Source organism: Oryza sativa, chromosome 4 (assembly GCF_034140825.1).
Source record: "Oryza sativa Japonica Group chromosome 4, ASM3414082v1".
Classification (NCBI taxonomy): Eukaryota; Viridiplantae; Streptophyta; class Magnoliopsida; order Poales; family Poaceae; genus Oryza; species Oryza sativa.
The window spans coordinates 28,764,922-28,825,869 of NC_089038.1; the positions used below are offsets into that span (position 1 = coordinate 28,764,922).

Consider the following 60,948-nt stretch of genomic DNA (forward strand, 5'->3'; position numbering starts at 1 on the left):
GGGTATATTTTTACAAATTAATCACAGCCAGGTATATAAACGCAAAATATGAAAAAATAAAGTATATTTTCAAATTTCTTTCCCTGATCGATCAGCTTATAGGATAAGGGGGACGTCCGTTTCCTTCCCTAGGGCCGCGTCCCGAGCGGTGACTGACCGCCACAAGTACAGTTTGTTATCAACTCCCTAAACAAAACTAAAACGAGATATAATATATTATAGTATAACGAATCTAAATATTATATATCATATTAAGTACTAGATTTATTTTTTGAAACGGAGAGAGTATCAGCCAGGTTATAAACATGCATACGTATTGGTCAGGGAGTTAGCTGTAAAAATATCACGTCAAATTGTTTGGTGCATTAGAAGATAGAGGATAAGCGAGAAGGAATGCGAGTGACAAAATAAGCGCTAGCTCTTTGTGATTGGTGAAACCATGCTAGCCTCAGGATTGGAGGGAAAAGAGAAAAGGTAGGAAGAGGGAGGAGGGCAGGGCCTACTGTACAGTAAAATATTTTTTATAGTCAAGAGATTAGAGTTATCTATTGTATAAATCATATCTAAAACTATTTATAGATGAAATATATAAAATTATAGCTTACAACTAGTGTACTATTAAACTTGCTCTTGGAGCACCTCCAGCGTTTTGTTGAAATCGATTTAGAGAGAAAAAACGAACAAACCATATAGTGGGAGTTGGATGGTAGATGTCAGAGCAAAAAGCGAATACAGTTTGAAGGTCGAAAATAACCATTTAAGTAATATTTGTTGTATACGTTGCCATGGGAACCTAGCCCACTGCCTTGCATAGATTTTTCCTTTTTGTGATCCACCAAAATCGATTCTACGCTGCAGGGATCGAACCAGTATTTCATTTGGCTTCTATGGACTGAACAAACAGACGCAATACGTTGGCGACAGATCTTGAGAGCGTGTTATTTTTAAGACAAAATACTATGTTAAAAATAACTACATTTAGGAAGGAGGTTGCAAACAATTTTTGTTACTAGTCTTATATAGAAAACTTCTTAAAACTTTATGTAAACTTTATTTTGTGCTGTATCTCTCCAAAGTCCAAACCACTCTTAACACACTAATTTGTACAATCCCTAATGATGGAAACAGGCATGATATTCTATTCCCGTGACGTATAATTCATTGTACGATCTAATAAAAAATCAACTCTCATTATCATTATATGCAGGGGCAGGAAAAACAGTCATGTCCAAATTTAAGTTTGAGCTATGCAGATGCTACACTGGCATGTACTATTATTCTACAACGAAATACGAGCAAACGCCCGTGTAGCCGTGTCCTATACAAGAAATCTGCGGGCTGCGGGAGCAACGTGCAAGCAGATCGATCGAACCAGATTCCATTCATCATGCATCTGTCAGTATCAGCATAGCAGCGGCCAGGCGGGTGATATCAACATTTGTGTATGTTGATCGCTGCTCGCTATGTGACCGGGCGATCGATCGAGATGCGTGCATGGGCACCACCGCACGACGCATGTGAACAGCTCTATCAGGATTGGACATCCGGCGGTGTGAAGTGTTTTTTCGCGACCGCGCAAAAGGATTGCACGTCAATATATTAGAAGAAAAGAATTTAAGTTACACGACGCGATCAGTCAGACTGGCTTATGCCAGGGGAGGGAGAAAAAGCAAAAATAGAAAACTGAAGCTTAGAAAGGAACCACGGCTGCTAAAAAACAAAAAAAAAACTCTAGAAAACCGAAGACAAGGGGAGGGTGCTAAGGCACGCTAAACTCCCAAAAAATCCCCAAAAATGGCAACGCCAGCTAAAGACTACAGACGACCCTTCGAGTGGATGGACTCCAAAACTACTGAGACAGAAGAGAGCGCGGAGTCAAAAACCCTAGCGTTCCGCTCCTTCCACAACTGCCAAGAAACTAGCAGCACCAGGGAGTCGAAACCGTCGCGGAGATGCTCAGGTAAGCAGGCCCTGGAGGACGACCACCAGTCCTGGAACCAGCTACCGCGGGGGGAGAGAGGGCAGCCCACCCAGGAGGCGAAAGCACGCGGAGCCAGACCTGTCGAGCAAACACACAGTCGAGGAGGATGTGATTCGCTGTCTCAAGATCCTGGACGCAGAAGGGGCAGACCAAGTGACTATCGATACCATGCTTCTGAAGGATATTAGCTGTCCAACAGCACTGCTGGAAAGCAAACCAAAGAAAGAACCTGCATTTAGCAGGACCCTTTGCATGCCAGAGAAGATCAGCACATGCAAAAGAATGCTGGCCATAGAAAAATGCTTGGTATGCCGAACGTGCTGAGTAGCGCTGGTCAGACGTCCAGTGCCAAACGAGACGATCCTCGACACCCGACGAGAGCTGCACGTGAAGCACCGTATCCCAAATAAGGAGAAACTGGGAGATGGGGGGTGTGAAGTGTGAACTCGGGAATGTCCAGAGCTGGACAATATCACCGAAGAACACGAATGGTAGGACGAGGAACGCGATAGACAGGCATATGGGCTCCGACCTTTGCTATATGCTCGCTTTCTCGGGACATATAAACCTAACTGTAGCTATGAATCCTAGATATGTCTATACGCATGTTGAGACTCACAAAGCTCATAAGGTGAAACACTTTTAATCACCTAGATATGATATCCACTCATTTCTTACATGTCAACTAAATAAGTAATAATTTTTTAAGACAATTTAACAAGATAAATTCATAGTAATAATGTAATATGTAAGTAATTTGCTATTTTTGTTACAATTTATAAAAAATTGTATCTAATATTGCGTGTTTCTGGAGTGATATATTATATCAATATATCTTATTACTTTTTTAAAAAACTTTCTATAATTATTTAATTGACATACAATAAAGTTAGAATCCATCTCCAGCTCAAAAGGCCTAGTAATTGCTACTTCTTTTCTCAGGGGAGCGTATCCTATGCACACAGGCCCTCGCGTGTACACACCGTGTACACCAACTAAAAATTATCACAAAAAATTCTAGGAAAATTCATACATGTACTTTCAATAGTATTACATCTACGTGCAAAGTCGCATCTTTAAATTCATTCTACATAGAGAATAACAAAAAAATATAAAATTCTGACAAAATTGCAACCTTAAAACTGTCAGATTTTTTGTTTTTTTTTTGTTACGGCTAAAATATAATGAATTTGACGTTGAGATTTTAACCTTAGGTGTAATACAATTGAAAGTATGTGTATGATTTTTTCTAGATTTTTTGGTGACATTTTTTAGTTGTTGTGCACGTGTGTACACGTGAGGGCCTGTGTGCATAGGATATGTTGCCCATTTCTCAGTGCTAAAAGCAGCTTCTGTTCACATTCAAGACTACTTTAAGCTCAAAAAAGTCGACAATGACATTTCTAAAATTTTGTCACTACTCCTATAGTCCTAATATCTCGTATACTGTACTCATCCCCCACAATCTCATCCACAAGAAGTTCTCGATTCATGGAAACATCACATTCCACTTCTTTGTTTCAGAAGGTTTAGACAAAGCACCTTACTGACCCCCCCTAGCAGTTAGGCCACCAACTTTTGGGCCAACCGCAATCTGCAAACGTACGGAGATAATTTGGGCCGAAAGTCCAAACCCAGCGTATGTTGGGGCCTCGACGGGGCTATCTCACTCGAGGAGAAGGGTATCCGCTCCGCGCGCCGTCCGATCCAGACCTCGGCCGCGACGAGTGGTGGTGATGGTGGTGCCCGTGCCCACCACTCCGCGTCGGGACCCGAGGCGACGCGTCCTCCCGCGACGACGCGGCCTTGGGACGCGACCTGATCCGCTCGATCTCCACGAGGGCCTGGACGACCTCGGCCATGGAGGGCCGGCTCCTGGGGTCCCCGGAGAGGCAGCGCAGCGTGAGCTGGGCCGCCTGCTGCGCCGCCCTGGACGGGTACTGCCCCTCCAGGCGCGGGTCCACCAGCCGCGCCAGCTTCCGCCGGTCCGCCAGGTACGGCTTGGCCCACTCCACGAGGCTGTGCTGCGGCGCCGGCCTCCCCGTGTCCAGCGCCCGCATCCCCGTCAGCATCTCCAGCAGCACCACGCCGAACCCGTACACGTCGCTCTTCACGTACAGGTGCCCTGCATAATAAATTGATTGATACACGATTCCTCTCCGGTTACATTTGTCACGTGAAATTAGCACAACATTAGCTGTCGTGTTCGTGCGTGATTTACCTGTGGCGACGTACTCCGGCGCGGCGTAGCCGTAGGTGCCCATGACGCGGGTGGTGACGTGGCTCTCGCCGGCGGTGGGGCCGTTCTTGGCGAGCCCGAAGTCGGAGAGCTTGGCGTTGTAGTGCTGCCCATGTACAGGAGGGAGGAGAACGAGTTGAGCTTGGCGTTAATGATTACTCCTACGTGCAGGTGCAGCTTCGCGTGTACCACGTGCGTGGCAGCCATGGCGGTTTTAATTTTTGCGCGTACATACGTAGTAGGAGTACTACGTACCGTGTCGAGGAGGATGTTGGAGGCCTTGAAGTCGCGGTAGATGATCTGCCTCTCCGACGAGTGCAGGAACGCGAGGCCGCGGGCGGCGCCGATGGCGATGCGGAGACAGAGGTTCCACGAGATCGGCTGGTAGGCGCTGCCTTCTGCTTGCAAGCAATATGCTCGGTGTTAGTTCACTTTGCTGTCACAATAATCTTACGGAAAACTACGGTTTTATACACTTCTAGTTTATAATCTTACGGTTTTATACCGATAAATTTCGGCCCAATAAAGCCCTGCAACATGCTAGCCTGTTTGGCCCGTAGAAATTGACACGGCCATGTTGAGCAGGGAGAGTGAGAACGCTATTGACAAATTGACCCAGAAATCTGAATATTCTGGTCAGACCCACATAGCCACTGTGCTACGCAACTCAGAACCTATTTTCGTTGGCTGTATAGGGGGCAAACCTATTTTCGCGACGATATGAGACCACATCAATCATAAACCAATCCAGCATCGCTGTCGACCAAGAGAACCAAAATCTGACCTAAGGTCAACGGGTTCAATTAAGCTCGTAGCTGGCAAAGAAACATACCGGAAAGACAAGAACAAAGAACCATCTACCGTGACAGGACAGAAGAAGAAGGAGAAGCAAATTAAACTCACTCCTGAAGAGGTGATTCTCCAAGCTGCCCTTGGCCATGAACTCGTACACGAGCAGCAGCTCCCTGTCCTCCACGCAGTACCCGATCAGCCTCACCAAGTTGGGATGCGACAGCCTCCCCAGGAAGTTTATCTCAGACTGCAAAGAGAAACGTCACCAGGTTAATTAGCTCAGCAAGCACGAGCCCCAAACGCAGACATGCAGCAGCCAACGTGCCGATCACGACGCGCCGTCCCGCAGCTTTGAGGCGGCGCGTAGAAACAAAAAAAAAGTAAAATCGCCACACGCGCGCGCGCGCGCACACACACAGAACAGCGTAGTTCACAGCATGGCGCGTGCAACTACTCCAGTTTATAGTATGCGCAGCGAGAAAGGAAGTGGTCAAGTAGCTTCATAGTATATGAACATTTCAGAACTGCGGATGACTGCCTGGCCGGCCACGTGAACACGCGGCATGGTTTCTCTAGGAAAAAAAGAAGAAGAAGAAGAAGCACACGGTATGGTTTGGAGGTGGAATAATCCAGTGCAAAGCTTAAACCGCGGCTACAATCATTGATGCCTTTCTACCGATTTCTTTAAGGATCATTTCCGGATCAGCTTGAATCATGCGTGTGATTATGATACTGTTTATCCGTTTTCGTGCTGTCTAAAACAAGTTGACGTTAACACCGCGATCGGTCAGCGCTGCAGATGGCGAGCTGTGAACGAACGAATTTACCTGCCATTCTTGCAGGCCCTGCACGCTCTCGGGGTTGAGCTTCTTGACGGCGATGACCATGCCGGTGCCGCTGCGCGCGGGGCTCATCGTCCTCTCGTCGACCCACCCCTTGTACACCCGCCCGAACCCGCCCTCGCCGAGGACGCTGTCCGGCTTGAAGTTCCTCGTCGCCGCCCTGAGCTCCGCGAACGTGAAGATTCGGAGGTTGGGGACCTCCAGGATCCTCCCCTCCGGCTCCGGGTAGAGCGCCCCGGCGACGCCGACGTCCGCGCCGCCGGCTGCTCCCAGGGGCAGGTTGCTGCTGCTGCTGCTGCTTCTGGTGGTGATGCTGCTCATGGACGAGCTCGACCTCATCCCGGAGTGATGCCCGGCGGCGCTGCTCATGGAGGCAAGCGCTTTGGGCGGTGCCATGATGGGACTACGCCTATTTGCTGGAGCTGCTGCTTCTGCTGCGAGGTTCGAAATTTGATCAGAATCTGTTTAAGAACCAAGGGAAAAAGAAATGCCACAAGCATTTGAATACGTACCTTGCCGGCGTCCATGGTGGCCTTGAGCTGGTGCCCTCACGGTCGCAGCAGCTTCGGCCTCCTCGGAGCCGAAGCAGTTCCCCATGGGAGAGCTGGGAGCGAAGCTCGATCGAATCGAGTAGATTGTTCGATCGCCACCTCGCTGCCTACTGAAACTAGGCGAGTAATACGCGAGACGCTAATTGATTTTCTTTCTTGTCATTCAGTAGCAGCTAGAGCGCTTCTCGACTCGGCATCCCGGGCTTTTCTATACTTGTATAAAGCATCGCCGCTTGTCTTGCCGCGCCGACGCGCGGATACCGAGGCTTACGCGGTATGGAGACCTTTCCGATCCGATGGCGCTGTCGTTCTGGGGCTTTGGGGACTAGTACTAGCTCCAGGGTCAACTCAATACTTGTCCTTTTGTTTTTTTTTTTCTAAATAGCTGAATGGCTGAATAATGATTTTTTTTATAAGTTATTGAGTTATTACAAAGATCAAAATGGCCTTTTTTTTTTGCGGGGAAGATCAAAATGGCCTTGAAAACAGTTTTTTTTAATAAATTCATATATACAAAGTTTTTGAGAAAATTACACCCATAGAAGTGTGGGAGATATGCCGCTGAATGGAATGGTTCCATTCCTTTGGAAAAAAAACACACCCTTAATAAGTATTTTGGACCTGAATCCAATCGTTTAAATTTTGAGAATTCACTAAAAAAACAGTAGATTTTCTCGAGTAGTTTTCACGAAGAGTACAGTTCATTCAATTTCATGCACAACTCTTGATTTTGTTTCGAAAATACAATTGTATTTTATATATAGCTATATTGAATGATATTCTATTGTAATCAAGCCCATTGTGCTCCCATTATGTTAATAATGTAACAGATAGTACATGCTAAGTACACTTTAGTATAGAAACTACTCCCTCCTATAATGTTTACAGCCAAATCTCAAAATTTTAAATTATCAATAGATGCAAAAATATTAGAAGATTTGATATGAAAAACTCTTTCATAAAGTTATACTTTTTAATGACTTCTATAAATATATGGTGAAAATGTAATGATAAAACACGCGAATATGAAATTGTATGTCGGTATCCAAACACGTGAATTGGAAACTGTATACAAAATAATGGAGGCAGTGTGCTTCACCGTTTGGAATAGTCCCCGAGGACTAAGAAAGACCTGTCCTATTTTGGGCGGGTCTAATGCTCTAAGCCTGATCTTTGCTAGTTTGCTCCCCTTCAGCCATCCATTTATGATCTATCCAAGCATCCATCCAACTTGTCGTTTCGGCTTTTGTAGCCAATTCGGGGGTAGAAATTAAAGTGATCTTCGACAGGTGACATGTCGGTTTACAGACAGACACGGAAGAATTCACCTCTACTTGACAAACAAATGTGTTGGAAGGCATCAAACATCTCGTTGAACAAACTGAATATTCTTACTTAAGAGCTCCTTTAGAAGGTATACATCTATCTATTAATATAGCTTGAAATTAAATAAGACACTATGTTCATGTTGAGGCCTAAAAATTCATACATCACTAAAAGAAGAAAAGATTATAGCATTATATCGCGTCAATGACAAATTATAATGGTATATAAATTGCACTATATTAAAAAAAGTTACATGCTGTGCTATTAGAGACCCGTTTCAGAAAATAGGGACAAAATATAAGTACTCACCTCCATACTGGTCGAACAAGACTAAGTCTCATTTTACCCTCCCCTCCCTCTCTCCCGATGCCATCTTCCTTTTCCTCGCTTCCCCCCGTTCCCGGCAGCATCCGCTTCAAGCGGTGGAGGAGGAGGCGCGCGGCGGGCTGTTGGCAGCGACTTCGGTCAACGATAGCCATGCATGTGAGTGACGGATCCAATGGCGGCAAGCTCAGGATGGCCTTGGAAAGGTCGGGATGGCGAATCCGGAGTCGACAATGTCAGTGATGCTAGAGTCGGCGACATGGAGATTGGAACTGTGGTTCTGATGTCGAGGAGGTCAGTTACAGCTACAATGATGTTGGCGGTCCGTGACGGCGGTGGATTTTTGTTGGGATTGGGCTAGGGTTTCTAGAATAATTTTTTAGAATTTTTATTTTTTCACAAAAATCCTTTTGCAGTCAGGCGTTGTAACGTTCCCGTATGCGAAAATCCATTTTTACGTGTGGTTGCGGTGCCCTCCTTACAGGCATCTAGCTCTAGTCGACTGGTTCCATCCGTCTTGGAAAAGCATCTCCTGTAGTAGTGTTGATCGATATATACAATCTATTATATTATTAAAGGAATAGAAAAAAGAGCCTCCATGTTCGCTCTCATGACCTAGAAATTCTCACATTAATCGGAGAAAAAGAAAAGACAGAGTCCATATAGAAATACAATTTAGAAATAGTTGAAATTCGGAATTAAAAAATAAGGAATATTAGAAGAGTAGACTAGAGTTCATATAGAAATACAATTAGGAAATAACTGAAATTCAGAATTAAAAATAATGAATATTAGAAGTAGAGCATAGAGTCCATATAGAAATACAATTAGGATATAACTGAAATTGGTAATTAAAAATAAGGAATATTAGAATTAGAGTATAGAGTCCATATAGAAATACAATTAGAAAATAATACAAATTTGGAATTAAAAATAAGGAATATTAGAAGTAGAGTATAGATTCTATGTAGAAATACAATTAAGAAAAAAATAGAAATTCGGGAATTAAAAAATAAGGAATATTAGAAGTAGGGTATAGAGTCCATATAGGAATTTAAAACTAACTAAAATTTGGAATAAACATAAAAAAAATAAAAGTAGAGTTTAGAGTTCGTATAAAAATATAATTTACAAATAACTAAAATTCGAAATTAATAAAAACATGGGAAAAAGAGTTCAAAGTCAATAAAGGAATGCAATTTAGAAGTAACCGAAATTCGAAATTAAAAATTAGTTTAGAGTCCACATAGAAATACAATTAAAAATAATAAAAATTCAAAAATAAAAATAAATAATATTGGAAGAAGAGCATATAGTCTATATAGAAATACAATTTACAGAAAATTCGGAATTAAAAAAAAGAAATATTAAAAAACGAGTTAATATATATAATTTACAAATAACTAAAATTTGATATTAAAAATAATTAATAACTAACACGTATATAAAATACAATATGAATTTTACAGATTAGTAGTTTTGTAAAGTTATTACAAAATTTAAAATTTTGCTGTCGTTTTAATATATTTGAATAATATAAAGAAAAAAACATACTATATGCTATTATATGAGAGAAAATATAATGATGCTAGCTGCGCAATCTGCGCGGGCCACCATGCTAGTTGTATATAGTATACATGAAATCCATTTCTGTTTAAAATGGAAAGTACAAGTTGTATATGAAATTAATTCTATACTTAAAATCTAATAGTGTAGATTGATCGATATAGTCCTATACATGAATACAGTTAAATCTATATTAACATAAGCTGTATATGAAATCAAATGCTACATTTAAAATATATTTGTGTGAAAAAATACTATTGTATCTTTAGAAATAAAATTTGTGAACTGTATGATGAATCTAATTCTATCTCAAAATCTAGCATCACCAAAAATTGCATAGGGGTAATCCCCTAGGTTTATATGAATTTTACATGAATTAGTACTCCATAGCTCAATCCCCTATAAAATTTCCGTAAAATTATTTTACTCTTTAAACAAGTAATTTCTTCGCTCTCAGACCCGTTGACCCCGATATGGCAAGTCTCAAATTACCTAGTCTGAACATATTTTGACGTACCTCCCGTGGCAAGTCTCAAACGAACACACCGTGGGTCAAGAACCTCCTAAAGGTCATTCGCACATCACAGCTAAGGGTGTGTTTGGTTCTCGGAAGGTTGGATGGGATATGGTGATTCATATTTTGCTGGATATGATGATCCAGTTTTTTTTTGGTGGAGTGAATATGACGATCCAGTTTTTTATTTGGTTGTAGGGATGAAAGTGGATATGGTGATCCATTTTTTTATTTGGTTGGGGGAGTGGGATAGATGAGTGGTTGCAATCACCCGGTGAGTATAACCCTCCAAATTCTCACCCAAAAAATATCAATCTACTAAAAAAATCTAAATAGAAATAAAAAAGCAGAAAGAAATAAAAGGGAAGGAAAAAAAAAGGAAAAAAATCCTTCTCGGAATCGCCGGCCGCCCCTCGCCGAAGGTCTTCGCCAGCAACCCCGCCGCCGCGCTTCCTCTCTCTCCCGCCGCCGCCGCCTCACCTCCTCTCTCCCCGGCCACCGCCGCTCGCCCTCTCTCACTGGCGCTCCCCAGATCCGGTCGTCGCCGGCTCGCCTCCTCTCTCGTTGCCGAGCTCGCCTTGTCCCGCCGGCCGCAGGCGCCGCCGCCTCCCGCCGACGCGCTCTCGGCGCCCGTACCGTCGTCGTAGTCGGGTCCGCATCGTCGTCGTCGTCGGGTCTGCACCGTCGTCGTCGTCGGGTCCGCGTCGTTGTCGTCACCGGCAGGCGTCTCCGAGCTCGCGCCTCCCCCGCCGGCGGCCGCCTACTCCCGCTGGCCGCCTCCTCCCGCCAGCCGCCGCCTCCCGCCGACGCGGCTATCGCCGCCCGCACCGTCGTCGTCGTCGCCGGCTTGCCTCCTCTCTCGTCGCCGCGCCAGCGCCAGCCGCCGCGCCCGCATCCCGCCGTCCCGCGCCAGCGCCCGGGGTGACGCGAGTCACGGGACCGCCTCCCTCGCTCGCCCAGCTTGCCCGGGCGCTTGGGCGGCTAGATCCGGACAAATCGGCCGGATCCCTCTATCCAGCATCTGGGGGAATATTCCTTCTCAGGCCGCCCCATCCCACCCCTGCCCAGCAACCAAACACCCACAAAAAATAGACGGCCATGTCCTATCCACCCATATCCCTCTATCCAAACACACCCTATAAGCATCCCCGGATGAAAGCCTACCCCCACTACTAAGTAACGTTAACAAATTACGAGTGCTTTTGCACTTTTGCTGCACAGGTTTGAGCTTTAACCTCATTCCGGCCGATTGGATTTCGTGAAAAGTTTACGGCTTTGATGGATCGAGATAAAAAAGAAAAAGGTAATACTTTTAGTCGATCTGTCATGTTTGGCTAGTTTGGTGACTTTGGTCAAAGACCTCAATATCTGATGCAGATTGCCATCTCCTGGTAGTAGATAGGAGATAAATAAGAAGAGATAAGAATAACATGTTATAAATTTATAGCCAACTATAGCACAAACTAGACATAAACATAATATGTATGATAGGTGGGACCAGATATTACTGGTGTAGTATATGTTTATAGATAACTATTGTATGAATTAACTATTAAATTGATTATAAATAATTTGGAGCTAGTAGTTGGCTATACTATTAAACTTGCTATTAGCACTTAATCAATCTCAAGTTATTAATTAGTAACTTATTAAAAGCGTTGACACGGCCGGCGACCTTTAATGGTACCACCATTTCACACTTTTACGGCGCTAATTAATCAACTCTCGTTTGTTTAGGCTCTGTTCGTTTGGGCAGGTTCCCAACTTCTCTTTCCCGTTTTCCACGCGCACGTTTTTAAAACTGCTAAACGGTACATTTTTGTAAAAAGTTTTTATACGAAAGTTGCTTAAAAAATCAATTAATCTATTTTTTTAAAAAATAGTAAATACTTAATTAATCACATATTAATGGACTGTTCCGTTTTTCATACAGGGAGTTGGGTTCTCAACCGCATGAAACGAACATAACCACGCCTGTTTGGAGTATTAAAATCGTCTTAACGTTGATTTTTTCACTTACGATGGAGGTCTTCAGGTTGATTAATATATTCCCCGCGCACGCTGACGCGATCTCTATACGCGGTTCAACTGGTAACAATAACATCACGCGGACAGCGGACTACACGTATACACGGACACGGGTTGTTTGTGTTGCAGACTTGCAGCCGGCTGGGCCTGGGCGTATATTAAGTGCAAGTTTTAATTAATACGGAGTGATATAGATAACTACCTTTTTCTTATACTAAAGCTAATATACTAACTCCATTCCATAATAATTATATTTCTAGAATTTAAATTTCCAAAAATAATTATCACAATAGAATATTAATTATCCCATCAATCACTTCTTATTTAAATTTCTTTCTATTCTACCCTTAACCACTAGTCTTTCTTCTCAAACCTTAGAATTACAATTATTTTAAACAAATATAGTATAATAGGTTGGTTCTTTTCTTTTTCTCTCATTATAAATTCAATGTAAGTATCTTGGAGCATGTATATATATCTAGCTTTTCATAAGAGCCAACGCTTCTCATCTTTTTTTTTCCATATAAATTTATAGTTGACTATTATTCTTACTCTAATGAAACAGGTGATTTATGCCCGGTGAATCCGTCGTTTTTGTCATTCAGAGTATCCTGCTTATTTGATCAGCCTCGTGCTCATAATTGTCGTGTGTTTGTTTTTTTTCTTTTTGGGTCGTGTCGTTTTACTTGCCTCTATCTTTTTCGTACTCGCACTTCACTACTGCTGGCTCCTTCGGATACACATCATAAAACGGTTTTGACTTTTTTTACATGTTAACTTTTCCAGGATTGACTATATTTAATAAAAAAACATAGCAACATCTATAATACTAAATTATTTTTATTAAAACTAATAGTTATTTTGTGTTAAAAATATTAATGTATTTGTTTATAAACTTAGTTAAAGTTAATCCGTTTAGAAAAAAATAAAATATCTTATAATATGAATTAGAGGAGTACTATACTATCGATGTATGTGTGACATTTGAGCTCTAGGATGAAAAGTTGATTATACAAGTCAATTTACTCTTTTTTTTTCTAAAATAAAACTCCTTTCGGCCTGCAATGACCGTTTGGTAGTAGGTCTAGCCAGCGTCCTTTTCTTTTTTTTTCTTTCTTTTTTTGGGTTTTGAAACCCCGGCAGGTCTATCCGACGCCTTATAATGTTTAAATTATTTAATATAAGCAACATAAATTAGTTGGCATGCTGGGGGTGTTTGGAGTATCGAAGTTGGCATGGTGGAGGCGTGGAGGATTCAATCCACCTGGGCAAAACATACATAGTTATGTTTGTCATAAGTTTATCATGTGTGATACTCCATCCGTTTACAAATATAGTTATTTATATATTGAGAAGAAAATACTTTGGTGCTCTATTATTAAATAAGGATGATTTCGGGATAAGATTGAAATCAAAATTTAAAGAGTGAATTACACTTTGAGTCACTTTTTTATTACCCTAGTTCACTTTGGACCACCATATATCCATTTTTTTTCATGAACTAGGTATTTTTATCATTTTTGTATTTTGGACCACCCAAACTCTCTTTGTGAGCACAACAGAATCAAGCACATTGGCACTCTCATGCTGATGATATTCCCTATTTACATGCAGCTCACGCAACAAAGGTAAAGAAATAACCTAGCCCAGAGTAAAAAGATTTGATAGATGGTGATCCAAAGTGAAATGTAGGTAACAAAAGGTGTCCTAAAGTGCAATTCACTTAAAATTTAAATCAGAGATGATTGATCCGGCAATAGGACTCTAGGAATTCTAATATTTATAGATAAATTTTAAACGTTTAAAACATTTATATTCGTGGACAGATGTGGACAGATGAATAACGACGTAGTCATAGAAAAACTGAAACAAAACAACCACCAACATCACCCCGTTGACGTTGAGAAGCTGGCGGTAAACAATGTTCACTTATAATCTGTTCCCACCAGGTAAAGTTAACCGGATACAGTTGACCAGTTTTGATACGCACCGGCCACCAGTTCCTACTGTCTAATGATTTTCCTACATGCTACATTGCTACACATGAGAGAGAGAGAGCAAAGCTAATCGTTGGCTAAATCTTTTTTTGCTCTGTATCTCCTCTTGAAAACATCTTCCCTGAACTGCTTGGTTTCTACCTTCAGGTCCATGGCAGGAATCTGCTGGATGGTCTCTTTCTCGGTCTCCAGCATCTGCTTCCGCCTTGTGAGCGCCATGATCGCCTCCTGCTTCTCCTCTGCCGTCTGCTTGTGCTTCTCCTGCTGCACATCATCTCCCGTGTCATCATGATCATCACCATCATCAATCACATACTGTAGGAAATATGTGATGTGTTGGTGTCAGAACTGCATCAATGTCTAGTAGTAAAAACAATTTCGTAGGTGAAGAACTGAATTATACATGGAGGGTGCTGCCAGATTTACCTCAAGATCTTGAATGAGGGAATCAAGGGACTTGATCTTCCGGTGAGGCCAGCGGGGTATGTTATATTGCCGGCATTTCCTCTTCAGTATGCTGACTCCGATCTTCAGAGTCCTTGATGCTTCTCTGATTGGGAGATGGAAGTACTGAGCTATGTCAACTAGAGTAATGCTGGCTATATGCTTCTTGTTAGCTCTCCGCTGCTTCTGAACTGTTGGCTTTTCTTCTGCATTTATCCCATAGAGATTAATTGTAACCTTTCAAGTAAATAGAAAGGAAGCACGAAACAATCCAAACAATATGAAATCTCAAACCTCTGAAAGGTATATATACTTTTTAAAATTTTGAAATGAGCAATACAATTTTGGATGTTTGGTTACAGGAAATTGAGATGGATGGTAATCTTAGGGTGTGTTTGGATAATGGGAAATGAGGGGTGGAATTGGGATTGGGAAATGAATGAAGGGTTAGGATTAAATGGATGAGGAAGAATGAATGGTTAAGATTTAAAGAGGGGTGGGAAATAATTTCCCTTAGACATTTGCCCTTAACCATGGGAATCAGGTAGTAACGAATGCGGCATTATTGGGAGCGCACGTGTCAACAAAGTTCAACAAGATTCCGTCCAGTGGGTAATCCAGGGTAGACACATGTTTAAAAAGGAATCCTAATGCCACGCATTACTTGGATCTTGTTTACACCGAATCCTATTTTCCTGATTTACATTTCCAGGTGGTTTTACCAAACATGGAAATTAGTTAGGATTACTCCATGATTCCTGGGAATCTAATCAACATTCCTGCAACCAAACAGCAATGCCAAACCGTCTTAAGGATATGCCAGTTTCACTCTACCTGCCCCTTTCCTCGACCATAAAGTTTGGCTGCTACAAACTAGAATGAAAATCTGAAGCATTTCTCTATTTTTCCACCACCAATTTTCTTTACTAGGGAGAATCAAAGTAGAATAAGATGTTGTACCAGCTGATCAGTAGCAACCCCCACTGAGAAACAGAGAGAATGCATTGCTAACCAAATTTACAGTTACCAACAGATTCCAGTGGAGGGGATCAATCACCTTCACCAGATTGGAGATCATCATCAGAATCAGACTCTGATGCATGAACCTCATCAGAACTTTTATCCCGTGCATCCCAACTGCTCAGTTTCTCCTCCGAATCACACTGCATGAGCTTGGGGATCTTCTCTACATTCTGAAACCGAAACACCTTTTCCAGGTCGTTGTACAGGGAAGGCACACACATCAACCTCGGATTCCTGAAAAGTCAAAAACAGAAGAAGAGAAAACAAAACCGAAGCTTTCAACACTTGATCTCAGTGATAGGATGATAGGAGTAGATTGCAAACTGAAGCAGTTGTGGAGGCAATCAAAATCGTGCAACGACCGTGCGTCGGAATCGGTTCGTTGTTTATATGCGATGCGATCACCGTACAGGAAGGGGGAGAGCACGGGCGGCGGCGTGCGCGGCGGCGCGGCGGCGGAATCGAAGGCCAGAATGCAGCGCCAGGCTCCCGCCGCCACCACCTGCCCCTCGCGGTACGCCGGCCGGCCGCGCCACTCCGCCGGCAGTATCCGTGGCGGCGCGACGGGGGCCGGGACCTCGCGGCACGACGCCGGGGTGAGGACGAACTCCCTCTCCACCCACCTCTCCCACCTCCGCCTCCCTCCCCTCCCGTAGACCTTGTACCCGTGCACGCTCCTCACGGCGCCTGCAATGCATCGACGCAAGAAAGAACCCGTTCTACGTCACGCGACGGCCGGGAAGAAGAAGAAGAAGAAGAAGAAGAAGAAGAAGAAGAAGAAGCCGATGAGGAAATCAACTAATCAAGAAGAAAAGAGAGCCATGGCGAGCCACCGTGGTCGAGGGTGCTCGCGAAGACGGCGAGCGCGGAGAGGGTGGAGACGGCGGCGGCGGCGGCGTCCATGGAAGAAGAAGCGGGCGCGGAGAAGGATTGGTTAGCTGTGGGACTTGCTATTGAGGTAAAGCTGCGACAAAGAGGAGGGTGATGAGCTTGGCGTGTCGCCTTGCCTGTTTCACCTCTCACTACTCAAGGCTCAGCTAGCTGTACTACTGCTTTGGCATTTGCCATTTGCGTTTTTGGAAGCTTCGACAAATGCTTCTTCTTTTCAACAAGATAGCAGTAATAACAAGCTGCAATTTTCTGCCTTTTTGGGGTGGCTTACAGCGGCTCATAAATGCTTATCCCCATGTGTAAATCTGTATCCTTCAGTACTTGCTAACTTAATTGTGTTCTTCTTTTGTGCATCATTGAATCACAAGCAAAGCATTCGCGTTGATTACCTGGAGCTTTCCTGGTCATCTTCTCGGTTGCTGGCACGCCAGGGCAAAACCGATCAAAAGGAGCAGGAACCATGTAGATGTAGCTAGACCGTGCATAAATCAGAGGACCTTTCGTAATTCGAGGAGAAAAAAGGCAGCCAAGAACACCGTGCCTTCTCCCTATTTGGTCCGTATCACACAAGAGACTAGAGTCACCGGATAAACGAGACGAGAAGAGGCAGAGCAGAGCATACAGCGCATGAGACGAGGCACGCGACGCGCGAGAGAGAACCCGGGGGCAGCGTCCAGATGGCGCTACGCTGAATGGTCAGGTAGCGTGATGAGGAGAGAGAGAGAGGGAGAGGGTAGCTCAGAGCTTCGCTGCCACAGCGAGAGAAAGGAGGAGCATGGAGTTAGTTGGGGTGGTTTGTCCTCTTGCTTTCACAGCTTCTACACTTCTCATGCACCGGCGAGCGCTGTGCAGCAAAGCCGCCTATTGCTCTCGTCTTTTCGTGAGAGCAGCAAAACTCGCGGCTAGCCAACGGGCTGGCCAGTCTTGTGGCAGTGACGCCACTACACCGGGACGGCTGCACAGGCGGCGTATCCGGTATATATCTATACTACTACCCTCTGTTTCAAAATACTTTCTTCATCCAATAAAAAACCAATTTAATATCAAATATGACACATTCTAATATAACGAATTGGAACATACATCTGTCTATATTCGTTATACTAGAATATAAATCTTTTTTTTTGACGGAGGGAGTAAGTGTAGCCATGAGTATACGTGTCCAATGTTTGATCGTTCGTCTTATTTGAAAATTTTATAATTTTTTTTAAAAAAAACAAGGTAGCCCGCGCATTCGCGCGGGTATGTATCGTAGGGCTGTATTGCAAACACTATAAGGGTGGGATATAAGCCAGAGAATATTTGTTGTTCAAGAAAAAGAATGGTAAAATAAATCATACATCACTATATACACTGTAATTAAGGAAATGTAAATTATCTGACAATAAAAAAATATATATTTACCGTAAAATAGATGGTAGATTTTAATATACTACTAAATATAATAAGAATAAGAATATCTCTTATATTTAAATAAAAATTCCTTTGTCGTGGTCATATATAAACTCCTCTATTGTTCTTGCTTCAAAAGCTATGTGCATTTTTAATAAAACGACATTAATACCACTAAAATAAATTATACATTATTAGTACATGTTCATCACTTATTTCCACATCTATGTATAAATAGTCTAAACATACCACTTCAATCGAATAATACAATAACAACGTTAAAAATAGACATGAATGTCTATTTAACGGATAAAATCGACTATAACTGCCAAAGCTTTCTTATGTAATGCCCTGAAACATCAGTCCCACATCGACGTAGCCGTACCCCAAAAGACCAGCCTATAGCATCATTTAACACTTAATTCACTATTGGCACACCCACAAATGATTCTATTAGTTAGTATGTCCCTTTATATGCATTGCCTACAGTAGCCTTTCACCGATGCCACCTTAACTCAACCATAAGTATACCCTTGCAATATTTACGATAGCATAGTAAATACTATACCCTACATTGAAGGACGGAGAGGGACAGAAAGGAGGAGGTGAAAAAAATAGTTATAATTTTTGCCCCCTACTTATTTCTGTGTAGTATTATTTTTAGTAAAATTGTAGTTTAAAGGCTATTGACAACACATAAGTGTCGGACGGCCGGTTTGATGTTTTTTTCTTTGATTAGTATTTCTTTGATTTTACTATTGATATATTTTTTGATTTATCGTTTTTCTCCATAGTATATGACGCATGTGATTAAGTTTTTTTTTTCCATAAAGTGAGACGATCGTACAAACTATACGTACATACGTTATTCTTTTTGGATGGAGATTAGCAACGTGGGAGTTTTAATAGATCTAATCCAACGATTTAAAATAACGGGTCAACCAATTTAAGTGAAAATTGATGGTTGAATGTTTTTTTCTCTGATTTTCTAGGATTTCTCTAATTTATTAGAGCGCCAAGCATATACATTTCACGTGTGATTCTACAAGCGCTAGTAACCATCATGTGACAGTATAATAAATCAGATAAAATCATAAAAAATCTAAAATAAGTCTAACTATCGATTTTAACTTAAAAGATGAGAGACCCATTATTTTATATAGTTAGAATTATCTTTAAAAAATAAAAAGGCGTGAAACGTACATGAGACATGCACCATGCATGTACGTACGTATCTATTTGTCCTTCTCGCTCCTCACCTCCTCTGTTTTTTAACTGACAGAATCTCTACTACTTTAAAATTCCGTGGTGACCCTGACAGACACGTGGAGTATGAGCTAAATCCAACGGCGCAACGATCCGCACCCAACTCCTCGGCTCATCCTCACGCATCGGGGGATAGCGGCCGCATCCATCGCATCCACCGCCGCGGCCGCATCCATCGCATCCACCGCCGTCGCCCATCCCCGTCCTCCCCCACCGCGTCGCCGACACAGCGCCGCCATCGCCGTCGCTCCCCCACCGCGTCGCTCCCCCACCACGCCGTCGACCCCAGCGCCGCCATCGCCGGCCTCCTCCACCGCGTCGCCCATCGCCGTCCTCGCCCACCACGCCGCCGACCCCAGCGCCGCCATCGCCGTCGCTCCCCCACCGCGTCGCTCCCCCACCACGCCGCCATCGCCGTCCTCCCCCACCACGTCGCCGACCCAGCGCCGCCATCGCCGTCCTCCCCCACCGCGTCGATGTCGGATCTGAGGGGCGGGAGCGACGGCAGTGTGGGGAGGTGAGTCGCCCCTGGCTACCGTCGCGCCGCCACCGCGCCACTGCGTCGTCACCGCCGTGAATCGCTCTTAGGCGACGCCGCGGTTGCTTGTTGCGGGAAGCTGTGGATGGAGCAGATCGAGGGTGGCAGCGGTCGAGGAGGCGAGGTCCACGGTGGTGGGCGGTCGAGGTGGCGAGCTCCTGCCAAGGCGCATATCTGGATGGGCGAGGTCGAGGTCCTCGTCGCCGTCATTGTCTTGATGTCTAGCTTCTGTTCGGGTTATGAGGAGGGCTGTGACGGCTCACATCTCTTCCAGGATCCACCTGCAGATCACACGGTTCACCATCCACGCGCATGACTCGTTCCACGATCCTCCCACCACATCTCCACCGGAGTCCAGCGAGACCCCATCGCCGCCCACCATCCCTCAGTCGCTGCTGCGCTCGCATCCACCGCGCCGCCTCCCCATTTACGCCTCCATCCCAGCGCCCCCCGCTTCCCAGCCGTTGCCCATCCCGTCCTCCTCCTCCTCGCCATGCCGCTTCCCCGTCGCCGCCACCGCTGCTCCCAGGACGAACTGACCTAGGCGGCATCTAGGCCATACCAACCAATGTCGGCCATCCTCCCCAACCATGATGAGGGTAAATAGGAGGCGACGAGGCTATCTCAGCGTCTATCAACATCGCTGATCCTGAATCTCCTACGACATCGATGGTGACCTACCAATTTATTCCTTTTCCTTGATTTTTTGAAGCCAATTTCGGAATTTGGCATGGAAATAATACGGATTTGTGTGCTCCCTTTTTGTTTTGTTGTTTCATCCTGATCCCGAACATAATCTAGACATCAAGTTCAATGATATTCTACAAGTTACAATTTTGTCAATTTTTAGTTGCAATTTAGTAAAAATTAATTACAGATTTCTGTGATGTGATATAGCCTGTTAAATCTGGATCACTGGGCACACCTCAATATGATGCTTCTTCTGAAGCCCAAGAGCGAGTGTCAATCTGTCACCAACCAATTTTGGCCGTCCTTTTCTTTCTTCTGGATTGCAATTTCAGTTGTTGTTTAGTTAGCACAACACAATTAATGTGCATCCAAGTTGTGATGCTTGCCAAAAAGAAAATGGTATTGCCGCTCCGCTGATAGTTCATAATGGCGCTGTTTGGTGTTTGCGTGGCCTGAAATGGTTGATCTTTCATATCAGGTCAAACGAGAACACCACGAATGCTTTGCAACAGATTCTGCCAGAGAATGGAGGATGATGTGCACTCCACCACATCGTAAAGCATTCTTATTTTCTTCATAGTTGCTCCTTTTTATCTCCTGTGTTATTGTTAATAAGAAATTAAACATGCTCATTTATACTTGCAGGAGTACTAATACTCCCTGAGCAGTGGCTCAACACTAGAATGCTGCTGCCACTGGTTTTAGTTTCAGGTTGCAGGAGCGTGCTGAGAAGAGGAAGAAGGTATATTATACCCAAAATGCATTGCGCTAATCCATATGTTCATTTACATTTTTTTCCCTCTTATGCTGACCAGGTTTAGTGCTGTCTTGTTTTCAGTTGTACCAAAAATCTGAAGAGAAGATCCATGCAAAGGAGCTTGAACAAACGCAGGCAAAATCTAAAGTGAGAAATTTTATATCATTTATCGAAAACTTTTGAATATTTTTACCGCTAGGATATGAAAATTAATCCGTTACACAGGGGGAGGAAAACAACCCAGCGACATGGAAGTCCGTGTCTGAGGAGTGCGCCGGCTACATGCGGGAGTTCCTCACCGACCTGGCCTACTGTTCCAACGTTGAGGTCGTTGCACGGGAGGCGACCGCCTAGCACGGGCTACGAGTGACGGCGCAGCATGCGGATGTTTGATGTCAATGAGACGCTGCTCTCCAACCTCCCCTACTACGCCGACCACAGATACAGGTCAGTTTTTGGTCCCTCTTCTCCACAAATCCCAAATGCAAATAGAAATATAGGGAGGAAATTGCAAAATCGTTGGGCGTGTGTTCGATTCTTCAATCGAGATTCTCACATGAGTATATTGCGGGAAAGATCAGATCTTCGAAAAAAAATATTGACATCAAAGCTTGAGGTGAATGAGGAATCCACAAACCTGGCTCCTGATCTGTTGATTTCAAGTACCTTTAATCTCTGGAAGTCTTTGGTGATTAAACAATGCAATAATATGTCAAAACATATTTAAAATATTTTTCATGAATTAGTGCACATATCTATTGTTGATACAAATAGAGTATTTCATATATTGTAGATACATCGTCGATCGCTGGTCCACCTCCACGCCCATCTCTGAACCCACGCAACTCCACGCCCATTATCTGAATTCTACATTTTTTGATTGCTTTTGATCTACCAAACATGTATTAATAATATATATATAGGATTTGTTATATATATATATATATATATATATATATATATATATATATATATATATATATATATATATATATATATATATATATATATATATATATATATATATATATATATATATATATATATATATATATATATATATATATATATATATATATATATATATATATATATATATATATATATATATATATATATATATATATATAATAGATGAGATTACAATAAGAGATTTGTCAATGATTAATGATGACATGATAATTGGCCTAAGGTTCCTTCAACAATCAGTACAAACCACAGTAATACATGAGCAAGGAATTACTTTTATCCCATATCAAAATAATGTTCCATATATCTCAGAGGTACGAAAGCGTGGTGGAACCTCCCCCAAACTCGACAACTTAGAAGTACATAATCTTGAGTCTGAAGAAAGAATTAATGAATATGAGCTTAGTGAGAATATAGACAACTATTATATATCAAATTCCAATATAGAGTGCATAGGACTATAAGCATTTGCACCAAATTGGTATAGGGATATTAAGTCTAAAAGGGATATAGAAAAAATTATTCAAAGATTAGAAGATATCCAAATTATAGGAGAAATTCCTATGAAATATTGGGAAAAAAATGCTATTGAGTGCAAAATTAATATAATAAACCCAGAGTATATTATTAAGACTAGCCCAATAGAAGCAACTCCGAAAGACATAGAAGAATTTAAGATGCATATAGAAGAACTGTTGAAACTAGGAGCCATAAGAGAAAGCAGAAGTCCACATAGGTCTGCAGCGTTCATAGTAAGAAATCATGCAGAAGAAGTTAGAGGTAAATCTAGGATGGTCATAAATTATAAAAGACTAAATGATAATACTATAGAAGATGCCTATAATATCCCAAATAAGCAAGAATGGATTAATAGAATACAAGGTAGTAAATATTTCTCAAAATTTGACTTGAAAGCTGGATTCTGGCAAGTAAAGATGGCAGAAGAATCTATAGAATGGACTGCATTTACATGTCCTCAAGGACATTATGAATGGCTTGTTATGCCATTAGGATTAAAAAATGCACCAGCAATTTTCCAAAGGAAAATACAGAATATATTTAACGAAAACCAAGAATTCATATTAGTCTACATAGATGACCTGTTAGTCTTCTCAAGGACTTACAAAGAACATATTGCTCATCTTGAAATATTTTTTAGAAAGGTGGAACAAAATGGGTTAATATTATCCAAAAAGAAAATGGAAATATGCAAAGAAAAAATTAACTTCCTTGGACATGAAATAGGAGAGGGCAAAATTCATTTGCAAGAACATATTGCTAAGAAAATTTTACAATTCCCTGATGCTATGAATGATAAAAAGAAATTACAGCAATTCTTAGGACTTGTAAATTATGCTAGAAATCACATCAATAATTTAGCAAAGTTAGCAGGACCGTTATATGCTAAATTAAGAAAAAATGGTCAGAGATATTTTAATTCTGAAGACATTAAATTAGTAAGATTAATAAAAGAGAGGGTGAAAGAATTAAAACTTCTAGAATTACCATTAGAAGAAAGTTACTTTATCATTGAAACTGATGCATCACAACACGGTTGGGGTGCTATATTAAAGCAAAGACCTACTAAATTTTCCGCTAAATCAGAAGAAAAAATATGTAGATATGCTTCTGGAAGTTATAAATTAAAAACTGTCAATAATACAGATAGAGAGATCATGGCAATAATCAATGCAATCAATGCCACTTAGGATTTAAAGAATTCACGGTTAGAACCGATTGTGAAGCCATTTGTAGGTACTATAATCAGCTAAATAGCAAGAAAAGCTCAACTAGAAGATGGGTTTTATTTGAAGATATTATAACAGGAAACGGCTATAAAGTTATATTTGAACATATTAAGGGGAAAGATAATAATTTGCCTGACATGCTTTCTCGTTTACCTGAATTGCAGGTATGAAAAGATCAATGAATTACAGCGGAATTGAATGCTTCACATTTGGAGATGACAACAAGCTCAGAATGTTCCCACCAAATTCATATAAATTTAAGCCAAAAGAAGGAATTAAAGGAAGAAATACTTAAAGAATTAAAACAAGAAATGGATTAGAAATAGAATTAAACAAATTCTTTAAGTATTTCTTCCTTTAATTCCTTCTTTAAGTATTTCTTCCTTTAATAGTTGTCTATATTCTCACTAAGCTCATATTCATTAATTCTTTCTTCAGACTCAAGATTATGTACTTTTAAGTTGTCGAGTTTGGGGGAGGTTCCACCACGCTTTCTTACTATGATTTATAGATTTACCTCTAACTTCTTCTGCATGATTTCTTACTATGAACGCTGCAGACCTATGTGGACTTCTGCTTTCTCTTATGGCTCCTAGTTTCAACAGTTCTTCTATATGCATCTTAAATTCTTCTATGTCTTTCGGAGTTGCTTCTATTGAGCTATATATATATATATATATATATATATATATATATATATATATATATATATATATATATATATATATATATATATATATATATATATATATATATATATATATATAGCAGGTTGTGGTACTATTATGCACAATGGATTATGTGTTTTTGGTCACTATGTACTGGCTGCATATAACTATTTTTTGGCCAAGAACTATGGCGGCTTACGCATAGACTCACTAGAGGCCAATAAAAATGTCAAATTCTATGCCGCCACTGAAAGAAATTAGTTAATTTATGGTATTAAGCTCGCTGATGTTGGTCCGATATGACATGGCTGCAGTTTGTTATTAGGTTTAAGATCGATTTGGGAAAACTAGATTCTCCTGTAAGCTTGAACATGTATAGTTGGGCACTGTGGATTTTGACTCTTTCTTGCACTACAATTGTGTTTTCCTTGTAAAGTAGACCATCTCTGGATGTTACACCTTCCAAATGCAAATGGAAATTGCAGATCTAAGGTTCTACAGCTTAACACATCCAATGGGCTGCATATATTCGAAATATATAAATTACTCTATTTCTGAGTTGCAGAGAAAGAAAAGGAGAATTATCATGAGTCATGTCTCAACAATTATCAGATCATGGTAATATTCGTTATAAGTATATTTATATCACGCAGCTTCAGCCTTCAGACTTTAAGTTTTTGCTTTATGTGTTGATGACCAATAGTAAAGAATTTTTTTAGATAATAATAGTACAGAAAATACAAATTCAAAATTATTGATGAGCCTATCTTCTACATGCCATTACCAAGAAAGACATATAATGCTATTTCAGATATTGACCTATTGTAAAATCCTGCTCATTTCTACTTATCAAGACGATAAATGTGTTTCACTTGATGCAGGAATAAAAGAATAGGAGGGGTGCCGATTCCCTCCACCCGCTCTGCCCCATGCTCCGCCCTCCCCACTCTGCAGAGAAGGGCATGGGCGACGATGGCATGCTCTGCGCAGAGTGCTCAGGGGAGAGGGCGCGAGCGACGACGGCATGCTCTGCGCAGAGTGCTCAGGGAAGGACGTAGCATCGGCAATGGTGCAGAGGTAGGATGTGTTGATCGCAGCGCAGGTGCTCAACTGAAACCTGAATTGTATCCATTTTGTTTTGGCTTCAAACTTATGTTCACACCTGACTTTGGTGTACAACATGCAGTTGGGGATTTTTGACGTGTCTTCAGGCTGTTCTCGATGAGCTGTTAATTAAATGAAATGTCAAGTGATTTTCTTGAACTTGATCAGACAAAGAAACTATATTAGGCGAATATTCATGACCTGTTAGTCTGAAGCGGAAGTAGAATCAGATTTAACAAATGCAGATGTAGAATCAGATTTTAGCAAATGCAGATGTAGAACTATCCAAGCAGATTGATCGGGCACAATCTTACTGTGCCATTGCCAGTCATCTATTCAAGCACAGAGCAAATTTAACTCAAGATTGTGAGATGATGCATGTACAACTGAATAAAGATACAACCTTTTCTCTGCTCTATTCTGCATATGCCATGGTCCTCCATGCTATCTTTTTTTTTTTGTACGTAAATCACCCATGAGAAATGAATATTGCACTTATCCGCTTCCTTTTTACCTAAACTCGTACGATCTGGATATATTTTATACGGTCTCTTTATATTGGGGTGGCTTACTATTAGTATTTGTAAAACAGTGAAATATGATTTAAATAAGCCAGTGTGATTTGAAATTAACGTATTATTTTTTTCCGTTGCAACGCACGGGCACCTAACTAGTCATAAAAACTCAATAATTAGATAGAGTGATCTAATTTTTAATTTTTAAATAACAAAATATGGGTAATATAGATCTTGAATTTGGTATTTAATTGATAAATAACACACCAGTTGAAAAAATGAGAAAAAATATGTAACTTGAGAATTATGTAGATTTAGATAATCGATTATTATCATTTTTATATATTAAGTGTTGGCTATAAAATAGGAGAAGTTAGCTAAAAAAAATAGGAGAATAGGGGAGAGTTCGGAGGGTGTGGAGGGGAAAGGAGTACGTGTACATGCGTGCGTACGGTGGTGGGGATACCAGATTTTTTTTCTTTTAGATGGAGATTTAATTGGCAAAATTAATTAGTGGGTCCACCTTTTTTTTTCCTAATTTATTAGAACGCCATGTGGCGGCTTATGAGAGTTTGTAGGAGGCCACGTGGTAGCTTGGGAGCGTTTGTAGAAAGGTCAATGGACTTTTAGTATATAATAGATAGATAGATAGATAAAGATAGATAGATAGTCACACATAAATTATTATTTATATTTTATCATCTAATAATAATCATATTAATCATAAAAAAATTCAAATAAAATGAACGGTCAAATATTGGATATTAACAGTATAGGATGGAGGGAGTATTTCTTCCATCCTCCTCCTTATGTGCTCGTGCTCTCTCTCTCGTGTGTGCGTAACCTTGATTCACCCAACCAATCCAATATAACATGCGTTTTATCTTCGATTCACCTATCCAGTTAATCTCTAATTATATAGACATGACCTGTTGTAAGCATCGGCGTTTTATTCTCAATCCACCCACCCAATCAATCCTTAACTAGCATGGTGGCCCACGCAGATTGCGCGGCTAGTATCGTTATATTTTCTCTCATATAATAGCACGTATGTTTTCTCATTATATTATTCAAATATATTTAAATGACTACATAATTTTAAATTTTGCAATAACTTTACAAAACTACTAATGTGTACTATTTATATTATATTTTATATACATGTTAGTTATTAATTATTTTTAATATCAAATTTTAGTTATTTGTAAATTATATATATTCCTATATGGACTCTAGACTCGTCTTTTAATATTTCTTTTTTAAAATTCTCAATTTTCTGTAAATTGTATTTCTATATAGACTCTATGCTCTTCTTCCAATATTATTTATTTTTATTTATAAATTTTTTATTTCTAATTGTATTTCTATGTGGACTCTAAACTCATCTTTCAATATTCTTTAATTTTTAATTTCGAATTTCAGTTACTTCTATTCTAAATTATATTCCTATATTCGTATTCCTATATTGACCTTAAAATTTTCTTCTCATGTTTTTCTTAATTTCGAATTTTAGTTATTTGTAAATTGTATTTTTATACGGACTCTAAACTCTACTTTTAATTGCATTATGTTTATTCCAAATTTTAGTTAGTTTTAAATTCCTATATGGACTCTATACTCTACTTCTAATATTCCTTTTTTTTAATTCCGAATTTCTATTTTTTTTTCTTAATTGTATTTCTATATGAACTCTATACTCTACTTCTAATATTCCTTATTTTTAATTCCAAATTTATATTATTTCCAAATTGAATTTCTATATGGACTCTATACTCTACATCTAATATTTCTTATTTTTAATTCCGAATTTCAGTTATTTCCTAATTGTATTTCTATATGGACTCTATACTCTACTTCTAATATTTCTTATTTTTAATTCCAAATTTATATTATTTCCTAATTGTATTTCTCTATGGACTCTATACTCTACTTCTAATATTCCTTATTTTTAATTTCAAATTTCAGTTTTTTCCTAATTGTATTTCTATATGGACTCTAGTCTCCTCTTCTAATATTTCTTATTTTTAATTCCGAATTTCAGTTATTTCCTAATTGTATTTCTATATGAACTCTAGTCTTCTCTTCTAATATTCCTTATTTTTTAATTCCGAATTTCAACTATTTCTAAATTGTATTTCTATATGGACTCTAGCCTCCTTTTCTAATATTCCTTATTTTTTAATTCCGAATTTCAACTATTTCTAAATTGTATTTCTATATGGACTCTAGTCTTCTCTTCTAATATTCTTTAATTTGAATTCTGAATTTCAGCTATTTCTAAATTGTATTTCTATATGGACTCTACTTTTTTCTTTTTCTCCGATTAATGTGATAATTTCTAGACCATGAGAGCGAACGTGGAGGTTCTTTTTTCTATTCCTTTAATAATATAATAGATTATGTAGGTATATTTTGTTGTAAAATACCGACATATATTACTAGTGCAAATGGAAGAGCCAACTCCTCACTCCTCTTTTCTTTGGCAACTGCCAAGTAGTATAATAGAAAAACATATGGGTATATACACTTCTCAATGAGAAAAAGAAGGGGAAAAAGAGACCGTGTAAAGTTGGTTGACAATGCTTAATTTTCCCATAAAATTGAAAGGATTAGAGCATGCCTTGTACTCCACATGGTGCAAAAGAATATTTAGTAGCATACACAACGTTGAGTGCATGCAACAGAGTTGTTGTGTCATATATCCGCTCTTAAAATGGTGTCGTCACCTAGAAAACGGACGATATGCCACTCTCTAGGTTGGGTTCGGATGAAATACCACTCAATACGTTGCCTACCGGATAAAATACCACTTTGAAGATTTTTGTGCCCAAAATGGAGGGAGAGAGAGAGAGAGAGAGGGGGGGGGAGATGGGAGCACTGGGAGGGCCGGCCGGGCACCGGCGGCCGGTGGGGACGTCTGGGGGAGGAGGACAGGGCGGCGGGCGAGGACGACGGGGCAATGGGAGGAGGAGGCGATGACGTGGGGAATGAGGACGGGGCGGTGAGCACACCTACCCGCGCGTTCGCCGATAGACGGCAGCGGCGGGGGCAAGGGGAGGAGGAGGAGGCGACGGGGACGATGGTCTGAGGCTCCACTGCCGTCGCCTCTTCCTCCGTCCTGTCCTCCTTCCCCCGTCGTCCCTGCCGGCTGCCGCCACCGCTACCCAGCCGGCCCTCCTGGCGCTCCCCTCTCCCTCTCTCTCTCTAGGGATATTTTGGATACAAAAATTTTCAAAGTGGCATTTCATCCGGTAGGTAATATATTGATTGGTGTTTTATTCGGTACATTATATTGAGTGGCATTTTATCCGAACCCAACCTAGAAAATGGCATATCGTACGTTTTCTCGTATCCATTTCCACTTGAGGTAAGTAGCCCTAGAAAAATAATAGATTTACAAACATCATGCTTGCAGTTGACGTTTCTATTCGCTGCGGATCACCAATAGATCTGAAGCCAGTTTTGGATGACCACGAGTCTGAATTCCAGCATCAATTCATGATATGGGTGGATTATGTGTTGCACGGTCCGGAGTTTCAGACTCCGGTTCGCCATGTCGCCTTTCTTCTGATGAGTGAAGTTGGACACATAAAGAGATGCTTGACAAATATTTGATAGCCATCAGAACAATTTTGTTTCTAGGCAAAGCTAGGTTTGTTCAAGATTTTCAAGAATAATGACTAGTTGATGATATTGTTCTTCTTGTTGATAGTAAATCTTGTCCCAACAGAAACTTCCAATAACGTCGGACAACAAATTGAATGAAAATATGATGCAAAATGACAATTGCTGGTGGCTTTAGGCTCAATTTTATGTGTCTTGCTAATGCTTCTGGTTTTTGGGATCATGCCTGTCATCTCAAGATAGGCAAGTCAATCAAGCAACTGGTTCAGAGTTCACTCTCAACAACAGATCAAATACCAGATTTTGTCCTAGGTGACCGCTGTAATTTTCATGCCAGAACAGCCGACAAATTATGCAGTGCTCCATTGCAGCAAGTTTAGAAGCAACATCGCAAAGGTTTCAATTCTATGATTATGTTGGTGCCTTGGTGGTTATCGAAATTAGAAATGGTTATGTCTTGACATAAAAGGCACATGAAGTGTTTACATGGCATCGGCTGTTTTCGCACTAGAGGATCTCTCTTTCCAAACACAAGCAAGTGTCCATAGAGTGTTCTATAGTATTTTTTGAGTGGTGATCCACTGACGTCATCTCAAGCTCTCAATTGCTGATAGCAGTGGTTCGTAGCTAATAGTCATGTTGTTTGATTTCGTTGCCTCAAAGATTCTCATGTTTGTGCTTGTGTGTGCTTTGTCATGTTGTAATGTCCAGGTTCTAAAATCTAAACAGTGTATGAACGAAAATGCTCGGCTCCTTGACTCCTTCCCACGAACATCGTCCTGCAGGCTTCGGAAGCACATGCCGATCGTCATCCCGTCGAACACAGAGTGCGCGGCCCACAACAACATTAAGCACCCAGTTCTCAAGTCCTTCAACGCTTACAACAGTTGGTGGGTGCAAATACAGAGGATAGATCCTTTACCTTTAAAATCATCGTGACATTGTTACTTATATATAGGTTCAGATTTGTCAGGATCATATATGTGATAACTGACAAAGTCACATAATTTCGAAGGTAGAGAATCCTGATCTATCAATGTGATGCTTGACGGTTTTGATGATTTGATCAACGAAAAGGGAATATCGGTATCTTTTAGCGGGTGCTTTTCTGAAAATACTCCATCCTTTTCGGCGGAAGAGATCGAACGAACAAGAAGATGGCTATGGGTTGGTAGCGGATCGTAATCTCGACCGCTCGTTCGGCCATGGACGGTGGCCAGTCCTCCCACTAGGAATATACGAATTATTCAGGGACCTGTCTGCAAATTACTCCAGCTCATCGTCTCCGCCGCCGTCGCCGACCTACTCCCCACCGGCGCGGCGATGTGCATCGCGGCGTGGGCATGGCAGTCCCAACCTGCGCACCGCCTGCTCCTCCTCTTCAACCGCGACGAGTACCACTCGAGGTGCGCCCCCTGCTCTGTTCCATCCATCCCCACTCCGTATAACTCTCATCTTTTGACACGAGCACGCCGCGATTTTTTGTCAAGGCCGACGCAACCGGCGGGGTGGTGGGCCGCCGGGAAGGCGGAGGTAAAGTTGATCCTTGGGGGTAGGGATGAGCTCGGCGGCGGCACGTGGCTGGGGTGCACGAGGGACGGGAAGCTGGCCTTCCTGACCAACGTCCGGGAGCCCGGCACGCTGGTCGGAGCCAAGTCCAGAGGGGAGCTCCCCGTCAGGTTCCTCCAGGTGACCATTCCAACTTTTTCTGTTGTTTTGGCCATGGTTTGTGTCAAGAAGCTTACGGATGCTATGAGGCGCGTGGAGCAGGATCATGTGACCGGCTAATTGTGAGATGCATCATGCATATGCTACAATTGGATGAACACATCTTGTGTTCAAACAAATATATTCATACGAGTTTATATGTGCAATTTATCAACTCCTACATAACACCATTGAGGCATGGTTGTATCTGAACATTAAGCTGCTATACAAGTACAATAATGATCCAACGTTTCATACTCATCTCCGAGGAAGGCAATATTGTTGTTAAATGTTGTGACTTTAAGAACTAGCTATCAGTTGCCAATTTGACTTGCTTCTTATGTGAGGCTGCATTACATGTTCTACAGCTCCTTCTTAGATTAGCTTCCTACAATTGATCCTTGCTTAATTATTGATAATGTTTCTTTTACTTCAATGAATCTATGATACAGGGAAACCAATGTCCGTTGGAGTATGCGGAAGAAATAGCCAAGGAAGCAGATCAGTACAATGGCTTTAACCTTGTATTGGCTGATGTGCAGTCGGGAAATATGGCTTACATATCTAATAGACCTGAGGGTGATCCAGTGGTTCAGAAAGTTCTCCCTGGGTTCCATGTGCTTTCCAATGCTGCAATTGACTGCCCTTGGCCTAAGGTAAGCAGTTCGGTTCTTTCACTAGGAGTCACATGTTTTCTTGGAAGTTGCGATATACTCGAGATAAAGGTCTCCTGTGCAAGTTAAATACCATGATACTGTGTGTATAGCTAAAGGAATCAACAAGTTCATGCAAAGTCACTCCTTGCATTTGCTCGCTTCATTTATCTTAAGATACTTTATTGTTTTATGAGTAGTTTCACTTAAAGTTCTTCTAGTTTTACAATCAAAACTATATTTTGATGATTTTTTCCTTGTGCAACTCATTTTCATCCTACAGATGTTGCGCTTAGGACAAAGTTTCAACAGATTTCTTGCAACACAGGATGGTGCGGAAGTCTCTTTACAACAGATGGTTGAAGAGTTGATGATGGATCCTGTCAAGGCTGATAAATCTGCAGTGCCAGATACTGGTGTCGACCCTGACTGGGAATACCAGCTAAGCTCTATATTCATTGACACTGAGAAAGGACAGGTAAAATTAGAAGATTCAGTATTGGGTATATACTGTCCTGTTTCTTGATCCTACCAAATTAGTGACAGGTACAAAATTTCCTTCTGGTTTCAGGCACGATATGGAACACGAAGCATGACTGCTCTTGCTGTGAAGTTCAACGGCGAAGTAACTTTCTATGAAAGGTACTTGGAGAGCAATCTATGGAAGGAGAATCTCATGCAATTTGAGTTGGAGATGTCACAGTGGGAGGATCTGAGAGGAACTTCAAATATTTCTCCAAAGAGTTGCTGACTGATGAAAGTTCTTTGCTTGGCCTTATTGTTTGACATGAGTAAATCTTGTAAATACTGAAAACGCAACAGCAGAATGTGTGCAGTCTGCAGAGTCTCAAACCTACAAGAGCAAGAGTACATCCAGTGCGGTGAATAGCAATTACCTTTGTGCAGACATAGGACAATACCAATACAAAAAATGTAACACCAGGAGTTCTAATATAATTTTTGAGGAATAAAGTGATTCTTTGCTCTCACTGAAGAGCTGTTGAAATTGTACAGCCACATGTACTCTTTTTTTTTTCAGGAGATTGAATTATCACCTTTAAAGAAATATACTATTACTCTTTTCCCCATTCTTTGAAGTCCTGTCCTGCCCTTTTGAGACATTCTCATAATTCACATTGCCTTTTCAGTCCGTTTCTTAGAGGAATCGCCATGGCTTATTTTGCATGTATTAGGGTTCATTTGACAGGATTTAGTTTAATTCCTAAAATTATTTTGGAAAGGAAGGCTTGTGTGGTAACTCGAGGGAAGGGGATTAGGAGTTTACACGAGGGAATTGATGATGATATTAAGATGGGAATTTGATTTTTAATCCCAATATCTTGTTTGGTAGAGGTGATGGAAATTGATAGGGAGTTTAGTTGGATATTAGGTCATTAATAAAAACGGATGGCTGAGATTTGCTTAGAAAAAGTAAAGGAGGAATTCCCTCCCAATTACCTGCCCCTATCCAGGTATTGAAAAGGAGGGAGTTCCTTCCTCAATTCCCCATCCCTATCCCACCAAAATTCCCATGTCTCCCAACCAAACAAAACACTTAATAATTTCATCCTTATAAACTCACAATCCCTCCTAAAAACTCCCTCCAACCAAACGGGCCGTAAGTGGCTAAGGCTGTGTTTTTTTTGGAGGGGTTGAAAATCCTTCCCATGAGAGAGAGATCAGCACATGATTGATTAAATATTAGCTTAAAAAACTTAAAAATTAGATTAATATGATTTTTTCAAAGAAAATTTTCTATAGAAAACTTTTGTAAAAATTACATCGTTTATTAACAGTTCAGTAAGCGAACGTAGAAAATGTGGGAATAGAAGTTAGGAAAGTGTAATATAGAACACATAACGGGCTACCAATGTGACGGCACAGCGAAACTGGGCCTCCGGAGCCATATTCCCGGCCCATAAGGCCCACGTCCGAACCGAAATCTTGGAAGCGCACTACGCGGCCACCGCCCCTCCCCCACATCTCACCCGCACCTCGCCCTTCCCTTTTCCCCAACCAACCAAGACACACCACCCAATTCCCCTCTCCTCTTCGCTCTCATCTCCGCTTCCAGCCAGCCACTGCAACCCTAACCCTCCGCAAAGCCCTACCCCCCTTCCGCCACCATGGGCAAGGCCGACGCCGACGCCGAGTAAGTCACCCGCAACCTTGCTCTCTCCCTCCTCTTGTGGTTTGGGTCGGTGGAAGCGAGGGCCGATTTGCCTCCGTTTTTTTTTTTTTTTTTTTTTTTTTTTTTTTTGTTTCTGCTGCTGCTGCTGTTGTTTCTGATGCGCGTGGCTCCCTCCGCCGTTGCAGGTTCAAGGCCGCCGGCAAGCGCAAGAAGGCCGGAGGCGCCGGCAAGCCCAAGCGCGGCCTCACCCCGTTCTTCGCCTTCCTGTGAGCCTTCCCTCCCTCCGTCTGCTTGCGCCTTTCGTGCCTCCAGATCTACGTTTTTCCCCCTTTCTGAATTTTGTGGATTTTTTTTGAATTTTTTTTTTGGTCGCTGGTGGTGTGTGTGGCAGGGCTGAGTTCAGGCCGCAGTACATGGAGAAGCACCCAAACACCAAGGGCGTCGCAGCGGTGAGTACTCTACCTACTCTCCGTCTACCAGATTTGCTTCTAGGGTTTCGTTTCTGTGGCTCATATGTTGCTCTTGCTTGCTGATTGTGGTGGATTTAGGTGACCAAGGCTGCCGGGGAGAAGTGGCGCGCTATGTCGGACGAGGTTAGCAGATGCTGGCAGTTGTTGTACTAGCACGCTTTATTATGCTTCTGTGCGGGGATTCCCGCAACTGATATTTGCACGTCCAATAAGCTGATTACACTTGTCGCATATCATGTGAAAAAGCATATTATATGCAGTTTTCTGAGCTTTTAGCAGTTATTATTAGTTATGACCTGACGCTTTATAACCACAAATTATGCCATTCTTCTTCAGTACACGTGCTGTACAGTGGCTTTATTGTCTGTTGCAACATGTATCGATCCTTAGCATGCCTGTGCAGCAAAGCTATCTAGAGTGCTAGCTAGACTCATCCATGGTCCATGGATCACATCAAGCTCTTACAGGTAATGGGTGGAGATTCTATACAGCTGTGAGGTTCTTTGAGCCATGTTTTTGGGAGAATGCACTATAGGAAATAAAATCACTTGACAAAAAAAAAAATCCAGTGAAGGTGGCATGTCCTTTCAAGTCGCAAATATAACTCCCATGGGATAGAAGTTCAATAACACAACTTGTAGTTGTTGGTGAGCTCTAAGTCACAGGGAACGTGGATCGTGGGTGAGTTCCTTGTCCCGGGAATTTTGTCCCGGAACGAGGAACGGGAACGAAGCGGAACTTCGTTCTGAAAACAGAGGGGTCGTCGTTCCAGCGATGGAGGAACGAGAAGGGTGGTAGGATACGTTGAACAAAAAAAAAATGAGAAGTGGAACTGAGCTACATATGCAAATATAGGATGATGATGTGAGAGGAACTAGCTTGTAGATCTGAAAAACCTTTGTCAAGAAAGGAAGAATGAATCCATGGCTCCTTCATTTAATTGCTTGTATTTTCTCTAGTTATCTAGTTATTTATAAGCGAAATTGGATCTATAGCATCCAAAGTTAACATTTTTGGTTTTATAGCAATGGAAGTTTATGGTTCATTTTAATAGCTTCCAAAACTCTCTGGTACTGTTCATAGCACTATTGTCAGTTTTCTCCTGTTTCTGTTACTTTGACCGTTGTGGGGGAACTGACCCCCCAACCCCACCCTCACTTGGTTACTGTAAACTTCACATCGTGTGCCCGGTGTGGGGAGTACTCATGCTAAGTTGGGATTTCTGGGTCAACAGCAGGCAAGGGGACGGGAAACGGAGAAAGGCGGTGGAAGTGCTACAAACAGTAACGGGTGGAGATTTTAGTGGTATTAAAGTAATCAGTGAATTTTCGGTGCTATAAAACCAAAAAGGGTAACTTTGGATGATGTAGAGCCAATTTGCCTATTTTATATTACAGGGCATGTGTCATTGCTTAGTTGGACTGCAGATATTTCAGTTAATTTTTAGGAATGGTGTCATTACTTAACTGGGCTACATTATTGGGTTGACGGCTCCCTTCACGGGATCTGGCCTCAACCATTGTCTGCTTATTTAAGGGAAATATCAATATATGGCATTTAACAGAATAATTAATATATCCTTGTTTAGGAGAAAGCGCAATATGGGGGCAAGAAGCCAGATGGCGAGAGCAAGCCCGCGGCCGCTAGCAAGAAGAAGGTATTATTGCCTTTGTGAATTATGTGATACTGACCTTGTACTCTTGCATTTTATATTCATTTTTGTGCTGATAAATGTGTTCTCTTACATTTTCATTAGGAGAGCACTAGCTCTAAGAAGGCTAAAACTGATGGTGCGGAACAGGAGGGAGAAGGTTCTGACAAGTCGAAGTCTGATGTTGAGGATGATGAGAATGATGGCAGTGGCGAGGTATATAGAACATTATATAGTACATGGCGGTGTTTAGCACTGAAATGGAAATGAATTATGCCTGTGCTTTATTGTCACTAACCTCATCCCAATTTCTTCCTTGCAGGACGAGTAGTAGTAAATAGCTTAGAGAGCTGCAGCTATGCAAATCGGTGTTCACTGCTTAGGGCTTTAGCTTTGCTATGTTACTGTTATCCTTGTTATGTCCTGTTGTAAGGAAAACGTGCGAATGAAGGTACTCCTGGGCCGTGGCATGCTGGAGGTGTCTCTGTTTAACTAGTAGCGAAGAAAATGCTGAATACTGTTGACTGCTTTTCTTTTGCGAACCTCCGCAGCATGTGTAAACTATTTTGCTTATTCACTGATCTGATGACTAGTCCGCGATTGGCTTTCTGTTAATCGCGTCTGCTGTATTCATATTCTGTTGTGTACTCAGTTCGTGCCGTTATTGGTGCATCTTTGGTTTATCTTTTTTATTCGTTGTGCCTTTTCATTCACAGTAATGCTCTGCCTGCGATATGTTCTTACTGCCGTGAGTATTGAGAATTGTTGTTATGAACTCGTGATTGCCTCCATTGTCCGCAACTTAGGTACATGCCGCTGTTGTTATGCTATGTGCGTTCCGAGGTTCTTCAGGTACCTTTTAACATCCTGAAATACAGCGCAAAATGCTACTAGTTCACATGCCTGCTCAGGGTTTTGTGTTGCTCCTTGGAAAAGCCTTTTCCATGATGACTTGGTATAGTTCACAAGATAGAAAAGTTCAATAATTTTCTTTTCTTAACAGAAAAACAGTTCATTTATGATGACTATCAAGTGGTACTATACATGCTACCAACGCATCTGGGAAAGAAATTCACCAGTAAATTCTTGCTGTGATTCTCAATCATTATTTACAACAGAATTATTTCATGCGGTAGAAGAACTGCACTGAATGAACAGGAACACTCAAAACTGAGAGGGGAAGGTACATGTATGTGCCATTTCTACGATGTGGCCTTCTCGTTCTTTGTGTTTCGCAGCAGTTCTTTTGCCATTGCCGAGAAGGATTGAGCACCGTTGGCCATATCTCCAGCGCGAATATTAATGCCCTACAAAAGGAACATTGGTACATATGTTAACCATCTACCTGTTGGGTGTCTTTTCAGGCAATATTTTCAGGTAATTTTTTGTGTTCTTTTAGACGGTTTTTGTAGCAATCCATATGGAGAACTTCAGATGGACATTCTTACCTCCAACTTTTTTATATTCTCTTGCAGCTTGTTCCCAATCATTTTTGGTAGGCTAGTGGGGTCCTGTTCAGATAAACATTAAAAATGATAAGGGAAGGCGTCAAAACAGTTCAATTACATACGTTTTTGCGGTGCGTCAACTAAAAATGTTAGATTTCTAGCCCTTCTATGCACTCACATCATTTGTTGCATATCCATATTTCATCTTTATCTGGTCAACTTGACTGACTGATGTGTCGTCTTCAGGTTTTCTATTCCCTGAATTCACCTTTTCTTCTGTCCTGGGCTTCAACTTTTCTGCAAATTCATAATTGAATAATATGACACCTTTTTAAGTTGTTTTAGAATGTCAGTTTTCGGAGCCATACGCTGTATACAAGGTTGCATGTGAACATCTCATCTCATTACTATAATTTACTAACCTCTTAGGCTTTGGAATCCCTTGCTGATTTTCTGTTTGCTTAGACCTGGGAAGTGTGGTCCTTTCTGCTTTTGCGGGTTATCATCAATGTTGATATCATCTTCACAGAAGCATACAACCATAAGTATAACTACGCCGTACACTTGATCAAGCATAGGTAAAATAATAACACATACCTATATCTAGTTCAATGTTCTCGTCATCTTTTATTGAACTGTTCCTCTTCTCAGATACTGGAGCAAAATTAGCACATGAAAATATTGAAGACAGCTCTTCGGAAGTTGTTGCAGTAAATTGTTCATCTCCATTTGCATCGCTCTGTTTTCCCTTGCTTGCTTTAGTATCTTTCATAATCATTCCGAATATGCCCTGTAGAATTTTCATTCTTAGAAAAAACAGAGACAAATGGCCCCCACCACCCATAAGATTAGTTAATTACCTTTTTCTTTTCTCTGGGGGACTTCACTACATAAGAAGATTCTTCCCTGGGCGAGTTGTCTTTTCTGTATATTGTATTAATGCTGTCTACATGCCTGAGTACAGAGCATAGTAAAACAACAATGTTACAAAGCAATCTTAAAAGAACCCTGAAGAAAGCTATTAATGCTTTTAGGTTCAGCTCTAGTATTGAATAATGAATTTGCTGGGCCAAAAAATTGCAATTCATGTTGGAATTTTTCTGAACAACTTTTTAACATGATCATCATTATCAGATTCATATACTAATCATGATACTATAAAATTTTCAGCATACCTGTAGATGTCATTCTGACAGAGAGTAGAGAAAAAAAATGTCTCCTCTCCATTAACCTGCATAATAAAAAGGCTATAGTATATACACAAAGGCCCCATTTTTTTCTGAAACTAAAAAGATTGAAAGCTACATTCAACCTAGCTGAAAATGTCTTCCAAAAGTGTAAGAGAAAAAAAAGGTGTAGTTCATACCAAGATGATTTCTCCATCAGATGAACATGCTATGGAGCTAGAAGAATTCAAGTTTCTTGTATATGAAAAACCTCTTAAAGAGGCTTCCTTCAATATAGATAAATCTGGGAGGGATCTGCAGTTTCACAAGGTTCACTGTTCATTTATTTCATTCAAATAGCCTCATGCGTGTCAAAGTTTTTAACTCAACTGTTGCCCCACCTTATCTCTATTTTGCCATTGGAGAAGACAAGTAGAAGTCCAATTTCAGAAGAAACACTGTGGATAAGAGATGCAAAACAGCAACTACCATTTGGTTTCTTCTTATTGATTATATTCTTTGTTCCCTGAAGGGGAGCTCCACGATTAAAAATAGAAACTCACATAAAAGTAGAACTTCCAATAAATAATTGGGAACCAAAAATACCTGAATTGCATGGCTCAAGGAAAATAAGCGGATTGCATTTTCAGTGCAAAGCAATAACAGTGATTCTTTCGATACTGTATCGTGGGTATCTGACAACGATGGATCATCTGGTGATAATTCTGTCATGTATAAATGTATTAGAATGGTAGTATAATACAGCAATATAGTTACTAATTTTGAGCGTACAGAAAAATTGATAGGTAGATATTGAAAAGAAAGATGGATGGGTATACAAGGCCATATAGCTCACCAAGTGTCTGCATCAATAGGGCTCGGGAGGGTTTGTTTGTCTGAACTGGGTTGGTATTCAAAAGTTTTCCAGTTTCTTCCTCAAGAATATATATAGTTGAATCTTCCATTCCTACTAGCAAAAGATCCTTGTCGTAGCCATTATGGCTGTACATTTCAAATTGCAAAGATGCGATTCCACCAGATACCCGACACTCAAGCTGTTTTTGATACAAGATCGATGCATCTTCAATGCTGACAACTGATACCTGAAAACATGAATTCAGTATAGCATTTCATAGAGCTTAAGACAGCTGAGCCAAATATATAGGTAGTGAAGTTCATGAGATATACACTTGAAATAGATACATTGTAACATCAAAATGACCAGGGGGCCACTAATATGCATGATATTAGTTATCGTAAACCATAAAAGGCAAAACATAAAGTATATGGGGAAATTATGAGACTATATAACTCAGTTTCTCAAAAGGAAAATACTTCAATACTGTCTGCAACAATTCAAGTTTGCTACTTATTTTTGTTAGGCAGAATACCAATCAAATACTGGTATTTGTTAGTAATAACCTACGATTGTACAATATGTTGCTCTAGACAAGCTTATCATCTTAGTGTTTTGACATGATACAGACATGTCGTTAAGAGAAAAATGACAGTAGAGAATATTTTGCAAAAACATAACAGATTACTTACAATCCCTTTTTCTGTTCCAACAGCAACACGCTTTGAGTTCGAGATCAAAGAGATTGAGGTTACAGCGCCTTTAAGCTTTATACATCTGACATTATAGCTCTCCCCTTGCTTCGCTGACCAGTCCATGTAAAAGATGAATGTGTTAAAATAACATACAAGCACTTGAAAAATATGTTAAAGGTACCATTAACAAAGGTATTTGGACCAGATGGTGAAATCAAGAAGTTCTAAGATCGGACATGTTTCCATTAGTTTCCATGTTCCACAAAATTAACTGATGGAGTAAATTATGTAGCTAGCACGAGCATAGATAGTATCGCAGTGCAAATTCTTTGGACAATGAACACCTAACCACATAGTAAGGCAAGCACCAACTGTTGATATTAGCAAGACAGAGAGTAAATTATACCATGTAAAAAGGAGAATATGTTATCGCTGGAGTCCTTTCTGAATGTGATTATACGGACCTAACAGGAAGAAAAAAAGTTTTACTGCACTGGAAGTGTATTAAAACCATATTATAATTCACCTTATATCCATGAAATAGCTTACCGTTCCACTCCTATCCCCACAGATTAGAATGCTGGATGACATATCAAACTGTAATGATGTAATAGGGGTGCCACTTGGACTATTCTCTTCATTCTGAAACAATAACAATAATGAGTTGTTAGAACGAAGTAAAACGTAGTAATTTGTGTGCAAAATGCATAACTAGAGAATTTTCAGCAAAATACATAATTAGAGAGTGGCCAGCAAAAATAATTGGAGTTTTAAGTCACCTGGTGCTTTATCATTAAATTCTGCAGTAAAAGAGGACATGATGCATCCCAAAACCTTATGGTTCCATCAAGATGTCCAGTTACATAGAGATTTCTGGTCTTATGAATGTCGGCAGAACCTGTGGAAGTCTGATGTTTATCTTTCATTGAAAGGAACCATGGGTATTTGGTGGCCAATGATGAAAAATAGTCCTGTCCATCATCAAAATATGAAGCTATTTGGTCAAAGCCCATTAAAAACGCTATCTGGTCAAAGCATTCATAGTTGTTTGATAGGTGTAATTTACAAATCTATACATGCCTCATCCAAAGAAGTCGCAGCTGTAGGGCTACTGGTATAAAACTTTGCAGCGGTGATGCTTGGATCACCATAAGGTAGCTTCACAGATGAATAGTTTGGAAGTGCTAGTGGCGATCTTGACTGAGCATGAAGAAGGTAGCGCTCAATCTCTGAATCATCATATAAGCAAATTTGACCAGATTTCAACAAGAGAACAAGAGCACTTTGTTTGTGCTTATTTGGGTCACTAAGCCCTGAAACAAGTTCCATTCCTTGGCAGGCTTCTGTGAGAGGCAAAACCATCTTTACAATTCGTGATTCGCTCTCTTCGTTCAGAATCAGGACCTGTGTTTAAGGAACATCAAATGAAAGGTTGAATGTTCTTGCTGAATGTCAACCAGTGTCGGTTAACACAACATTATTTAGAAAAGAAATAGTAGTTTCAGCCATGTTCAAATATTGTTTCGAGCAAGAATTTCTTAGCCTTTCTAGGATTCTAGCTGAGCATTTATTTTAAATAATATATCATATTCCAAATCAGCTAGTCTTAGAACAGGTAACGAACCAGTCTAGATCAATCTTAAGAAAAAGGGAGTAACTGGGAGGAGAAAAAACAGGAAGAGTCAAACCCAAGGAGAAAAAAGGCCTGGAGTTGAACCTGGCTGGGCAGGAGAGTAGCTTCACAACTAACCTACCAAGTAACAGTTGGCTCTGAAAACAGTGTTACAGACTCCTAAACAAAGAAACTGTTACACTATGTGGTAGTGTTGCAAAAGCATGTTAGCGTTCAGATGCACTGAACATGAAAACATAGAATCAGTATCATCTTAATTGCTTGAATTTATTTCACTGATATTCTTGGTAGGCACACATGATGAATTGCACTAATCAAGTTGGTTGCAATAAGCTAAAGTCATAACTGGTCTACAAGTTCAAGAACTAAAAAAACATGTGACATTTACAAAAACGGCTAAGACTGAAAAGTCAAAACGGCATGGCAGTCCAAACTTGTGGGGGGGATAACATAAAATGCACTAATTTAGTGTTTCACCTGAAATAGGTATGCATGATCACTGAATCCATTAACATACAAACGCCCTGCCTTTCCGTCACTATTGACCCATCGCAAAGAGACTATAGACACCCTGTCTAGCTTGTATCCAAGGTTAAGCCTCTGAAGAGGTAGGTTTTGATTGCCCATCGATGAGAGATTTTGTGCATTTAAAATATCAGGAATAGACCAAAGATATATATCACCACTATCAAATCCAATAGCAATTTTGCTTCCCTTGGCACAAGCCCAGCATGCCGATGTTACAGCTTTAGCCTCCTGATGTGACTGTTGTTGCATAGATTTGCCGGATAAAGATACCACTTTGCTCGTCTTAATATCCCACAAAGACATAATCCCATCTCTGAAGATAATGAGCACTCTGAAGAGTGTACCTTAATTAGACATTTCACTACGTCTATACATAGAATGGATGAAAAGATCACCTGAGTACTATCTGGCATAAAATACTTAACTGCTTGTGCCAAACTAGTTTGGAAGAGATGTACAGAATATTCAGAAGAGACACCAACCTGTTATTTTCAGCCAAAGGCTGTGGCGATACAAATGCAACTTCAACCTCATTACCAACATTTGCTCCAGAACCTTCAGCAAGAATCAATTAGATTCCAAAGTTGGTGCTATTTTTATCTTTCATGTAAAGTATGATAATTCAACCAATACATATTGGAGTAAACCTACCATAAGATTCAGAGAAAGGAATCCAATATGGCATGTCAACTAGACATGTCTGACCCAAGTCAAGCTTCAACAGGGACACATTCCCAAAACTATCACCCACATAGCTGCATAGACAAGATCTTCTAATCAGAGCACTTAACTCCACAGGACTCAGCAGTAGGTAAAGCAACCGATGCTTACATGTAGAAGCTATTCTGCAGAACGGAAAATGCCGTGATTTCCTTCTCGAACGGATGCACATAACACAACTTCTTTGTGTCGATGTCCCAAATCTGCATAAGATGATTTTCCATTAGCAGCACACCAAAAAGGAAACCACATTTAACCAAACGAGCACTGAAAGGTCCGAGAACAAACTTGCCTCGATCTGGTTCTTGGCGTTCACGTTCAGGAGAACCCTTTGCCCCTCGGCAAACTGAAACGGAAGTGCGAACTAACTGAGCTTGAAGTTGAACCACACCCAAGAATTGCAAACGCGGCAACCGAAACAAAGATCAATGGGATTTCGAGTAAAAAAGAATCAGCGACGATACCCGCAGGAACTTGGAGGGGACGGGGGACGGGGATTGGAGCAGCGCCTGCGTGTTGTCGCGGCCGAACAGCTTGATCTGCCCATTCCTGCAGAGAAAATGCAGCAGAAGAGCGCGTCAGCGAGAGAGCGGGTGGAAGGAGGGGGGGGGGGGGGGCGGCTACCTGGTGGCGACGGCGAGGACGTGGAGGGCGGGGTCGTAGGCGAGGAGCGCGGCGTCGGCGGGGACGCCGTAGTGGAACGCCAGCCGCGGGCTCACGTCCTCGGCGCGGAGGCCGCTGATACCTCCGATGCGATGCTGCGTAGTAGTAGCGGTAGTTAAATGCAAACGTGACCGTAATGTATCAGTTGCTTCCGTAGCATAGTGGTAGTGCGTTCGCTTCGTAAGCGAAAGGTCGCGAGTTCGATCCTCGCCGGGAGCTCTTACGAATTTTAAGTTTTTTTCTTAAGACGATCATTCATAAGTCGGGAAGAAAAACATTCGAAATTTTCAAGTTTTTTTTTTCATAAACAAGTAAACAACCTAAAGCCCAACCAGGAATGGGGTGAAAATTTACACGAAACTTTCAAAAGTCCAAACGAGGGAAAGTGGAAGCCCCATATACCACGCGCGTTTGAATTTCCCAAGATTAAATGAGGAAAATATTTGAGATCATAGTACAAAGTAGTATGATCAGATATTCAGATCATGTAGTACTGAGTACGTGTCGCGAGCACGCAAAGGTTTTGCATTGGATGTCCTGGTCCAGCACTCCAGCATTAGCTCAACCGGCCACGCACATGCCCCAGTCACCGTCAGACGATAAAAAAAAAAGAAAAAAAACACATCCAGATGTCATCATGATCTACTAACACGCACTGAGAATCATGTTTGCTAACCGACAACTGCACACTCATCGTGTTATTTTCTCTACTAAAAAGAATAATAATATACTTCGTACTAACCACAAAACTATGTTGACCGTACACTATATCCCAACTTAACATCGACAATTTTCTTTGCAGATATCTATGCCAGCCATGAGCCATATCTGTCGCATTCAACTTATGACGAATTTTTACCTGCCTTTTTTCCGTTCTGTAACTACTTCACTTCATGATCAGTTGCTCCACTGCGAAGTTACTACTTACTACAGTATGACTGTTTCTTTATCATTCGTTGACCTCTTCACCGATCATCCCCCCCCACCCCCCCTATCAATGCTTAGCACAAGAGTAATTTGTGGTAATGAACTTAAGCATTTGCAGAGCTAGAAATGATGCAGACGGGTCGGTGTCATTAGAGGCCAAAGCAAAGATGCTAAACTGACGGTGAAATCCAAATGGCTGAAACGCGCGACCAACCCAAAAGCCGGCGTGGCGATACTTACGCTGATTGCAACCGAGCATAAGAATAATCGAATCTCGGTGATCTCGATGGACCGGCCAAGATATTTTTATCATAAAACTTTTAATTGTGATTTTTTTTTTGCTAAAAGTACAAACTAGAAGTAATCCATATGCATGAAAGTATGAAACGACGTCAACCTAAATTCTTATCCATCTCGATCGCCATTAACAAAGATCGTAGGCTTCGCGTATGCATCGAATAAACTATATATGCATTCAATAACAGTAAATTTGCTTCGACTTCAATGAGATCACATGGCCTTCTGCGCGCTGCCTTAATTATTACTACCCCAAATCTCCAATGGCAATTGTGCGCGTGTGTGCGTTTGAAATTTGAAAGAAATTCAAATCAAAACAGAGGCAACCCATCTCTGTCGAGCAAACCATACGGCACGGCGTCTAAGAGACAACATTCTTTTCTTGCTCCTACAAGAAAATATGTTCTAAACAGCAGAAAGTGACAATACAAACTTAATCAGAACTACATGCTCTGAAATTTTTTTGTCAGATTGTAGTTGATACTGCTACTGCACGGCATCAAACAAGAACTGCAAGAGTTCATCTTTAACCAGAAATCAAGAGGCAAATTGGAAACCGATCGAGGGAGTGCCAAAGCAGAGAGGACTCGGAGAGGAGAGTGAGAGATTCAGTTACCTTCTTGGAGGCCTTCTCCACAAGCTTCCTGACGAACATGGCCGATCCACCACCACCACCACCACCAGACGAAGAACACCAACCAAAGAATCCACGGACAGACGAACCAACACTCCGGCAACAACTTCTCTCGCAGTTGCCAACCTCTTGTTCAGGAATCAGGACGGAACAGGCTCGAGGAAACCAAGAACGAAACCGACCAACACAGGGTCCGTGAGAGAGAGGAAGAAAACGAGAGGTGGCAATGGAAGCGTTTGTGCCTGGAGAGCAGTCAAGGATTAGGTTGGTAGGGGCTTCTCTTCTTCTGCTTCTCCCTCCTAATGCTGCACACTGTCTGAGACTGAGTACTCCTATTTGTGTGAGACCACAGGAAGAGGCCAGCGTTTATATAAAAGGAGGAGATGTCAGTTTGGCAATGGCAGCCAACAGCAGGGTCAGAGCCCACCACAACCGACAGAGAACAAGAAAAAAAACGTAAAACGATCGACCTGGCCCAATCGAGTGCAGGCACTTGGCATCATATCGACGCAATCAGCATCCAAAAAAAAAATTGTTGTTTGGTTCGTCTCAGTGTGCCTTTTCCTCGAGGCCCCTCCATGTCATCTCGCCAAGGGTGACGTGCAACTGAAGCAAATCGGGAGATTGCCTTTTTCTGTGTATCCTAGGCTGAAAGCCTGAAACTTGATCAAAGTTATATGAGGTGGAAACAGTATATGGAAGGTGCTAAACATGATGCGGTTTCAAAAGGAAGGTAGTTTGTGTTGCCAACCTGGGGCTGAATCTTTGGAAACGTAGTAAAGTCAGTGCTTGCTGGTTTTGGATAGCCACATGAATGGTACTATCTGAAGAACTTTCAGTGCTCACCTTATCCACCCCGAATCGATTGTGTCAAGCACTGATTTTTTTCCCCCAATCGTTGTGCAAGAAGATAGGATTAGAATGATTAATGGTTACAACTGTACAGGTCGGTTGCAAATTTGGTGAAAATGATTGGGTAGATCTCTAACTCTTTGTGGGGGTATACCTGCCACCGGCCACGGATGGTCGGTCCTAACAGGTTTCAGAACATATTCATTTTTTTTCTGAAAACTAGTAGAACATATTCAGAGTTAGTGTCTGTGTTCTCTAACATATGCACTGGTGTACTCTACTTGCAATAAGATTGCCGTGCCACATTGGTAAGGTAATCCCAGTGCAATGGGTCATACGAACAAGGAAGTATGTACTCGGCAAAACAGTGTTGCTATGGCCAACCTTGACGTGGTCGGTCGCTCAGTCTGGTAGCCTGCGCACGTTTGCTACATGGTTACTTGCCTGTAACTTTCGTCCATTGACAGGTTTACCTAGCTCTGTCACCTGCTGCTCGTTCGTTCCAGAGGTAGAAGGAAAAGGGAAAATATATGTTGGAAACCACGTATACAGTGAAAACCTGAAAATTACTGTTGGATCAAAAATAGACATCCGAGATTCATCCACGTCACCATGAGTAAAAAAATTACTCGCAGATTTGCTTATGAGTAAAAAGTAATTTTTTTTACTCATGGTGACGTGGATAAATCTCGAACGTCCATTTTTCAATCCAAAGACAGTTTCCAAGTTTCTACTACATATGTGATTTGCACTACATATTTTCCCAAAGAAAAAAGGACAACCGTTGGAAATAAATCCAACTACCTTGGTCGGTCCACTCTCGGCAAACTATTTTAGTCTATCTATGATATGCCTCGTTTATGCCATACTTCCTCATTGCTATAAAGAATAGCGTTTTACGGCTCATGCCATTCCCAACCCAATGACTAGAATAGTGTCCATAGCATTAAATAGGCTGTCACCTATGATAAAAAAATGATGTTGCAAGTGAATAAATGAGGAAAGAGAAGGAAATCATATCTTGCACACAACATCCAATACATCATGTGAGATAAGTAGCATTAAATTTTATGGATAGTGGTGTTTACATTAGAAGAGTAGTGTCTAGTACTATTTTTTTTGATGATGTGGAGTTTATGAAAACTATATATAGTGTCTTGGGTTGAGAATGACCTCACAAAATATTCCAAAAAGGTGATTGTTTCAAACTTTTTGAGCCATTAGTTTTTCCCTTGGATCATTCTGGTTCACTCATTTGAATCGAGTGCATGCTCATTAACTCTAACAGCAGTTTATAAATGGAGGATGGATCGGTAATTTACACTATAAGCTAATTTGTCTTAGAATATCTGGAACATCAAGCTTTCCGGACGGAGAGTACAGCCTATTTGCATTTGAAAATATCTGATATGATATTTAATAAGTGATAAATCACTCTTACAAACATATAAATTCAAATTAACTAATATTTTTCAATACACATATTAGCTACTTCCTTCATTTCATATTATAAGACTTTCTAGCATTGCCCACATTCATATATATATATATATATATATATATATATATATATATATATATATATATATATATATATATATATATATATATATATATATATATATATATATATATATATATATATATATATATATATATATATATTTATATATGTTAATGAATCTAGACATATATGAATGTGGGCACTGCTAGAAAGACTTAGAATATGAAACGGATGGAACGAATGGAGTAAAATTTTATTTGTTTTTTTGGTTACCCTAAACAATGAATTTAAATTTACGTGGAACACATTACATATTAATATATCTTGTTGTCGACGGTGGGTACCCGTAGACCGGATATATAGGGTATTGGGGTACGCTGGTACGAGGATTTACGTAGTACGACATCAAGGAAACAATAGACAAAGATTATACTGGTTCAGGCTCCTTAACAAGTAATAGCCCTAATCCAGTTGATATGGGATTATATGGAAATAACCACAGATTACAAAGGGAATAGTAGAACTCAGTGGTACCGATGAGATCGTAGTCGAGTTGATTCGACTAGATCACCCGGCGACTTGGCTCCTATAGTCTTCGGCTTCGTAGGTTGTGGACGTTGTGTAGGCTATGAGATTCGACCCCTTAGGTCCCCCCGGGGGGTCCCTTTTATATCGCAGGTCAGGCGGTCTTTAAGTAGGACTCGGAGACATCGGACCCTGCACGATATATTAACGACCCAGTCCTATACGGGTAAGAACCTTTCCATTGGCAGACTTCGTGATGGACTTCCTTAGCATATTCAGAGAACGTCCGTATATGCACCGATATACCGCATTGCCGTATAGCACACATCCAAGGGTAGAGGGTATACCTTATCCGTAACCCTGACAGTAGCCCCCGACTTCTACTTAAATGAACTCATGTAACCAATCGCGACTTCTGATGTCGAAATTGTTGTCGTTCTCAACTGGTCGATCTCGGTGTGAGGACCGTAGAGACAAAGAGTGTTCGACAACACCATGCGAAGTCCAACGGTTATGAGTGAATTTAAATTGAAGTCCAATAAACCGCCTGTAACGCCCCGCCTCTCCCAGGCCGGGCCCGCTTACATCTGGCAGCTTTCATAGGTCATAGACTGCCCTCACAGACCAACACAAGTCTTTTCTGCACACTTTGTCCCCACTCGTGCGCACTCAGGATCCCGGTCGGTCACCCATCCCAAATTGCTCACACTTTGTCCTCACTCGTGCGCACCCAGGATCCCGGTCGGTCACCCATCCCAAATTGCTCCAAGCCAAACACGCTTAATCCTGGAGTTCTTTAGAGATTGGCTTCCGGAAAAGAAGTTGCATATGAGTATTCTAGTAATCCTATTAAGTCCTAGGCCGGGATGTTACATCCTCACCCCCTTAAAAGAGATCGACGCCCCCGTCGATCAACTCCCCAGGCCAGGAACGTCCTCTCTTGGCAACGTCCGTGTGTCCAGTGACAGCGTATATGCCATGCTGTGTGACTACTCCTGGTCCACACCAGCCATGCGCACCATGCCTGCGCAACTGTGACACATGTGTCCGTGAAACCGCAAGAGTCGGCTCTGATACCACTTTTTAACGCCCCACCTCTCCCAGGCCGGGCCCGCTTACATCTGGCAGCTTTCATAAGTCATAGACTGCCCTCACAGACCAACACAAGTCTTTTCTACACATTTTGTCCTCACTCGTGCGCACCCAGGATCCCGGTCAGTCACCCATCCCAAATTGCTCCAAACCAAGCACGCTTAACCCTGGAGTTCTTTAGAGATTGGCTTCCGGAAAAGAAGTTGCAACTTGTTGATATGAGTATTCTAGTAATCCTATTAAGCCCTAGGCCGGGATGTCACACCGCCTCGCGCAACGGACCCAGAAATCTCCGGCGGCCATCTCTCTTCTTTCCTTGGAATTCGCACCATCGGTAGTGCGCCTATTTAAGGGCGTTTTGGAAATACATTTTGGAGTCCGGCGGTTGTGAGAAATTTCTTGCCTCCAAACGCTCTTTGTCTTCTCCGCTCCCACACAAACCCTAAGTTCGCCTGCTTCGGCTTCTTCTCCGGCGATCCCCCTCGGCAATGGATCTTGACAAGTCCACCTCCAGCCGCGCGTCCTTGAAGAAATTGCAAGAGGAGGGCGCTCTCCCCGGTCGCGGGACCATGGAGAGGGAACCGGGAGGTACTGAGCCTGAACCCGTCCTGGGCCGCATGGTTGCGGTTGAGGACTACATTCTCTGTGGTTTTCTTCCCCTGCCTTCCGAGTTTTTTCTTCTCATCTTGAACTTCTACGGTCTCTCTCTGCTTCATCTGAACCCCAACTCCATAGCCTTTCTTAGCATTTTCTCTCATATCTGTTAGGCCTACATTGGGGTAGAGCCGTTTCTCGACCTCTTCCGCTTTTACTATGAGTTGCGCTGGATGGAACCTAAAAAGGTGTCCGAATGTGTTGGTTTCCGACTTCGGGATGGCCTGAAGTCGCGATACATCCCCTTCCAGTGCCCCTCATCTCGCAGCAAATGCCGGGGGAGGTGGTTCTATCTTCAGATAAAAGATTCGGACCCAGTCTTCATTGTTCCTGAGGAGCAACCAGACAAGACTCCATCTTGGACTACCAAACCCACCTTGACCCCATCCCTCCAATCTTTCATCGATATCATTGATGACCTCCGAGTACGGGGGTTGTCAGGGTATGAAGTCGCTGCCGACTTCGTTGGTAGACAGATCCAGCCGCTCTAGGCTCGAGTCCACCCAGCCTTTGACTACTCTGGGCCGGAGGACACGACCCGGGTTTCTCCTCGGGGTATTTTTCTTGTATTTTAGGTTCCTCTCCCTTTATGTGCATTCCTCCTGACTTGTCGAAACTTGGTTCTCGATCTGCAGGTCTGAGCGGCGCAACCGTGGAGCACCGTGTTGCCCAGGTGATGATCAGCGGTCCCACGACGGCGAGCAACGTCCCCACCCCTCTTTGCGAGAGGGAGGCGGCTGAGCGTGAAGCCGCGATCAACGTGAGTGTAGTCAACGATCCTTTCCCTTTCAACTCTTAGACCGCATCGTGACTTCATGTTGCGCAGGCTCTCCCCCTGACTGACGTTATCGGGCCGCTCGTGGACCATCAGACGGCGGCCTCGTTGCGGGAGAACATTGCCCGGGAGGCGTCCGATGCGGCTGTTGCCGCTGCTGCTGCAACGACCAGCGGCGGCAAGGTTCCGAAGACGGGGAGGAAATTTTCCTCTGTGCTTGGCAACCGCCGGAAGACGCCCACTCCATCGGTAAGCTTCCTAGGTCATTTATTTACGTAGTCGGAGAATGTCGTCCTCATGTCGTACTCGGTTTACTTAGGCCTCGGATGCGTCTCCCCCGCCTCCGCGACGGCAGAGGCTGGTGACACTCGGCGAGAAGTAAGTGGACGAAATTTGAGGCTCTTGACTTAATCAGATTTTATCGTCTTGTTGCGATGACCGACATGGCCATCTTTCGTAGGGCGCGGGCGAAGGCGGCGCAAGATGGGTCTGGAGCAAACTCCAGCGTGTCTCCTGCAGTGGCCTCAACCGAGGTCGTGGTCGTGCCCAGGAGCCGTGAGGTGACGCCCAGCGGCCCGGCTAGCGATATCGCGGCTGGTCAAGGCCCGCCGGCTGCCTCCCTCACCTGGGTGGAGCTCCAGGTCGAGATGGGGCGCATCCTCGAGGCTGGTGCCTGCGGCATTAGTCGCGAGATCGCGGAGGCGAGGGCGGCGGCGGCGGCGGCGGCGAATGAGCGCGCCGACAGGCTAACGCGCGACTTGGCGGAGGTTCGCGAGGACCTCCAGAAGATGAGGGAGCTGGTGGCCAGCAATGAGCGACAACGGCAAGGGCTCGAGCACCGTATGTCGGAGCTCGAGAACAACTTGTCGGAAATCCGTGGCTCGCTGCGGGTCACCTATACTGGTCTGCACCAGCTCGCCGGGGAGTGCGGCATCAAGACCACCATCCCGACGAATCCCAACGAGTTCTCGCTGACGACTTCATTTGCGGAACTGGCGATGGTGATGGAGGCGATCCCCTCCAAGCACGCGGCCAGGATCGGAGAGGAGATGTCCAACGGGAGCTATACCGGGGCGTGCCATGTCCTTGCGTGTGTGAGGCTGGCGTATCCTAAACTCGATCTTCAGAAGATCCTGGATCAGGGGGCGGCTAGCGACGCGCGCAAGGATGTGATGGAAGAAGTCAGCGATCTGGGGGAGTCCGTCCTCCCGCTTTTTGAAGAGTAAGGCCGCCGCTTGCCTGTACCCCTTAACCAATCGCGCTTTGTAAAACTTTTCGTTGGTTCCGACTACTTTTGTGTGTGCAATCGTTGCCTTAGTTTTCTTTGGCGTTTTGATTCCGGGTACTTTGTCTGTTGTTTGTAGAGATGTCGATGTCGAGGATGTCCAGCAGCGCGGGCAGCCTGAATTGCCTATACGCTCTGGCACTTGAGCTCGAGCCGTACGTGCCGTGGGACGGCATAGACCAGGATCTGCCCGAGGAGACGGACGTGGCGTCGACTTCTTTAGGTTGGTTCTTGACGGTTCCCTTTCCTTTACCTCGTCTGTCTTGATTAGCTTGACTTAGGTTAGCTTGACTTAGGTGTTTGCATGTTGAGCAGACCTCGAGAGTATGCTTGCTGATCGCGACCGTCGCATCCAGTATTGGAGGACGAAGTTCGAGGTCGCCGAACTTGAGAGGACTATATTGGAGGTGAAGAGGGGCCGGGCTCTGGAGGCGCTCCAAGGTCGCAAGGTATGGTTCAACTCGTACCTTAGGAGTTGTTGCACAACCATGGCCGTTGTCTGCAGAGAGCTTCCGAGTACCTCGCGGGGATCCCGAGGAATCAGCGGCTGGCTACATCTCGTGGCTGAACGGGGCTTGTGCTCAGCTTGAAGGCATCGGCGGGCATATCGACGAGGCCCTGAAGCAGGATTGTCATCGATCGAGCCGATACGCCGGAGGGCACGTGCTGGCGTGTATACGAGATCATCGTCCGCAGTTGCACCTCGAGTTCCTTCACGAAGGGTTTTCCCGTTCTCGGAGGAATCTTGCGGAGATAGACGACCTAGCGAAGTCGATGGCTCCGCTAGCGGAGAAGATCTTCCAGTCAATGGATTGGCGTTGGCCTTCCTGGTAGTGCCTATATATTTGTGACAAACATCTTAAGAAAAAAGTAATATATTCTGGAATTCTTTGCGATCTGTAAGGAATGCTTGTGAAATAGAAAGGAAATCTATCTAACTAAGCTTTCTTACGTTGGATGCGGTGTGCACGAGTGTCTTCTCACTTCTCGACTTCGATCAGTCACTTGAGTTATACACTCTCCCTAGCCCCCAGCCTTGTCGTCGGAGAACTCCTCTCGAAAGATAAGGCTCTTGGACTCTCGACTTGCCTTAGTTGAATAAGCACTGATCCTAGCCCCTAGCCGTGAAGTTGGAAAAATCCATTTCCGATTACACGGCTTGGTTAATACGCACGGCGAGAACTCTTACACGACCAGATCTTACATGGTCTTTCGTCTCTGAAGGATCCAACAAGGCCTTATCAGCTCTGGGCGTCCCCAGCCGAAGTTCACTTAGGTTCTTCGGAGGCCTTGTCAAGACGGTGTAAAGAGACATGAGGATAGGTTTCAACGCTAGGTGTCGTCTGGGTAAGGGATCATCAGAAGAACGCCACTCGCGAAGTTCATGGCCGCATCTCACTACGCGTATCAGGTACTCAAGATGCCCGGGTCGAAGGGAACAATCACTATCTAAGGGAACGCGAAGCTGGCGGTCCAATGCGACAAGCGGAGCCTCGACATGGTCGACTTGAGTACCTGAGTTCCGGTTATTGATGGACCAGCCGAGATTGGCACCGTGGTGTAAACCAGGAAGACGATTTCGCTGACTTGAGTCGACACCAGCATTGTTGAAGCAGGGATTCCTTGGATGGGGCCGGTGTTGACTCTGTTGTCGACGAAGCTCGATGTCATAGTAGTAGAACCTTGAGCACCAAGTCCCCCTACCTGGCGCGCCACTGTCGACGGTGGGTACCGGTAGGCCAGATATAGAGGGTATTGGGGTACGCTGGTACGAGGATCTACGTAGTACGACATCAAGGAAACAAGAGACAAAGATTATACTGGTTCAGGCCCCTTAGCAGGTAATAGCCCTAATCCAGTTGATATGGGATTATATGGAAATAACCACAGATTACAAAGGGAATAGTAGAACTCAGTGGTACCGACGAGATCGTAGTCGAGTTGATTCGACTAGATCACCCGGTGACTTGGCTACTATAGTCTTCGGCTTCGTAGGCTGTGGTCGTTGTGTAGGCTATGAGATTCGATCCCTTAGGTCCCCCGGGGGTTCCCTTTTATATCGCAGGTCAGGCGGTCTCCAAGTAGGACTCGGAGACATCGGACCCTGCACGATATAGTAACAACCCAGTCCTATACGGGTAGGAACCTTTTCATTGGCAGACTTCGTGATGGACTTCCTTAGCGTATTCAGAGAACATCCGTATATGCACCGATATACCGCATTGCCGTATAGCATACATCCAAGGGTAGAGGGTATACCTTATCCGTAACCCTGACACTTATTATTTTTTATTAAAAATAATTATTTAGATGACATCCAAGAAAATAGGTGACATCCCCTAAGAGTCTAAAATCATTTATGTCAACTTTCCATGCTTTATTTCCCTATAATTATTTTTCATTCTAAAGCATCGGTGGTATGATTGTCCAGTCACTTGTGCGTAACTTCAGCCACTATGATTCATTCATATTCATATATTCTCTTACCCACAAATATTACATGAGTTAGAACAAGGATATACCCATTGGTTTTCATCTCTTTGTACTTGTGTTTTTTTAGGGGGAGGAGGGAGGGGGGGGGGGGGCACGCAGGTGTGTAACGGGCTGTTTAGTTCGTGAAAAGATAATTTTTTAGACACGAATGAAAAAACTAATTTCATAACTAGTCTGGAAACCGCGAGACGAATCTTTTGAGCCTAATTAATCCATCATTAACACAAACACATGTGGGTTACTGTAGTACGTATGGCTAATCATGAACTAATTAGGCTCAAAAGATTTGTCTCACGATTTCCTCCTAACTGTGCAATTAGTTTTTTTAATCTATATTTAATGCTCTATGTATGTGTTCAATGATTCGATGTGATGTTTTTGAGAAAAAAATTTAGGGAACTAAACCAGGCCTAAGGCTGCGTTCGTTTCCCTGGTTGGGAACGGTACCCTCCAAGCACGGAAAAATAGAGCGGTCTATTAGCACGTGATTAATTAAATATTTGCTTAAAAAATTGGATCAATATAATTTTTTAAGCAACTTTCGTATATAAATATTTTGTAAAAAATGCAACGTTTAGCCGTTTGAAAAACGTACGCGGAAAACGAATGAGAGAGGTTGGGAACCAGGTGGAACGAACACAGCCGTGTGGTATGCCTACCGTGCGTTTGTGCGACTTCCGTTTAATCGGAGAAACCGGGGGGAAAAAGCTTTTCGTTAAAAAAAAGCACCATAACTTTGCGCTTGGCTACTTCTACTAGCCTACTACTACACTGGACAGGCACTACTGCCAACGAGACACTGCCGAAGTTGCGTGGTTGCATCCGCCAGCCGGGCTCAATGAATCGCAAGTATCATGTGGATCCACGATTTGTTGGCTAGCTAGTATGGGGTAGTAGCCAATTCCAATCTTTGTTATCACCGGTCACCACCAAGCACAATTTATAGCTGTACGCCCGCATACTTCTGCAGTCAGCAAATCATCATCCAGCCAATTCAGGCATTTTACTTGCTCTCCCACTCGGACGACGCCGACAATGGCAGCGAAGGGAAACCCAGCGGATGCGGTCGCCATCGTGGCCGTGCCGTTCCCGGCGCAGGGCCACCTCAACCAGCTCCTGCACCTGTCGCTGCAGCTCGCGTCGTCGTCGCACGGGCTCACGGTGCACTACGCTGCGCCGGCGCCGCAGCTCCGCCAGGCGCGGGCGCGCGTGCACGGCTGGGACGACAAGGCCCTCCTCTCCGTCCAGTTCCACGACCTCGGCGTCTCCACGTACGTCTCTCCGCCACCCGATCCCACCGCCGACGCGCCCTTCCCCTCCCACCTCATGCCCCTCTGGGAGGCGTACACCGCGGACGCGCGCGCCCCGCTCTCGGCGCTCCTTGGCGAGCTGTCCGCGTCCTACCGCCGGGTCGTCGTCATCTGCGACATCATGAACTCCTTCGCCGTCAAGGAGGCGGCGCGGCTGCCCAACGGCGAGGCATTCGTGTGTAACTGCGTAGCCGTGTCGTCCGCCACCGGGAGCATCGACCCCGGGCACCGGCTCCTGCGCGAGAACGGCCTCCGCTTCATTCCCATGGATACCTACTTGACCAAGGAGTTCATGGACTACGAGCAACAGCGAGCAAGAGCGGCGCAGTCGATCTCGTCCTGCGCCGGCATCCTCGCGAACGCGTGCCGCGCGCTCGAGGGTGAATTCATCGACGTTTTCGCCGAGAGATTGGATGCCAGCAGCAAGAAGCTCTTCGCGATCGGGCCGTTAAACCCACTGCTCGACACGGGCGCATTGAAGCAGGGCCGGCGGCGACACGAGTGCCTTGACTGGCTCGACAGGCAGCCACCGGAATCCGTGCTCTACGTGTCGTTCGGCACGACGTCCTCTCTTCGGGTGGAGCAGGTCGCGGAGCTCGCCGCGGCACTGCGCGGCAGCAAGCAGCGGTTCATCTGGGTGCTGCGCGACGCCGACCGCGGCAACATATTCGCGGGCTCCGGCGAGAGCGAGAGCCGGTACGCCAAGCTTCTGTCCGAGTTCTGCAAGGAAACCGAAGGCACGGGCCTGGTGATCACCGGGTGGGCGCCGCAGCTGGAGATCCTGGCGCACGGCGCCACGGCGGCGTTCATGAGCCACTGCGGCTGGAACTCCACCATGGAGAGCCTGAGCCACGGGAAGCCGATTCTGGCGTGGCCCATGCACTCGGACCAGCCGTGGGACGCGGAGCTGGTGTGCAACTACCTCAAGGCCGGATTCTTGGTAAGGCCATGGGAGAAGCACGGTGAGGTGGTGCCGGCGACAACCATACAAGCGGTGATCGAAAAGATGATGGCATCTGAAGAAGGGTTGGCGGTGCGGCAGCGCGCGAAGGCCCTCGGCCATGCCGTCCGTTCATCGCGCAATGATCTTGAGGACTTCGTTGATCATATCACAAGATGATCGAAGAACGCCATGTTCCGAAAGGTAAAAATTAATCATATACCCTCATTTTTCAATCTAAATGTGGAGGGTATATGATTCAATCTCCTGTTAAACTTTCTTTGGCTTAATAAAATTCGACCGCACCGCTCACGCCGGACCTTAAATAAAAGGGCTTCAAACTTTGTGTGTGAGGCTTTGTTTAGTTGCTTACAAAGTTGGAAATTTAGTTTGAAATTGGTACGATGTGACTGAAGAGTTGTGTGTGTATAACAGATTGATATGATGGAAAAAGTTCGAAGTTTGGATCTAAACAGAGCCTGAGTAATAGTTTTGTTTTGAATGCGACTATTTGAATTACATGATTTAAGTAAATGAGTTTTAGTTTCTATAACAAAAACTTTTAAAATTCGGGGTCACAGTGACAAGGGGTGTGTGTCGGCCTCTGCTGCTACGACACCTATTGCTCCAATGCATCTTTCTCCTTCCTCACTGCAATGACCTCCGACCAGAGCCGCCAAAGCCAGGTCGCTTGCCATGGTTTATTGCAGACATCGACAAGACGACAACCTACCACTCTAGCACTGATGGTTTAGAGCATCTGTAGTGTGTCGTTGAAATCGATTTAGAGACCAAAAAAAAACCGAACCAACCACATAGTGGGAGTCGGCTGGTATGTGTCAGAGCCGTGTCAGAGCAAAAATCAAATTGAGTTTGGAGGTCGAACAGAAGGCATTTAAATAATATTTGTTGGCATGTTACCGTTGTAAAACCTAGCTAGCCGTTGGGGCGTTGTGTTCTGCTATATATACACAAGTTTACATAGATTGATTCACATACATTTCTCCACAAATTTGACCCTCAAATATGGACAACAACTCCACATCTAGTTTTACAAAATTTTTGAACTCTGCAATCTCAAGTTCAGATCCTCAAAACCCAACCAACCAACAACCCCATAGTTTTCAAAACACAAACAACCAGCAATCCCATGGTTTCTCACCCTATTTTTCCATGAATTTTTCACCCATCAGTTTTGACGGAGCGTGGGGCTCCTCACCGGGAGACCGCGCAGGCCCCCCTTTGCCGGTTCGGCCGGGGGCCCTGGGTGAGATTCTAAGCTCCTGGTCTGAGTGTGGAAGGTTCGCGAGAGTGGAAACACACAAGACACGGGCGATGTATACAGGTTCGGGCCGCTGAGAAGCGTAATACCCTACTCCTGTGTTTTGGTGGATCTGTGTATGAAGAAGCTACAAAGTGCGAGCCCGCCCCCAATCGTTCCGGGATCGTTTTTCTCCTAAAAATCATCCCCCCTTTCTAAGTGGGCAAGGTCCTCCTTTTATACCTCAAGGGGATACCACATGCACCATCTCTCTCTCTTTCTTTTGTGTGGGGACTCATCCTCTCTTCCTTCCAACTTGACTTCTCTTCATTAATGGACGGAGATTTGTATGGCTGCTGTCCGAATGACCTTCTGATGGGACGGCCCATACCTACCTCCACTTCCGCCGGAAGCAGGCGCGACGTGGGAACATGGCTGTCTGCTGACGACATGACCATTGTCAGACCGGTCACAAATCGGTCATTCTTGTCCACCACGTGTCAGTTTAACAATCTGCATGTTCGCCCTTCTTCATACAATATCTTGTCTGTAATGGTTAGGATGAAGCCTGGCATATATCTGACCGGAACCAACGTGCCATCTCCAGGAGCTAACACGCCGGCTCCGGCTAGGGACGAGTGCTTGGAGGCTCTCGTCCTAACGGGATGGGGCGAGGCGTGCGTCAGACCACCTGTCGCCACCTAACCCACGATCTGACCGGTCTGTGACTGATCACAGATCGGATGAACAAGCGCGCTGCACTGCGATACATGCGGCGTGACGCGCTCGTCCAAACCGCAATAAATGCGGTTAGGTGAGCGCCGCTGCGCTCACCTAACCCATACACGCGGCGCAAAATCCACAAGGGGTCGGGGCGCCCCAGCCCTCGGGGCCGAAACGGGAGCGGTCCGACCCCTCGGGGGACAAAGAGGGGGGCGGCTACATCACCCTCGGGCCCGACCCCCCCGAGGGGGTCAGGCCTCGTGGGCGATTGCTCCTGCCCAAACCTCTAGTCATGATACTCCCGGTCCCATGTCACCGACAGTAGCCCCCGGCGTTATGCCAGGGCGATCGCCCTCCTCGAGGGAAGCGGTCGGGCGTGACGCCACTTCCTAAGGCCTGGTGACAGGTGGGACCGGTCTCCACAGTTGGGCAGAAACCCAACGGTCGCAAATCACGCACATCGGCAATGGTTACTCGGCTGTCAATAATGAGCGGTCTCTTCAAGACTGCCACATTACTCGAGTAACACGCGAATCGGGACGAGCCGGTTCGTTTTGCCTGGAGATATGGTGATGGCGCTTCGGTCGGCGAGCGTAATTAACGCGCGCACGAGATGTTCCATCTCGACTGCCACAGCCGCATATCCACCTCATGCACCGCAAACGGGCGAATGGGATTAGTGGAAGCGTGGGCGCGAGAAACGAGGGGGCAGATAGTGGGCGCGAGAAACGAGGAGCCGGGCATAGCGTTGGCAAGGGTATAAAGTCGCCGAGGAAGAGATTTGCTTCCTTCCTCTCGCCATTATTCCCCTTGTCTTCGCCGCTTGTGCCCTAACTCCTTGTTTCCTGTGCCCTACCTTCGCCACACGCGCTCGCTCTCAAACATCTCTTCTTCCGGCGTCATGGCACGGGGCTCCGCTCCGCTTGACGGTAGCGTGCTGCCGCCTTCCCGCATCGTGAGCGAGAGACAGGCCGGGCTGCCGCGCCGCTTCATGCCGGAATCTGCCACCAGCCGGGAGATAGTCTCGCTGGGCGAGGGATGCCCGGCGCCACGCTACCCGGGGCGGTCCGTCTTCTTCCTCCCTTTTGCTATGGCAGGGCTGGTTCCGCCATTTTCTTCTTTCTTCATGGATGTTCTGGAGTTTTACGATCTCCAGATGGCGCACCTCACCCCCAACGCGGTAATGACATTGGCCATCTTCGCGCACCTGTGCGAGATGTTCATCGGGGTGCGCCCATCCCTTCGGCTGTTCCGGTGGTTCTTCACCGTACAGCCGGTGTCGCCGCCGTCGGTGGTTGGTGGCTGCTACTTCCAGCCGCGGGGGCCGGTGCTGAACCGCTACATTCCCTGCGTCCTCCGCAAGAAGTGGGATGACTGGAAGAGCGACTGGTTCTACACCCCCCTCGCCGACGAAGCGCGCCTCCGACTTCCGAGCCAGCCTCCAGCGCAGGCCTCCAACTGGCGGGCGCCGGTAGATCTGGGAGATGGCTACGACGCCGTCCTCGACCGCCTGGCGGGCCTGCGATCCCAGGGGCTCACAGGGGCCATGGTGTTCGGCGACTATCT

General features: G+C 43.5%; 7 protein-coding genes, 1 long non-coding RNA gene and 1 other non-coding gene across 26 annotated transcripts; 6 read left to right on the forward strand and 3 right to left on the reverse strand.

Moving 5' to 3' along the window:
- Positions 1 to 3,451: 3,451 nt before the first annotated feature.
- LOC9268653 (probable serine/threonine-protein kinase PIX13) lies at positions 3,452 to 6,592 on the reverse strand. Of its 2 annotated transcripts, none has more exons than XM_015778893.3 (6): positions 6,367 to 6,592; positions 5,840 to 6,285; positions 5,124 to 5,259; positions 4,476 to 4,618; positions 4,203 to 4,326; positions 3,452 to 4,106 (listed from the first exon to the last, which is right to left on the reverse strand). In XM_015778893.3, exons 1-6 carry the CDS (start codon positions 6,449 to 6,451, stop codon positions 3,643 to 3,645), a joined length of 1,398 nt encoding a protein of 465 aa, XP_015634379.1. In that variant the 5' UTR covers positions 6,452 to 6,592; the 3' UTR covers positions 3,452 to 3,642. The 2 variants fall into 2 exon arrangements, with proteins under 2 accessions (XP_015634379.1, XP_015634378.1); XM_015778892.3 differs by having other exon boundaries at positions 5,840 to 6,288.
- Positions 3,755 to 4,737, forward strand: LOC136355920 (uncharacterized). Its single transcript, XR_010740504.1, has 2 exons — positions 3,755 to 4,101; positions 4,392 to 4,737. It is a non-coding gene; the product is annotated as an uncharacterized lncRNA (long non-coding RNA).
- Positions 6,593 to 14,027: 7,435 nt separating the features above from the next.
- On the reverse strand, positions 14,028 to 16,717 carry LOC4336672 (protein RKD5). Of its 4 annotated transcripts, none has more exons than XM_015778675.3 (5): positions 16,461 to 16,717; positions 16,038 to 16,314; positions 15,662 to 15,861; positions 14,587 to 14,810; positions 14,028 to 14,475 (listed from the first exon to the last, which is right to left on the reverse strand). In XM_015778675.3, exons 1-5 carry the CDS (start codon positions 16,528 to 16,530, stop codon positions 14,227 to 14,229), a joined length of 1,020 nt encoding a protein of 339 aa, XP_015634161.1. In that variant the 5' UTR covers positions 16,531 to 16,717; the 3' UTR covers positions 14,028 to 14,226. The 4 variants fall into 4 exon arrangements, with proteins under 4 accessions (XP_015634161.1, XP_066166009.1, XP_066166008.1 ...); XM_066309912.1 differs by having other exon boundaries at positions 14,028 to 14,424; positions 15,990 to 16,314; XM_066309911.1 differs by having other exon boundaries at positions 15,990 to 16,314.
- Positions 16,718 to 19,277: 2,560 nt separating this feature from the next.
- Positions 19,278 to 26,068, forward strand: LOC9266233 (uncharacterized). Of its 13 annotated transcripts, none has more exons than XR_010740913.1 (8): positions 19,278 to 20,386; positions 20,612 to 20,958; positions 21,050 to 21,146; positions 21,243 to 21,308; positions 21,387 to 21,608; positions 25,112 to 25,164; positions 25,428 to 25,648; positions 25,733 to 26,068. XR_010740913.1 is itself a non-coding variant. In XM_066309873.1 (8 exons), the coding sequence occupies exons 6-8, from the start codon at positions 21,541 to 21,543 to the stop codon at positions 25,744 to 25,746; spliced, it is 303 nt and encodes a 100-aa protein (XP_066165970.1). In that variant the 5' UTR covers positions 19,278 to 20,386; positions 20,612 to 20,803; positions 20,883 to 20,958; positions 21,050 to 21,146; positions 21,243 to 21,308; positions 21,387 to 21,540; the 3' UTR covers positions 25,747 to 26,068. The 13 variants fall into 13 exon arrangements, 3 of the variants coding, with proteins under 3 accessions (XP_066165970.1, XP_066165969.1, XP_066165971.1); XR_010740912.1 differs by having other exon boundaries at positions 20,883 to 20,958; positions 25,032 to 25,164; XR_001545041.3 differs by having other exon boundaries at positions 20,883 to 20,958.
- Positions 26,069 to 31,052: 4,984 nt separating this feature from the next.
- LOC4336675 (uncharacterized) lies at positions 31,053 to 33,237 on the forward strand. The gene is made up of 5 exons (XM_015778942.3): positions 31,053 to 31,195; positions 31,280 to 31,478; positions 31,949 to 32,152; positions 32,433 to 32,627; positions 32,721 to 33,237. Exons 1-5 carry the CDS (start codon positions 31,113 to 31,115, stop codon positions 32,898 to 32,900), a joined length of 861 nt encoding a protein of 286 aa, XP_015634428.2. The 5' UTR covers positions 31,053 to 31,112; the 3' UTR covers positions 32,901 to 33,237.
- Positions 33,238 to 34,163: 926 nt separating this feature from the next.
- On the forward strand, positions 34,164 to 37,093 carry LOC4336676 (DNA-binding protein MNB1B). Of its 2 annotated transcripts, none has more exons than XM_015781637.2 (7): positions 34,164 to 34,301; positions 34,466 to 34,546; positions 34,672 to 34,729; positions 34,829 to 34,873; positions 36,339 to 36,407; positions 36,507 to 36,617; positions 36,724 to 37,093. In XM_015781637.2, the coding sequence occupies exons 1-7, from the start codon at positions 34,276 to 34,278 to the stop codon at positions 36,730 to 36,732; spliced, it is 399 nt and encodes a 132-aa protein (XP_015637123.1). In that variant the 5' UTR covers positions 34,164 to 34,275; the 3' UTR covers positions 36,733 to 37,093. The 2 variants fall into 2 exon arrangements, with proteins under 2 accessions (XP_015637123.1, XP_015637124.1); XM_015781638.2 differs by having other exon boundaries at positions 36,510 to 36,617.
- Positions 37,094 to 37,373: 280 nt separating this feature from the next.
- Positions 37,374 to 46,312, reverse strand: LOC9271804 (lethal(2) giant larvae protein homolog SRO77). The gene is made up of 24 exons (XM_015778022.3): positions 45,951 to 46,312; positions 44,072 to 44,205; positions 43,912 to 43,996; positions 43,740 to 43,793; positions 43,559 to 43,650; positions 43,379 to 43,482; positions 43,210 to 43,282; positions 42,677 to 43,058; positions 41,647 to 41,970; positions 41,346 to 41,537; positions 41,116 to 41,208; positions 40,973 to 41,030; positions 40,564 to 40,676; positions 39,872 to 40,118; positions 39,622 to 39,740; positions 39,417 to 39,541; positions 39,216 to 39,330; positions 39,025 to 39,080; positions 38,710 to 38,803; positions 38,447 to 38,639; positions 38,272 to 38,370; positions 38,028 to 38,146; positions 37,850 to 37,912; positions 37,374 to 37,708 (listed from the first exon to the last, which is right to left on the reverse strand). The coding sequence occupies exons 1-24, from the start codon at positions 45,987 to 45,989 to the stop codon at positions 37,604 to 37,606; spliced, it is 3,078 nt and encodes a 1,025-aa protein (XP_015633508.2). The 5' UTR covers positions 45,990 to 46,312; the 3' UTR covers positions 37,374 to 37,603.
- On the forward strand, positions 44,258 to 44,329 carry TRNAT-CGU (transfer RNA threonine (anticodon CGU)). Its single transcript has one exon. It is a non-coding gene; the product is annotated as a tRNA-Thr (tRNA).
- A 9,804-nt stretch (positions 46,313 to 56,116) lies between the features above and the next one.
- Positions 56,117 to 57,871, forward strand: LOC4336681 (cis-zeatin O-glucosyltransferase 1). The gene has a single exon (XM_015778868.3). It carries the CDS (start codon positions 56,184 to 56,186, stop codon positions 57,576 to 57,578), a length of 1,395 nt encoding a protein of 464 aa, XP_015634354.1. The 5' UTR covers positions 56,117 to 56,183; the 3' UTR covers positions 57,579 to 57,871.
- The last annotated feature ends 3,077 nt before the right edge of the window (positions 57,872 to 60,948 follow it).

Coding starts and splice junctions, on each gene's coding strand:
- LOC9268653 (XM_015778892.3), bottom strand. CDS start 6,451: ATGGGGAACTGCTTCGGCTCCGAGGAGGCCGAAGCTGCTGCGACCGTG. Junction 4,619..5,123: donor GGAGAATCACCTCTTCAGGA/GTGAGTTTAATT, acceptor GCTTGCAAGCAG/AAGGCAGCGCCTACCAGCCG. Junction 4,327..4,475: donor CCAACATCCTCCTCGACACG/GTACGTAGTACT, acceptor GTACATGGGCAG/CACTACAACGCCAAGCTCTC.
- LOC4336672 (XM_066309911.1), bottom strand. CDS start 16,530: ATGGACGCCGCCGCCGCCGCCGTCTCCACCCTCTCCGCGCTCGCCGTC. Junction 14,811..15,661: donor TGATCTCCAATCTGGTGAAG/GTGATTGATCCC, acceptor GGATAAATGCAG/AAGAAAAGCCAACAGTTCAG. Junction 14,476..14,586: donor CCCTCATTCAAGATCTTGAG/GTAAATCTGGCA, acceptor TATTTCCTACAG/TATGTGATTGATGATGGTGA.
- LOC9266233 (XM_066309873.1), top strand. CDS start 21,541: ATGCGGATGTTTGATGTCAATGAGACGCTGCTCTCCAACCTCCCCTAC. Junction 21,609..25,427: donor TACGCCGACCACAGATACAG/GTCAGTTTTTGG, acceptor CACTTGATGCAG/GAATAAAAGAATAGGAGGGG.
- LOC4336675 (XM_015778942.3), top strand. CDS start 31,113: ATGTGCATCGCGGCGTGGGCATGGCAGTCCCAACCTGCGCACCGCCTG. Junction 31,196..31,279: donor CGCGACGAGTACCACTCGAG/GTGCGCCCCCTG, acceptor TTTTTTGTCAAG/GCCGACGCAACCGGCGGGGT. Junction 32,153..32,432: donor TTGACTGCCCTTGGCCTAAG/GTAAGCAGTTCG, acceptor TTCATCCTACAG/ATGTTGCGCTTAGGACAAAG.
- LOC4336676 (XM_015781637.2), top strand. CDS start 34,276: ATGGGCAAGGCCGACGCCGACGCCGA. Junction 34,874..36,338: donor GGCGCGCTATGTCGGACGAG/GTTAGCAGATGC, acceptor ATCCTTGTTTAG/GAGAAAGCGCAATATGGGGG. Junction 36,408..36,506: donor CGGCCGCTAGCAAGAAGAAG/GTATTATTGCCT, acceptor CATTTTCATTAG/GAGAGCACTAGCTCTAAGAA.
- LOC9271804 (XM_015778022.3), bottom strand. CDS start 45,989: ATGTTCGTCAGGAAGCTTGTGGAGAAGGCCTCCAAGAAG. Junction 43,794..43,911: donor TCCCCTCCAAGTTCCTGCGG/GTATCGTCGCTG, acceptor CTTCCGTTTCAG/TTTGCCGAGGGGCAAAGGGT. Junction 41,209..41,345: donor ATTTAATGATAAAGCACCAG/GTGACTTAAAAC, acceptor TTATTGTTTCAG/AATGAAGAGAATAGTCCAAG.
- LOC4336681 (XM_015778868.3), top strand. CDS start 56,184: ATGGCAGCGAAGGGAAACCCAGCGGATGCGGTCGCCATCGTGGCCGTG.